At 36.0% G+C, this 72089-nt stretch overlaps 1 protein-coding gene across 1 annotated transcript; it reads left to right on the top strand.

Annotated features, from left to right (window-relative positions):
* Positions 1-32913: 32913 nt before the first annotated feature.
* On the top strand, positions 32914-33740 carry LOC127103023 (secreted RxLR effector protein 161-like). Its single transcript, XM_051040322.1, has 2 exons — positions 32914-32941; positions 33205-33740. Exons 1-2 carry the CDS (start codon positions 32914-32916, stop codon positions 33738-33740), a joined length of 564 nt encoding a protein of 187 aa, XP_050896279.1.
* The last annotated feature ends 38349 nt before the right edge of the window (positions 33741-72089 follow it).

Here is a 72089-nt window from a genome sequence, read left to right as displayed (position 1 = left end):
GTTTCCCCTGTTTAGGACTCTCAGAAATACAAAACTATAAAGTCCCTCAAGCACGAGGGCTTTTTAAGGGGCGGTGTGTTTTAAGGCTCTCTTTAGGTTTTGTTCCATGGTCTGGGGCTAGTATTTTGGTAGGAGGCAGATCACTCAGCTTGAGGGTGAGTCCCTCAAACGAAAGTGGTCTTCTTAATGGGAAGCGAGACCCATATCTCTAGGGTGATTCCCTCAGTTGAAGGCGACCATCTTAATGGGAGGCGAGCCCCTTAGCTTAAGGTGAGTCTCTTAGCTGAAGGCGACCTTTTTAATGGGAGGCGGTTACCCCAGCTTGAGGGCAAGTCCCTCAGATGAAGGCAACCTTCTTAATGGGAGGAAAGTCCATTAGCTTAAGGACGAGTGCCTAAGTTGAAGGCAACCTTTATATTGGGAGGCGAGTATTTTTTGTATTGGGGTAAGCCCCTTAGTTAGGGGAAAGTCATCATTCATCTACCATATGTCTCATAATTAGCCAGGATTCTAGCTGGGATGACAAACATCAATCATTTAGATGATCATGCTTGCTTCTATTTAATGTAAGCAATGGTGGCCTATTTTTTTAGACAATAAACACCAGTACCACGTGCTAGAAGCATGTTGGCATTTTCCAAATTCTGAGGGAGCCTAAAAGTTTTCTTATGGTTTAACTCCATTATAAAAGCTTTCTCCTTTTATTTTATTTCTCTATTTTGCTCTCACAACTTTATGCAATCTCATCCACAATTTGCTTAGCTTGTAGGTTCCTGATTCCTCATTTTCAAACCTCTCAGGAATGGATTTTTCCTTTTTCTTCCTATTGTAGTAGTTTCGAGTAGGGATTGTAAGGAAAGTTCAAAATATGGTTTAGGTTAGCGTAAAGTTGTGGGATTTTTTAATTATAGCCATCCATTTGACGATTATGATAGTGATGGTGATTTCTTTTTATTCTTATATTTTCATAGGAACAAAAAGATAATGGATTCCCATTCCTCCGTGCCTAAGGATGCGAAGGACACTGGGCCTTACTATATTTCTGATGAATAACTCCTCTTGCTTTTATTAATATTTTCTTAAACAAGCTTTATTTTCTGTTTTAATTCCCCTTCTCATCCAAAATCCGATTAACCTTAGATTTAAACAACAATAGTAGATAGCGATAAAAGTGACTACAGTTCTCTGTGGATTCGACAATCTTTTATACTACCCCGATACACTCTGTGCACTTGCGGAAAGCATCTAAGAGAAGGAAAACTTAGCATCAAGTTTTTAGCGCTGTTATCGAGGAAATTGTTAGTCACTATCGTAATTCTGTTGTAGCACCATATAGACTAAGGCATTCTTGTTTCAATTACTATAATCCTAGGTAGACGGATCACCTAAATTTTCTCTAAAATTACCACTCCCAGTATTATGAGGAACCACAAGATTCCCATAAATCCGACCTCAAAATATTAATGAAGGACTTCATTGCAATGCAAACTCTCTCTAGGCTAGAATCTATGAAGGAGCGCTTTGTGGCGACACAAACTCTCCATAATGAAGAGTTTAGAAAACAAAGTCTCTATGCTAATGAAACCCTTAGGAAGCTAAACATTATGGTCGAGTCCCTCGCGACTCATAACAAGGCATTAGAGACTTAAATCTCCCTGCTTGCATAGACACCTCTAGGATCCTTCCCTAAAAAAACATGTGGATGTTGTAGTTACCAGTAGTGAAAAACAAATTGAAATTCCTAAGAAGAGTAATAATGAGTTTGAGGATATTTATGGTGAGAAAAGTCCACTAACACCACCCGAAAGGGAGGTTGTCAAAGAGGTAGAGAAAGAAGCATATTATATTGTTCCTACTCCTTGCCAGGGTATTAGCCATGACTAGGCAGTCATGGAGTCCACCAGAGAGAGAAAAAGAGAAAAGAGACGGAGTCAAGGACCCATGATGCCTTCCACAGGCGCCATAGCATCCTCCATGCAGTGCCAGCCAGCCATGATCTTGAAATTTCACTTGTGGCGACCGCCACAGTGCATCGCGCCCGTCATGCCCTTCGTTTCTTGAGATATAGCAACATAAAATGACCCAGTCTTTCCCCATTTCACCATATTTTTCTCCCATGACTTTCACATGTTTTGACCTTATATTATGCACTTGTAACACTATAAATAGATAGTTTTCTCACATTTGTGGGTTATAGGGAGTAGGAACAACATAATGCGCTTCTTTCTCTACCTCTTCAACAACCTCACTTTCGGGTGGTGCCGGTGGACTTTTCTCACTAAAACTCTCCTCAACCAAAATATTACTCTCCTCAGGACTTTCAATTTGTTTTTCACTACTGATAGCTACAACATCTACATCTTTCTCAGGGAAGGGTCTTATAGGTGTCTGTACAAGCAGGGGGTTTGAGTCTCCAATGCCTTGTTATGATTCGCAAGGGACTCGACCAAAATGTTTAACTTCCTAAGGGTTTCACTAGTATGGAGACTTTTTTTTCTAAACTATTCATTCTTGAGAGTTGTTGTCGCCACAAAGCGCTCTATCATAAATTCTAGCCTAGAGAGAGTTTGCATCACAATGAAGTCCTCCATTAATATTTTGAGGTCAGATTTATGGGAATCTTGTGGTTCCTCATAATACTGTGAATGGTAATTATACGGTGCTACAACAGAATTATGATAGTGACTAAAAAGTTCCCGGGCAACGGCGCCAAAAACTTGATGTGAAGTTTTCCTTCTCTTCGATGCTTTCCGCAAGTGCACGAAAGGTATCAGGGTAGTATAAAAGGTTGTCGAATCCACAGAGAACTATAGTCACTCTTATCGCTATCTACTCTTGCAGTGTAAATCTAAGGCTAATCGAATTTTGTAAGAGAAGTGGAATTAAAACAGAAAATAAAGCTTGTTTAACAAAATTTTAATAAAAGCGAGACCGAAATGTAATTTCCAATCACTCCTCTAGGACTCAATAAAGGAGTTACAGATGAATTAAATGAGTAAAACAAGAACTCAGATTAATAACAATGGAAATAAAATGATAAGGCAATAATTATAAAAGACTTAAAGCAAAAGCTGAAAAGTAAAGTAATTGTAAATTAAAGGAACTTGACACGTAAAGCTGGAAATAAATTGAATTAAACTTCAAATGACAGAAAGATTGTTTTATCCAAGCACACAACAAAAGCCTAAAAACACTAAGGTGTAGTAGTTCCTCATTATGAGAAAACGACCACTTTACAATGGCGAGTCTCTGCTTAAAAAAAAAACTCTGAACTTGCACATGACTTGGATGCTAAAAATCTAATAAAACTACCTATTTATAGTGTTACAAGTGCAGAATGTGAGGTCAAAATATATGAAAGTCATGGGAGAAAAATATGGTAGAATGGGGGAAGACTGCGTCATTTTCTATTGTTGTTTTTTATGAAACGAAGTGCATGGCGGGCGTCATGCATTATGGCGGTCGCCACAATTGAAATTTCAAGACCGTGACTAGCTGGCACTGCATGACGGATTTCATGGCCCCTGTGGCGGGCGCCATGGGTCCTTGACTCCGCCTATTTTCTCATTTTCTCTCTCTCATGGACCCCATGACTGCCTAGTCATGGCTAGTACCCTGGCAGGCGCTATGGAGGTTGCAACCCGTGTATTTTTGCCATATTTTCTCCATTTGTGTCATTTTCGTCTGGTTTCTTCGTGCATCGACTTCCACCTGTAAAGTACCTGAAACATACACAAACTATCAGCATAACACTACAAAATTTGGTACAATGACACTAAAACATATGCAAGTTGAGTCACAATGAACTATGTATTTTAGTGTTATCAATCTCCCCTTTATCAAGGATATGGGGATTTTTCTTTCATTTTCCTCTTTTGTCGTGGAGGTCCTAAAGGTCATCGAATTTGCGCACTACCAGCTGCTTCCTAATAGTTCAGGCTTTATCAAGGCCTTTGAGATGATATGTGAAGGCCTGGATATTTCTCTAATTATGGGAATATTTTTCTTGTTTTATGTTACCAAGCCTTCAAGTGGTGGTTGGGTTTCCTTAGGCGGTTTATGGGGAAAGGGTCCCTTTTAGGCCTCACTCCAACAACTACAAGAATTAGAGAGACGGGTTCACTCGCATGGGGGGTTGAGAGATTTCTCTTGTAGTCTTAGGGGCTTATGGACACCTCCCCCCCTTTGCTTTCCCTTAGCCTTGAAGGATGAGCATGTGGTAATCGCAGGATATGACAATGAGTACCTTACCCCTAGAGAGGTGAGGATAGTTCTCCTCTTGGGGAAGTTTGAGGTCATGGATTCCTGCATAGTAATCGATCTGTGGTTGGATGATAATATTACCTCACTGATTACCGAGGTATCTTTTGAATAATCTGGCATTTTTATAGGTATGTCGACCAGAAGAGGATAAACCAAGCCAAAAAGGAGGTGGCAGTAAAGCTAAATAAATATTAGGAAGGCTACATCGAAAGCTAGAGGTTGTTAGGGGACTTGTAGAAGGACAAAGACACCTAGGAGAAAAAGTTGGCAGTTATGGAGGTCAAAGCTACAAATATTACCTCTTAGGATAAATCTATTAGAGAATATATGGAAGACACCCTTTGTTCCAAAAAGGAGTTGGAAGAGGAGGTGTCAGATCTCAAGAATGAGCCGGTGTCGAACTCCGCTGTCTAATATGAGCGGGCAAGGAAGCGTGTTTCCTTACTCTATCCCAAGTTGGACCTAATCAAGTTAGAGGTCCTTAAAGTTGTTTATAATGTCCAGGTTATGGATGATGATGTGTGTCATACCCCAAAAATTTTCCTATTTTTTTATTCAATTCGTCTAGCTTATGGTTTTGCTCATTTGCATACTTTGTTTCTATTTGATCATGCATTCATCGACATTTAAATATGGTAACAAATTTATGCCAAAGGTTCGGTGATAATGGATTTAATCAATTTAAGTGATTTTTTAAGGTGGATATTATTTTCTAATTATTCGGGTTTATTTCCCGTATTACTTGTGGTGGGGATCATCTCTTTATTTGAGATTCATGGTTATCAGGAGAGATTGAAACGATCATCAATTAATTTGAAGGTTTGCTTGAATTCAAAGGAAATGCAAAAGTTGGAATAAAAGGGAAATTTCATTCATTTAGTAAAAAAAAATATCACTTCTCAAAGGTACTAAAATTCATGGGTTAAGTCACTCAAAATTCAAGTCAAAAGTGGTAGAAAAATCAAGGTAAATACATGAAAATTCAAGTTCAATTACTAGTGACTCTTTGCCTTACATCCTAACTTGGTACTTTTGCTAAATTCCAACACCATTGATCTTTAACTATCCTTAACTACCTATTTCTGCACAAGCCATTCATTTACCTAATTACCCTAAACTACCATAACTTCCAAACTAACACAAAACTATCAAACTAACACAAATCTCAACTTCCATTTTTTTCACTCAATCCTAGTCACTCTTAACATTTAATCTTATGGTCGAAATTGGTGATCCGCAACTAAGGATTAAATTAACTCATAATCATTGATAAACCAATTACTTGAATCATAATCCAAGGATGATCATTCACCTACCAAATCTATATAAACATATTATTTTTCACATTTTTGGGGTTAACAAACCTAACTTGGAAAATTCACAATTAATAATTATTTTTCCACCACTTTTTCTTTTCAATTTCTCTCTCAATATTCATCTTCTCCCCCCACCCTCACTAAAGTTCATCTTCATCACCATTTAGAACTTCAAATTGAAGTTCTAAAATGGTGGAACTTAGCCATCAACAATTTCCACATTATCATCAACAATTATCAATAAAAAATTCAAGCATTATCATCAAAAATCATCCATCAACAATTTCTACATTATCATCAACAATCATCATCTAAAGTTTATCAAGATTTATCAACAATCATCATCCAAGATTCATTAATTCAAGTTTATTCATCTATATTTTACATTCATGTTTCATCTTCTACATTCATTCATCATCAAAAATAATTATCAAAGTTTGGAAGTTAATTGGATTAATGGAGCTTATTCTTGAAGTATTCCGGGTTTCTTTTCGGCGCTTTGATTTTCAACACTTACCGGAGCAAATCTCCGCTCCGTTAGTAATCTTTTATCTCTTCCACACCTTTTCCATGAATTATTGGATTTTTTCTTCTTGATCAATTTTAGATACTGTTTTGGAACTGCTTATTAGATTAATCACTTATTTTTGCATAAGACACATAAACTTGAAAATAGTATTTTTTTTTATTCTTTACCATTAATTACATGTGAATATACTATTTGAATCATTTTTTCACACTGATCATGAATATATAAATATTTTTTCGTTCCAATGTATAGTTTAGTCGAATCGACGTATTATGTAATTGAATTTTCGTCCACTTTTAGTGTTTTTTTATATAATTCATAGCTAATTTCGCAATTTGCCGTATGTATTTAATTTCTTTGTAAAATTTTGATTCCAACGATATATTAACTCGTTGAATTCCTTTTGTTGATCATTACCGAAAACTTGTTTAAAGCTGGTATTTTCCTTCGTGTTACTATTTGCTTACTGACACTTCATATTCCTCACTGCATATTCAACTTTTTCTTATTGTTTTTATATTACTACATATAACTTAGTAGCATATTTATTATTTGATTCATATAGAAACTTATATGCATATTTATTATTTGATTCATATAGAAACTTATATGATTTATTAAATAACATATAATTTACTATATTGTATTCATATACAATCTTATATTGTATATATACTATATTTACATTTGATCCCATCACCAGCTAGTTTTGTTGAAGATACCGCAAGCGAAAAAGTTATGTATGACATATTATTTGATTCACATAAAAACTTATATGCATATTTATTATTTGATTCATATAGAAACTTATATGATTTATTCAGTAACATATAATTTACTATATTGTATTCATATAGAATCCTATATTGTATGTATACTATATTGACATTTGATCCCATCACCAGCTAGTTTTGTTGAAGATACTGCAAGCGAAAAAGTTATGTATGACAATGTCATTACTTGTCATTTTGCTGCAATACTTAAGTGAACTTGTAAGTGTTGTGCTTGTGCCTTCCTTGATGAACTAAACCTATGTTCACTTACTGCTGGTTCTTTTTGTCTCACATAGCATGTTAAGTCTCAATTGGTTTCCCATATTACTATTATTATTTTATCTTATCTAAAATATTCAATACCACATTGGTAATTGGTTTAAATATGATTCTATGCATTCTCTTTGTTTGTTTTTTTAATTTCTAATTACTATAATTAGCTTTTTTTTATTTAATTGGTTAGTGCTTTTTTTTACCACACTTCAATTTGAATTGATAACTAAATTAAATTTAAAAAATAATCACATATATTTTCCCACAAAAATTATTATAAATATCCACAATTATTTTTAGGATTAGTTTGTTTGGTAATAAAAATAGAATTTTAATTCTCTTGATTAATTAGGATTAAATTAGATTAGATTAGATTTAATTAGAATTAATCTTGATCTCTTTATTTTTTATGATCTTTAATTCACAATTTCATGATGTTTGTTTGATTCTTCATGATAGCTTGACTTAATTCATGAATTGATTCCCCTTAGTTGATTAGTTGATCAAACTTGTTTTGATCAATTAATTAGACTTATAATTTATGAATTTTTGTTATATGACCTTCCCATGAATATTTGCATGTTCCTTTAGCTTAGGGTTGTATAGATGCAACTGATTTAATCTGACTGATCAATTCAATAGCCTTATTTTATATATATTTCAACTATTATTTTAATCCCAATGATTGGTGTTGACCAAATATCGCTATGGTCATCCAAATCCTTTTTAACTGTGCTGTAAGCCCCAAGCCTATTTCAAGTGATCAAAAGACCCTTGATCACTTGACATGACAAGTTTGTTGCGCTCAAGCTATTGTGGATATGCTGAATCTCTGAAGCTCAAGACCCCAAGGTTCAAATACAAGATCAAGACTTCAAGTCAACATCAATCAAGCATAGCTAGGAAAGTGGACTACTTCTCAAGCATTGCAAAGGTATCAACACTTGTTGATCATAATTCAAATTGTGCAGTACGAGCCTTAAGCAATAGAGAAGGAATGGGAATGGAGAATTCCTACCCCCATTATGAATATCTTTGGGTATGGGACGAATGAGGCAATGCTCATCGTATTCACCTCTATTCATGGACTTTAGCATAATTCGAATCATATGATTGGCAAGTCTCTCTTCACGAAGCATTAGTGCAACAAACAAAAGACTACACTAACAACTCATCAATCATAATTCAAAGTGTGTGGCACGAGCCTTAAGCAATAGAGAAGGGATGAGACTAGAGTTTTCCTACACTCATTCTGGATATCTTTGGGTGTGGGAAGTTTGGCCCGTGACTCATCGTATTCACCTCTATTCATAGACTTTAGCACAATTTGAATTACATGATTGTCGAGTCTTCTTCTACAACAAATGACACAACATCAATAGGATCACCATAAAGGACCTCCTGTCAGCAACTTGTTAATTTTGATTCGAGTTGCACGCTATGAGCCTTAAGAAACAAAGAATGATGAGAGTGGAGAATTCCTATCCTTGTCTAGAATATTCTTGGGTGCGGGACGAATGACCTAGTTGCTTAAGGTATTCACCTTTGTTCATAGACTTTAGTGAAATTCGTATCGAACAATTAACAAGTCTTCTTCTTCAAGAAAGCATCAATCATTCAATACTTCGATAGTGAAGCATCATTGCACATCAATCTTCCTTCAATAATGAAACACGATTACCCTCCTCCCATATTCAGTATCAGACTCTCCTCCTGGATGTTCATACATTTCTCGGGATCATGATCTTGGGGTCACATACCCATTTCTCAATTAATTGCTTAATGCATTGCCTATCAGTTCAGACTATGGCATACTTTATCCTTTGCCTCAAGATACAGACCTTGGCAACTCCTTTAGCCCGTAGAGTTCAGACTCCAGCTTTATCCTTTTCCTCAAGGTGCAAAACTTGGCAACTCCTTTAGCCCATGGAGTTTAGACTCCGGCTTTATCCTTTGCCTCAAGGTGCAGACCTTGGAAACTCCTTTAGCCCATGGAGTTCAGACTCCAACTTTATCATTTGCCTCAAGGTGCAGACCTTGCTAACTTCTTTAGCCCATGAAGTACATACTCTGACTTTATTCCTTGCCTATAAGATACAGATATTGGCATCCTTTCCCCTTTGAGTTCAGACTCTAGCCACTTTGATTTTGCCTATACAGTACGGACTTTGACATATTATTCTGACCTACAGTTCAGACTTCGGCTTTCATTCATCCATCCATGGAGTTCAGATTCTGGCTACCTCTTTCATTGCCTATACAGTTTATACTTTGGCATTATACTCTTTTGCCCTTATGGAGTTCAGATTCTGGCATTCAGATCAGTTCCTTTGCCTTATATAGTTCAGACTATGGCATGCTTATACATCTTGCCCATGGAGTTCAGACTCTGGAAACCTTTGACATTGACTTGAAGTTCAGACTTTGGCATTATATCTCGTTTTCCCTTATTGAGTTCAGACTCTGGGAATCTGTTTCCTTGCCTTTGTTTTAGTTTAGACTATGGCATTCATCTATCTTGCCCTGTAGAGTTCAGACGTTGGCTATATCTCATTTTTCCTTGTGGTTGATTACCATCATTGGCTAATGCCACGCCCTTGCTTTGTTAAGCAATCTGCCTTGCCTCTGGCCAATCCAATTAAACTCTCTCTCTCTTTGTTTTCAATCGTAGTAGGCTGAACTATGATTGCTCTGATTTTCTCATTGCATGATGACAATACGTAGGAAATAGGGTTCAAATCCTCCGCGAGCATACTTATTTATTATTCCTTCCTTAGGGAATTCCTCTATCCATTTCCATGATACATTCACATTCTACCTTCGTTCACTTCACGTGATATACCAGTTACATTTGAGCCAAATACAATATTTCTTTGAGCTTCGTTTTGCATTTCCTTTGTGCACCAAGAGATGTTTGTGCTATGAAACCAAACACTTAATTTCCTTTGTTTTCGGCTATACCATATAGTGGTGAATGTTTAAACCGTCCACATATCGGTTCATTCTAGTTTTACTCTTGGGTTCATATTTTCACCCCTATTGGAGTTCAAACAACATAATTCTTTGGTTCAGACAATACTTCGTTCACAATCCTTTTCACCTCCTACCACTAGTTCTGCGAACTACGGAGCTCTGAATTCTTTATTGCACTATAAGGATACGTAGGCATGAGGGCCCTAATCCTCACCGAGCACTCTATCTATTCCTTCTTTTCCCATTATTTTGCGAGTAATCTTTCAATAACACCTATTCGAGCAAGAATAATCAAAACGGTTCCCATGGAGTACCATGGATGTTAGGGGTGCTAATACATTCCCTTTGCATAACCGACTTCCTTACCCAACATATCTCTTTCCCCCGGGTTTTATCGATGTTTCCCCTTTCCTTCGGCAATAAATAAAGTTCGATGGAGACTTTGTTGTAGGTTCGAGCATGCGATACGTTCGAGTATTTTCTGCTAGATTCAATGTGGTGTCCCCCTTGGAGCCTAAGGTTCTTCTCCATCCAAGGATGCTTAGGATGATGGTGTGGTGATAGAGAGAGTTGAACCTAAGGGTCTCGAGCCAAAGGATTCCATCACAAAGGAGGCAACTGAGGAGGAGATTTAATGGTTTAAGTTTTCTATGGTGTTATTTGGCCCCTAATGGCCTTTGTTTTATTTCTTTGCCCTCGCGGGGGATTTTTATAAGCACTCAAATAGTGGTGCCCCTTGGGCGTCTATTATATTAATTGCTTTTGTTGCATAACCAAATTTGTATGATTGCGTTGACCCTTAATTGAGACTATTTGTTAATACCATAATCTCGCAAGGCAGAGCGTATACTTACCACTTTTCTTACCAGTGGAACAATAAAGATCTCTTATGGGGATTTAGTGCTTGGTCGCCTCTAAGGGCGACAACAATACCTCTTATGGATTAATCATTTTAATCACCTTTAAGGGCGACAAGGATCCCTCCCAAGGATCCGGTGTTTTGATCGCATCTATGTGCGGAAAGGCCCCCCTTAGGGATCCGACATTTTGATTGCCTCTAAGGTTAGTAGGGATCCCCCTTAAGGATTCTGTGATTTGATCGCTTCTAAGGGTGGCAAGGACCCCCTTAGGGATCCAACATTTTGATTGCCTCTAAGGGAAGCAAGGATCCCTCTTAAATATCCAATAATTTGATCCCCTCTAAGGGCGGCAAGGATCCCTTTTAAGGATCATCATTTTGATAACCTCTAAAGGTGGAAATGACCCCCTTGAGGATCCAACATTTTGATCACTTCTAAGGGAGGAAAATACCCCCCTTGGGGATCTAGCACTTTGATTGCCTCTAAGGAGAGCAAGGATCCCACTTTTTGACCCCCTTTAAGGGCGGCAATGACCCCCCTTGGGAATCCAGTGTTTTGATTGCCTCTAAAGGCAACAAGGATCCAACATTTTGATTGCCTATAAGGGAGGAAAGGTTCCAACATTTTGATCCCCTCTAATAATGGAAATGATTCATCTTAGGGATCCATTATTTTGATTGCATCTAAGGGAGGCAAGGATCTCATTTAAGTATCTAACATTTTGATCGCCTCTAAGGGTGTCTTCTCCAAAACTTTTAGGTTTCCTACAAAAAGGAATAGATAGAAAATGTAGATTCTTCAAAATAAAATGATGGCCCTCCTTAAAATCCCTCTCCTTATACAAGATATTATGGAAAAAAGTAAGCCCATAAAATAACATGTCCTTACAATTGTCAGAGATGTGATACTTGCCTAATCAAACTTAGCAGTAAATTAAAAAAATGACAAATCAAAGAAGATAAAGCAAATGACACCATAAGGAATTCCTTTTGGATTTTTAATCTTCAACCTCGTCGCTAGTATGTGGGAGGTCCTCCTCTCTTTTGCAAGCTTCTCCTGGTGGCTTTATTCCTGATCCCACTTTCCTGGTGTTTGCGCCTAGATTCTTAATCTATGTAACACTACCTAGAAATTTCCTGATCTCCTTGGATAACTCCTACTCGCCCGTCATAGAGCGGGTACTTCATGCACAAGAACAAACTAGATATGTGACTCCCATCTGATTAAAAGTCGACCTCCTTATAATCATATTGTAAGAAGACGAAGCATCAATAAATAAATACCTGATCTAAATTTCTTTTGCTTGCTCTTGCTCTTAAAAGGAGGTTTTTAGCACGAGGCAGCCTTTCACTTTCACATGCTCCCCGAAGAATTTAACTAAAAACCCTTGAAGGGTTTTAAGTCTATCTGGTCGAGGTCGAGCCTCTCAAATGCATCCCAGTATAGGATATCTGTATAACTTCCTTGATCTACGAGAACTCTTTTGATTTCCCATTCATCACACCTAATGATAATGACCATGGGGTCATCATTTTGAGGGTGGATATATATTGTGTCTTTCTCAAAGAAGGCGATTTCATCTTCTAGCGTCTTTGGCTCTCCCTCTCCTTCCTTATTAGAGAGGTCCTCTATGTTCACCACTTGGAAAGCATACCTTCTACGGGAGGAAGTAGTTTCCCCACCTCCAGCGAATCCTCTTGTAATAGTATTGAGCGTATGGCGCATGAATTTTTTATCCTCTCATGTGGATGTGTCTTTTGCCTTGTTAAGCTTGTGGCTCCTTCATCATTTTACCTGTGGGATCTATATTTGTTTGACCCATGGAAAGAATCTCCCTTGACATACTTCTTGAGGTGTCCTTCCTAGATCGGACTCTCAATCTCTTTCTCGAGTTTGCAACAGTCCTTAGTGTGGTTTCCTTTAAATCTATGGAACTTACATGATCAACTTGGTTCGGGACCCATCACGTCCATTTTAGGAGATAAAGGTGTAGGGGTGTTTTGTATGTGGAAGACTTCACGCCAGATCTGTTCACGGCAATTTTTCAGGGGCGTGAAACTTTATTTCATCTTGCCTACTATTTTGAACATAGTTTTTGTTCTTGATGGGAGAGGCGTAGTTACTCTTCCTATGGTAGTGCAAACCTTTGGCATTAGGAACATGGTCTAAGATGTCTCATTCCTTCTACTCATTACTACTCTCCTCACCTTTTATGTAATATTCTGCCTTGGTGACCACTTCCGCTAACAAAGTGCTAGCTTTTGGGTGAGAGACTAATTGAAGTGTCCCACCTTTAGACCATTCTGGAATGCCCCCATGAACATCCTTGGTTTGGGGGGAACGCCTTTATGGTAGCTTTATTGAATCGGGCTAGATAGTCCACCAACGATTTTGAGGGACCATGTCGTATGTTGAACAGGCTGGTGGTGGACATTTTCCTGTGATGGTTGGTGGCAAACTTATGTACGCTTTTCTTCACCAATTTCTGATAACCAGCGACGGAAGCTTGGGGTAGAGCCATATACCATCGTAAGGTTGCGTCCTTAAAGGTACTTGATAGAGATTTTCATTTCAAGGCGTTCAAAACTCCTATGATGGTCATTTATGTGTTGATGGAGGAGACATGTTCATAAGGATCAATGCGCCCATCAAACTTGGCCAAAGAGGGATGCTTAAATCCTTCAGGGATAGGCATTTCCTATATTTTGTTTGAGGGGGATTGGTCTTCTATTGGCGATGTCGAATATTGAGGACATTGTCATCTAGAGTTTTATTTTGGAGGCGTAGTTCATTTATGGAAGCACGCATCTCCGTCATGGAATTATCGTCATTGCTTTCCCTTGTGTCCTCCGGCATAGGGGAAAATGTTCTCCTATTAATCATGACTGAGAATGTATAAGTACATTACCAGGGGTGATAGTGAATATGGTGGTTGTAAAAGAAGGGGTGGCCCAGATTAGTTTTATCGAGGCCCCATGGTGGGTGCCATTATATTAGTCAAAAAATATTGGTGTGCATGGTATCCCTATATGGGAAGGGGATACTCAGAGGCCTTAGTAGTTTTATAACGATTAGGATTTGTCTACAGTGGCGAGAGGTTTTGTATAATGGTGTTATGATGTGTTTTCAATGATAATAGATGCCATCTCATGTAACATGAAAGGCTATGTATTATGTGATATACTAGTTAAGTTATGATTTGTCTTCTACCCTTAAAGGACCAAATATTTATAGAGGCTCTTAGGCCTAAGGTTTAGGAAACCCTAAGAAGTGATAATCTCTCCCCCTTGAATGGGGGAGAATGCTAGCTACATGATTTCTAGGAAATCTTTGTATGAATCATTCTTATATGACTAGTAGGGAGATAACGATATTATACACATCATCCGTCCTAAAAGTGAACCCTCATACTCCGTAAAGATGGCGCCCGAGCGACACCTTACTATGTGAGGACCCTAACGTTTCCCCTGTTTGGGACTCTCACAAATATAATATCACACATGCTAATCTCAAATTAATAGAGCTTTTTCACTAGGCTGAGCTCAAGAACCAAGATGAAATTTTACACAGGCTAATCTCGAACCGACAAAGATTTTACACCAGGTTGAGATCAAGAGTCTATGTGAAGATTTTAATGGTTGTACTTCAAGAACCAAAAGAGAGCTTTTTCAACATGCAAAATTCACGAACAAAACTAAGACTTCCTAAGACAATCCCTAAATAAGAGCTTTTACTAGTTTAGCTTGTAACAAAATAACTTCTTACAAGAAGAATACTTTACTCAAGAAATAATAGACTCTTGGGTAAATTAAAATTATACCCTCACCCAAAAGAGTGATCATCACTAAGCATAAGAACACTCTCAAAACACTAAGGCAGAATATGAGAAAAATGAGAGATTTATATAAAAAGATGAGAGAATGAGAAAGTATGATGAAAGATCATTTTCAGAGTGATTTGAAATGATAGAGAAACTCTATATTTATAGGCCAAAGCATGTGTGGTACCCCAATTTTGTTTAAATGCTTAAAAATATTTCAAAAAAAATATAAATTTTATGTTTTTATTTAATCGTATTTAGTCATTTAAAATAGTTCAAAAATATCTATAAATTTTTTTGTCTTTGTTTGATTCATTGTTTTTACATTCATTTTAATTTAATCATAAAATAAAAAAATCATTTATGTTAACTTTTAATATTTTCTAGCAAAAACATTAAAAATACTGAATATTAATATATTAAAAAACAGAATTAATAAGTATTATTAATTACTAATAAACAAATAAAATTACAAGAAAAATAATAATAATTAAAACTTAATTATTTTTGCAACAACACTTGTCCTTATTTGGTAATGTTTCATCTATATCTTTATGTATTGCTTTACTTTGTTAACATTTCCATGACTCAACAACATATATGCTCTGCTGCTCTACTGTTCTGATCTTGGCTCTGCAGCAAATAAAGAAAATCTTTAATCAAGTAAGGATACACACAAACCCTAATTTTCTAATATAAAAAGGAGACGAATTTTAACAGCAAAGGGAGGGTTCTTCAAAAGAGTTTTTACGATGCAGAAAAAAAGAGATTGAGCAAAACGTATTTTTTATTCCTTATTTTTTTCAGAATACATAAAAAATGTTCTTTTACATAACAACAAAAACCAAAACATGATGATATACATTTTCTTCATCACACATTGTTGGTGCACAAGGTTGAACATGAAAAAGATGATGGAAGAGAAAAGGAGAGAAAAATATAACTGAATTGTAACTAATTTTTAAAACAAAACTGATTACAAAATTCTTATACAAACTAAACTAAGCTTTTTATTATATAGACAAGCTCAAGTTAAATGTAATATAAATGCAAAACCAAATTAACTTTTAAATGAAATAGAATCTAAATTTGGATTACATTCTAACCCCATCCCTTAATCCATATTCAGCTAATCAAAATCAACAACACAAATTCGATCCCTCAAATGGTTAAAGTGTTCAGTCTTGATTATTTTGGTCATAACATATGTCACCTGCTTCTGAGTGCTCTAGTGCACAACTTCAAGTACTCCATTCTGAATTTGTTTTCTTAAAAAGTGAAACTTTGTGTCAATGTGCTTACTCTTTCCATGCATCATTGGAATTTTAGCAAGGCTTATAATTGATTTGTTGTCAATTATCAACTTCACAGGCTTGCTCACCTTGATCTTCAGATCCTGCAGCAAGTTTAGAATCCACACATCTGGACAAGCAGACAAAGCACCTGCAATGTACTCAGCTTCACAGGTTGACAATTCAACCATCAGTTTCTTCTTAGAGCACCAAGAAATGGGACCACCCAAATATTTGAAGAAATATCTAGAAGTACTTCTTGTGTCAACTATGTATCCACACCAATCAGAGTTTGAATAGCATATCATCTCTAAATCATATAGAACGCCAGAAAGGCACAAAATTACATACTTCAGAGTCCCCTTAATATACCTCAGTATCCTGACAACAACTTGGTAGTGTGACCACTTTGGTTTGTTCATAAACCTACTCATCATTCCAGCTTCATAATATATGTCAAGTCTGGTATTGTAGAGATATCTTAATGACCTAGCAACTATTTAAAAATTATAGCAACTCATCACCCTTAACATCGGAATCCAACTTATGATTTGTTTCAACAGGTGTGATTATAGACTTGCAATTTGTTAGCTCAAATCTCTTCAGAAGCTCAAACTCATACTTCAGGTGATGCAAAATTATACCCTTATCAGAATACAAAATCTCCATCTCTAGAAAATATACCAACTTTCCTAGATCGGTCATCTCAAACTCACTCATTAGCACTTTCTTGAACTTACCTGACTCATATGAACAACTCCTTATTAGTAATATGTCATCAACATATAGGCACACCAGAATCATATTACTATTAGATATATGTTGAACATAAACACCATACTCTCTCTCACATTTTTTGAATCCTTGAAGCTTGAAAAATGAATCAATTTTTTGATTCCATGTTTTAGGAGCTTGTTTCAGTCCATACAAGGATTTATGCAACTTGTACACCATCCATTCCTGAATTTTTTTCACAAATACGGGAGGTTATGATACATAAACTTCCTCTTGTAAAGGACCATTTAGAAATGAGAATTTCACATCTAAATGCATCAGAGGCCAATTTCTATTAGCAATTATAACAATCATCATTCTAATTGTTTCATGTATAGCTATAGGAGAAAACACCTCAAAGTAATCTAATCCATATTTCTATATAAATCCTCTAGCTACAAACCTTTCATTGTGTTTTCCAATTGATCCATCTGGCTTTAGTTTCACCTTATAAACCCATATCACACTGATTGCTATCTTGTTCTTTGGAAGCTCAGTCAACTCCCAAGTCTTGTTTCTTTCTATAGCCTCAAGTTCTTATTTCATGGACTTCCGCCACACTTTCTTATTAATAGATTCTTCATTACTTACTAGTTCAGAGTCTACCAACATGTCATATTGAATGACTTCTCCTTTAGAGTTTATCTCAATATCTTGCAACATGTCAAACTCTGCAAATCTTATTGGTATTTGCATGATTATTTGCGGTCTTTGAACTTACTTAGAATCTTCTTCAGATGTTAGAACGATATCATAGGATGAACTACCTTCAGAGTCTAGTCCGCCTTTATAGGCATGTCCACCTTCAAAGGCATGATTACCCCCAGAGTCTGAATCATCATTAGAGTCTAGATCATAATCAATTTTATCTTCAAAGTCAGACTTGCCTTCAGACTCTCCTTCAGCATCAGAATGAACTTCATACTTTGACTCATCTTCAGACTCAGAGTCTCCTTCAGACTGAAATTTCTTCAGAAGTTAACTCAGGTGTTAAGACTCCATCAGAGTTGGACTGAGACTTGTTCCTATCTCATGCTTCCGATTCTTTCACAATAACATCTCTGTTGAATTCAACTTTGTTAGTGACATGACATTTGAGCTTATAAGCACATGAATTGTGGTACCCTACAATAAACATGACTCTACTTCTGTCATCCAACTTCCTTCTCTTAGAATTTGGTACATGTTTATAACGAACATAACCAAACACCTTCATATGGATCACACTTTACTTATATCTAGTCCACTTCTCAAAAGGAACATTTTCCTTCATCTTCTTAGTTGGATGGATACCTATTGAGCACATATGTTATAATGGCAACAGCTTCTCCCCACGAGGTGTGAGGGAGGTCCTTTTCCTTCAGCATGCTCCTTGTCATATTAAGCAAAGTTATGTTTCTTTTTTCATCAAAACCATTGTTTTGAGGTGTGTATTGAGTAGTAACCTTATGCTCAATTCCATCTCCTCATAGTATTTCTTTAACTTTTTAGAGTTGTACTCACTTCCACCATCAGTTCTGAGAATTTTTAACTTCTAATCACTTTGTTTTTCAACCTTCACCTTGAACTTCTGAAACTCAGCAAACACCTCATGCTTAAACTTGACGAGTGTTATCCATGTCATTCTTGTGAAATCATCCACAAATGACACAAAGTACTTGTTTCCTCCAAGTGAAGGTACTTCAAATGGTTCATATACATTAGAATGCACTACTCCAAAAGCATGTTTTACTTTGGAGCCACGACTGATGCAAATGGAAATCTAGGTTGCTTGCCTTTCATGCATATCTCACATGACTTATCAAGCTTCACAATCTTAGGAATGCCATATACTATCTTCCTATAACTCATATTCCCTAAGATTCTAAAGTTCAGATGCCTCATTCTCTTCTGCCACAACTCACTGTCACCTTCTACAATAAGTCATTTAGTTTCAACTATTTCCACCTTCACCTTGAATATTCTATTGCTTCCCTGTTCATACTGCATAATCAGCTTCTAATTAGAATCATACAACTTCATGAGATTTTCCTTCATAGTAACTGAGAAACCTTTCTCAATTATCTGACCTACACTCATTATATTTCTCTTAATTCCAGGAACATACGAAACATCCTTGATGAGAATAGTTTTTCCATTCTTCATTATGACCTTGACAATTCCCTATTCCTTCAGCATTCAGATACTTATCATCAACATATATGATATTTGTCCTCTTTCTAGAGTCAAAGTTAATCAACCATTATTTGTTTCAAGTTAAGTGTTTTAAGCTGTCAGTTTCCATATACCACCAGTCTACCAAATATCCACCATTAGATTCATAAGCCATCAATAACATAGGTTCATCATCAGACTCTCCTATGGATATATTTGTATCTTCTTATTTCCTTTTCTTGTTTGACCAACATACATCATCAAAGTGACCAAACTTCTTACAACAATATCATTCAACCTTCTTCTTGTCAAACTTCTATTTTCCCTTCTGATGTTTCTTATCATCAGAGTTGGAGGCTTCTGACTTCTGATAACAACCACCATGTCTCTTCTTATCATCTAACCAAGACTTCTTCTGATTCTTCATACCAGAAGATGCTTTTAGAGCCTGCTCTACCTCTCTTTCATAGTTTCTCTCAGTCAGAAGCAACTTTTGTTCATCTAGACTGCTTTACAACTCTTCAATTCTCATGGTGCTTAGGTCCTTTGAAGTTTAATTGCTACAACAATGTAATCAAACTGAGGAGTAAATGATCTCAATACCTTTTCAATGATTACTTATTCAGAGAGAGTCTCTCCACAAGATTTCATCTTATTTGTGATCAAAGTCACTCTAGAGATGTAATCAGGGATCATCTCTCTGTTCTTCATGTTGAGATTCTCATACTGCTTTCATAGAAACTGAAGCTTCATCTTTTTCACTGATGTGTCACCTTCATAGGATTGTACTAGTATGTCCCATACAACCTTTGTCGTTGTTGAATCATCTATCTTCTCAAACACGTTCAGATCCACACACTAATGGATATAGAACATCTTGAGCTCCAAATAGCACACGCATATGAATCATCCATCGATTCCAATTTTTTCCATCAAATACTGGAAGCTTTATGTTCAAGCTACCATTGCCATTGTTCATCTCCGTTCTTGTGAAAATTCACTCAAATCTCAGTAACACTCGTATTTTTGAATCCCTCAGAGTCAAGAAATGTGATTCTGTTAAGATTTCGAACTTCAATTCACTGTGAATTTCATAACCAAAATCAATCACACATGCCTCACATACACTCGTGTTTCCCATTATGAATCTGAATCAGAGCTGTAGATGCCAATTATTGGTGAACAAGGTTGAAGATGAAGAAAATGATTGAAGAGAAAAACTATAACTGAATTGTAACTAACTTTTAAAATAGAATTGATTACAAAACTCTTATACAAACTGAACTAAGCTTTTGCTTATATACATAAGCCCAAGCTAAATGTAATCTAAATGCAAAACCAAATTAATTTTTAAATGAAACAGAATCTGGATTTGGATTGCATTATAGAACATATGACATTCATCTCCTTCACCACAACATAACCTTCTTCATCATAATTTTCAAATTTTCCACCCATCTTAAAACATCAACAAGCAATACCATCACAATCTAAATAAACAGACAAAAAGAAGAGAAGAAACTGAAATAAAGAGAGGAAGAGAGGATCAAAACCGAAAGAGGAAAGTGAATATGTGGTTTTCTTGTCGCTGGAAACCCCCCTATCCACTTAGGTCGCCGCATCACCACAAAGCTTTAAAACGCGATTCGTCGGTTTAGACTTTTCCAATTCAGACTCCAACGAGCCACCAGATGTTAGTTTCTATTTTTGGTCGAAAAGGCATCGTACACATCCATGTTTTCTCCGTGTAATCTTCATACTCCTCCAGATCTCCTCCGCGGTATCTTCGTCATTCTTTTATATTCATTCTTTTTTGTTCTTATTCTTTGATTTTATTTGCTAGAATAGAAAGAGAGGAAATAAGAACATATGGATATAGAGCAAAAGGGAAAGTGCTAGGGTCGTTTTCCAAAGAGAGAGAAAGAGGGGAGTTTTTGCATTGCTTGAGACAAAAAAAAGTTACGAAATTTGATCATGAAGAGTTAAGAGATGAGTATTGGTATTTCTTGTAATTTTCAGAGAGAGAGGAGAATAATGATTTTTCTTTTTCTTTTTAATTTTGAAGGAGAGTTGTACTTGTTTCAATTTAAAGTAAAAATGATTTATTATGTTGCTGTTTTAATTTCATGGAGAGAGAGAGAGAGAGATATTTTCTTCTTTAGTATATTTTCCTTTATTTTTATTTTATTTAATTTTTTTACTTACTATTTAATTTTAACCATGGGCTTTGGAACTTTATGGTGGACTATTAATGTCAAATTAGGCCTAACTATATATGGTTTTTTAAAATAATTTTAGCTTATTAAATTTAGATGTGTAAAAAAAAGAACATTCACAAAATAAATCAATTGAGACAACAAATAAATTTTAAAAGATTGGATTAATTCCTTAAAAAAGTTATTCATGAGAGATTAGGGTATAATATGCGACAATTTATTTGTCTTGAATCTCTTCTTTTTAAGCGATAAATATGTTTTTCATACCTATAAATAACTCATCTTTCAATTTTAGTCCCTCAAAAAATTTCTTTCAAATAATGGTCCTCCTAAAATTTTATGTCCACAATTTTGATCTTTGCATCTGTATGGTCTAATGGAAGTTGACGTCGCACGCATATGTCATGCCATGTCACTTAAAGGAAACAATAAGCTTGATTGCAAAAAAATGTTTTAAATTGTGGGGGGTTTTAACCTCCTTTAAATAATTGAAACATAAACTCAATTTTTATACATTCAAAGTTCAAAATGATTCTAAATTTGGAAATATGCACAACATTCTTATTGTTAGTAAAACATTATTTCAATTTATTTCCTCTCATTGTATGGCATTCCATTATTTAGGGTTACATTCCAAACCAATCCATCTTCATCAACAACAAAGTCATCTCCTCCTATTGTAGGAGGAGATGACTCCCATAACAACTTCATTCATGCACACAAGGTATTCGACGAAACGCCTCAAAAAACGCTAGTCTCTTATAACACACTTATCATTTATTATACTTAACATGGAAATATAGTTGAAGTTTGGAGCTTGTTGAACCACTTGAGGGTATGTGTATTTGATCCTAATCAGTATACGTTAATGGGTTAAACTTTATTTCTTTCAGGAATACCCATGACCTTGTTAAAGGTGAGCAATAATTGGTTTGGTTCAAGGAGTGGCACAATTGTTGTCACTTGGATACCATTGATCTTACTGACGTTTTATCAAATTTTATAGACATCTCAGTGGTACCCACCTTTTCTCCATGACTATTTAGATTATGGTTTTACTTGTCCATTTAAAATTAATGGACTAACTACAATTTTAGTTTCTGTTGTCCTCATCTTTTGTCAAATATAATTAGAACTAAATTGTTTTGCTTGTAGGTTCTGACTGAAGGTGTGACTTTAAATTATCATGTTCAATATTATTCAATTTTCATTCCTTTAAATAATATGTTTCTCTTTCTTGATTTTCTTTGGTTCTTCTGAGATCATGGACAACCTTGTTAAGGAATGTGTGTTATCAAAAAAAGGGAATGACATGTATGCTAATATTAATAAAGACAAGATTAGTATTTTCTCTTAATTGAACAAACTTTGATTCTACTAATATTTTTATTTCTCCTTTTTATTTATGATTTAATTTTATATTCAGAAATCTGAATTCGAATTCACTTATGTGAAAGAAGAAACTGATGGTCAAATTCCCTCAGTCCTTGATAGATCTTTGTAGGGCGAAGATCTCATATACATGAAGGTGGGCTTTGTAAAATCCTATCTTTCATTGATTAGTGTTAGTTTTGAAAGTTGTTGTAAAATGGTAACTTCATAAAAGTGTGTAGCAGACATGGGATAGAAATCGAGCAAATATTTTGCTGGGTATTTGAATGTGTGGAGAATATGTTCATGCTAAATTTATCAAGTGTGTAGAATATGTTCATGTTATTGTTTTGTTCATGTGCATCACTATTTTGATCAGATAGAAGAAGTGCTTTTGATCAGATAGAAGAAGAGCGTTTATACGTGACGTAACTTTTCTCTCTGTTATTACTATTGTTTCACATGTGCAACAAATCTTGTATACTCGTAATTATTCTGCATTGGTTGATGAACCTTCAAATATTTGAATCTATGGAGAACGTACATAAAATTAGGGAGGTTTGTAACCCCCATAATCTAATGTGTTTTTTTGCAATCAAACAAACGGTTGATTTAAGTGACGTGGCATGCCATGTTATCTTCCATTAGACCATACAGATGATAGGGGCCAAAATTGTGGATGGAAAACTTTAGGAGGACCATTATTTGAAGGAAAATTATTGAGGACAAAAATTGAATGTTGGGACTTTTATGAGGACCCCATAAATATTTAACCATTTTTTAATAAACTAACATTGAATGAAAAAGTATCAGTTGAGCGTATGCCCATTTGATCCCCAAGCATTCAGACACAAGTCGTATAGCTTGCTTGTTCGAGTGTTTGTCTTTCCTTCAAGAAATTAAGAATTGATTGGTCTTGGATATTTTCTTTATAAAAAAAGATTAAAAAGGATCAGTTGGATGTATGTCCCTTTCATCTAAAAACATTCTGACATAAATCGTATAACTTTCATGTCCTAACACTTGTCTTCATCCTAAAAACAACTACAACCAACAAACAACCTTTTTTGCCACAGCGTGAACAAATCCTTTTTTTTAACCAACGAGCAATTGTTTTCCGCCTCAACACGATCAAATCTTTTGAAAACCAACCAATGCACATGATTTTTCTACATAAGAACAACGTAGCTTTGAATTCTTCACCGCACCGAGAGATATTTAGGATCAAGATTCACATCTTGTCAAGCACCCTAATAAAAAAATTATTTTCTCTTTCTTGTAAATATGTTATAGTAATTAGGATAAATCAAATACATTAGGGTTTAAATTATTTTTTGTAAAATTAATAAGAGGTAACCGTTATTCAAAATGGATGTCGTAGGGTGCTAACACATTCCCAATGAATAATCGACTCTCGAACCTAAATTTGGTTGTGATGACCATTGTTCTTTAGGGTTTTATCAATGTTTTCCATTTTAAAAATAAACTTTGGTGGCGATTTCATTGATGTGAGCGATTACTCGCTCGACATTTTTTCGTGTTGCGACAACGTGGTTTAAATTTTGAAACAATCCATGTGCAAAATAAGTGTCATAATCAATTAATACAATTGATTATTACATATGAATAATCGATTATTCAACCCACAAATGGAAGGTTTTGATATTTAGTCATTGACAAACATTAAGAGACTTATTCCAATTGATTATGAGTGTTATAGAGTGAAAGAATTGACTATAGTACTAGGGTAAATCGATTATTAAGTTGTAAAATAGCTCCTAATTGATTAGACAATTACCTAATCAATTAAAAACATTTCTAAGTTTTTTGTGTGTGTTTGAGTGTGTGTGTGTGTGTGTGTGTGTGTGTGTAGGGGGTATTTTTTCCTTATTAATTCTAGAAGTACCCTTGTGCCTTTACAAGATACTAGTCACTCAGACAGACACAACAAGTCAAGCTTTCACACTTCATCTCTTTCACAACTCTGAAGCCCTAAGTCTTGGAATCAATATCTTTGACTTTAACATCACACAAGAACTTTGAATCTTCTAGCTTGATGATGCTTGATATGTCTTCAAGTTGATTACCATAATCAGAGAGACCAAACTACTGGAGAAACTTAAAACAATAGTATTAACTTGAATATTGTGAGATGACAAAGTTGCCTTCAAAGAAATGACTTGATCTTCAATAGGATAACTTGATAAACTTATGAGAGCACCTTCAACCACTTGATATATCTTTAAGAGATAAGGACTTAACTGGACATCAATGGATATAAGGTGTTTTCATCATTAAAACCAAATAGTTGAGTGCAATTTTGCTCAACAAACTTCACCACTTAGGATCACCTTGGCAATACTTGTACGCACATAGACCCATGCTCTTGTTATTTCCATCTCCCAAGGAAACAAGTAGACGGACAAGTGGAAGAATCGTAGAACGTCGGGAGACTCTATTCATTTTACGGCCTCATATCTAGTTTCCTTAAGCCAAGCTCAGTGAAAATTCTGAAGTAGATCGTACTCCAAGAACTTCCTTTGCCTACGAGGATCCCTAAGGTGGATTAATTGGAGATGATAGCAGTAATAATCAACGGTGTTGTCGCATTTGGAGTCTCATCCACCTTATCATGATCTTGAAACCCTAGGATTGACCTATAATATTTATGCTTCTTGCTTATAAAGGCTTATTTAAAAGATCCTTGTGATGAAGGCTCTACCTATGTGAACGGATATCTACCGATCGTGTATATGGAGAAGGTTGAAGAAGAACTTGATATAGAGAATTTTGAAGGATCTTTTAGAAGGATATTCAAAATCGATTCCATCTTAGAGTATCAGTCAAAATGGATGAGGTTTGAATTGGAGAAAATATGATTGAATTAGGAAAGATCTGACTTGATCAAAATATGATTGTGGAGAATTGTAGGTGTCAAAAGTTGATTCCCACAGACTGCATCACTGTTCTATTTGAGAACCAGAATTGTTGATGTAAATCCTTAATGCGGTGGTGCGAACCACTTCGGTGCGGTTGTATAGAGTTAGCACTCTAACTCCTAAGTCAGTTTGGGAGTAAAGAGGATATATTGAATTATGAATGAGTCGTACCTTTTTGTTGCATGTGTTATAGTATTATTCAATGGACGAATATTAGGCGTGTGTTATATTGAGCCTCTGACCAGGCGAAAACACATAAATTTGGCTAATATAAACATAAAAAAGTCAGGAAGAATTTTCTTACACTGGCCTAAAAGGTAACCTTTTAGAGAGAGAAGATCTCTCTTCTTTCTAGAAAATCTCCCCTCTCAAACCTTTAGGGTTTGATGATGATTGTCTCCCACCTTTATGGTGGCTTTCATCTACCACTTATATGGTGATCATATCCTCTTGTATGAAGGGTAGTACCTCGTTCATTCAACCTCACTCTCATGCTTCTATTAGAACTAACTCACTCATCATATACCTTATCTCTCCACCGTGAACCACTGCCAACCCGTATCTCTCTTTCTCTGCTGATGCAGCCGCCACTAGAGCCACCACCACCACTAAGAGATATAAAGTTTGTTAAGGTTGTTCATAGCATCTGAAATTTAACAATGGTATGTGTACCTCTCTTCCTTATATCTTCTCCCACGCCTTTAATGTTGGCAATGTTTCACCATACCAAAGCCACCATTTATTTTCTATAGGTTGCAGTTTATACGCCTTTAATGTTGGCAATGTTTCACCACACCAAAGCCACCATTTATTTTTTATAGGTTGCAGTTTATTCTTCTATCAAATCTATCTATTTCTGTTTTGTGTTGTCTATTTTGTGCTTTTGTCTTTTGGGATCTAAGTGTGCACTCTTGGTGTAAAAAGTCTCAAAAAAAGTTTTTTTTTGTCTTGGAGCATCACTATCTCTAGTCGTCAATTAATTTTTGAACATTCGATAAAATTGGACAATCTTCAAACCAAAATTAATCGAAATGTATAAATACATGTTAAAGAAATCATCTTTAATTGGATTTGAAAAAAAGATTATGGATTTCATTTCTATATTGCCACTAATGGTGTTCTTAAGAGAGTGGGTGGATGAATGAATGAGATGTAGTTGTTTATGGTTTGGTTATGTTTTTTTAGTCTGTGATGTCTATGTATTTTTTTACTATTAAAGATGCTTCTAGACTATGGATAATGTATGTCCTATGTCATATATCTCTTGATGTCTGTAATGCAAATGATATTTACTTTAAAAACATAAAATAAAGTAAAATAAAAACACAATAAATCATCTTAATTTCTATAACATTAATCCATCAAAAGTTGCAAATATTGACAACAAATCTAACATTGACATATGTTTACCTAAACACGTTTTATTGAGATTAAAAAAAACACAAAATTTATCATCTTAATTTCTCTGTTTCTTATGGACAACGGTTGATAAATTTTGACGACAAATAGGACAAGTTGTTTTCCCCCCAAGTAACCAAGAATTGAGACATGAGGAATGAAATTCATGACCACACAAACTAAAAGGTTGAATCAACTCTCCTCTTTTAAATTCTTCTTTGCAAATTGGACAATATGTAATTTCATCTCCTTTAAAAGTTTTAAAAGGAGGCAACACTCTTATTGCACGTCTAGCAATCTCCGCTCTTGTATCAAAAGAGATATCAACTCTTGCATGTCGTCTATCATGATTCATGCTAGCCCTAACACTTTGATTTCTTATAAATTCAGACTCATTCCTTCTGTATTGTTCCATGGGCGTCACATTCGAATCTCCTACTATGATAATAATCGCTTTAATAGCTAATAAAATCAGAAATATGGTTAGTGGCGACAAAACAATCACACAAGAAAGTAGAGGAGACATGTAATATGGTATATTAATAAGAGAAAATCAAGATTTACAAGTCTTTGGAGTGAACTTTCAATTTATAGTTAATATGTGAGGTTTGAACTAGTTTTAGCTGTTCAAGGATTGCAAGTCCACTAAAAAAATCTTCCTTATTTTTCTCAACGGTTTACAATATGATACTCAATTTCATCTTTTATTCATATAGCTGAAATCAATGCATGTAAGTATAAAAAAGTAGTTTATCTACGTGTTACCCAAATTTTGAGGGAGGATAAGATCAATAAAAAGTAGTTTCTAAAAAATTGTATCGTTGAAAATTCAATGGTGAGAGGTTATGGAAAACAAGTCAACCGAATTTGAAGGAAAAATTATAAATTCTCAAAGATTCTGTTATGTTCAACTTTATGTTACGGATTATCTTCAACTTATAATGTATTTTGTCAACAAACAAAATACTTGTTATTTTAAGCACATGTGAGTGATTTTCAATTTTATGTGTTAAAACATTTAATGATTAAAATCAGTTTTAATTTAATTTTTTATAAATCAAAATCAAATATAAAAATAAACATAAAAATATAATATTTATTTAATGGTTAAAATTTTCAAAATAATAATATTAATAATAATGATTATTTGTAGACCGTTATTTGAGTGATGATCGGAATAATGGTCGGTAATTGTCAAAAGTGATGGTAAAAGATATGGTCAAAATAGTTGTTGATAATGGTTGGGTTGGTTTGGGTTGGGTTGATGATCAAAGGGGGAGGGATAGGTGATTGGAATGAAGGGTTTTGGTATTCTGGTTGATACTGATTAGAGTTATAATCATAATTATTATATTAATGCTTGGAAGTGAAGTATTTCAAAATGATTGAGGTGTTGGAATATTTTTATATATATTATTTTAATATTTTATAGATATATATTTTTTAATTATATTAGTTATTTTATTAATTAATGTTTTAAATAATTAAGTGATTAAATAGAGTTAAAAGGTTGATTAGATTTCATTTAAAAATTATTTAATTAATTAAATAATTGGGTATGAGCTCAAATATGAATGAATGTTAGAATGACCCATTTAAGAATAATGAGAAACATAATTGGTCATCACACTATATATAGGTTATGGTCTCAAATATTTACCGTACACAAGCAAAGTATTTCTTTTCCGAATAGAATACGAGGCATAAGCACTACCGGTTGAGGAAGAAACACAAAAGCCATCAACTTTTGCATTTTAGGATTACCGTCAAAAGGAATTGTCTCAATGGATCTAGATATTATATAATCAATTTATCAATCTTATAATTTTATACATGTTTGTATAACTATTTTGATTCCGCATAAAATATGTCATAGTATGTTGAGCATGTATATATGAATTGATTTAAATTCTAACAATTGGTATCGGAGCCGGAATTAAAATTAGTAGAATTAAAATTGCCTTAGTGAATTATATGTTTTTGATTTTTCGATAATAATATAGTGGCATGAATTTAGTTTAATAGGATTTCAATATTGTATACTTTGGTTTTAGCGTTACAGCACCATGACAGTCAGAGAGTAATTTGAATAATATAACATGATTATGTTTTTTTATTACGTGGATTCAACTTTGATGTGGAGAACAAATTCAACTTTATAACAGTACTACTATAATATTTTATTTCCATTTCAATTGATATCTTTATTATCATTGCTGAAACAATTTTAATGTTGCGGTCATTGCCGAAACAAATTCAATACGTGAAAGAATTTATGTGATTGCAGTTTTTTTGTTTTGTTTTATTTTACATATAATAATTCGAAAACAAATTGTGTTGACCTTGTTATGTAGTAGCGTAGCGGCAACAATACATAACAATTATGTATTCTTGTATAAAATATATATATAATTTTTTTTGCATTATTGTTAATTTAATTTGAATTTTTTTAACACCCTTCGAGTACAACTAATTTATTATATTGGTATGTACATGATATTAACACAAGATTAAGCAATCAAGTAAACATACAATTTTGACATTATATTTGTGGGGAATGTTTATGTGAGTTTTAAAGACCTTCCCATTTAGTTTATTAAATTATAATTGTCTAGTAACTTTGATTGGATTAGTTGAAACAACAAGTTGCAAAAGTAACATCTGTTATTTAAATTTGATTCAATTAGAATTACAAAAAATGTAGTGTGTAATTTTTTATGCGAACTGTTATGGTCGGTCAAAAGGAAGACACGGTTTGGCCGGAAATTTGCATATCTGTGATGCTAAATATGTCGTAATTATCAAGTTTATCCATGTGGCTAATGATTGATGTCAAAGACATCCATTATCTGACATGACTTATTAATAATGTTTGATCATTACATGAGAGTACCGCTTACAGTTAATTCTTGCAATCAAAGATTGGGATTTGATGGTGTTTTTTGGTATCTTATTTAGGTCTTATTAAATTTTCATATAAAGGATATTGTGCATGTCTATATGGTTATTTAACATGCCTACTAATGTTATTATGTGTTTGTTGTTCTTTTCAATGGATCCAGTTGCCACTACTATCGCTCCAAATTTTATTGCTCAGATTAACTATATCCCTATGCGGAGTGGAATGAACTTTAAGTCTTGGAAAGAATTTGTGGAGATCATTCTTGGATGCATGGATTTAGACTTATCTTTGAGGGATGAGCGTCTCATCGCCACTGCTGAGAATCCAAATGAAACTAAAATAGAAAAATGGGACCGATCTAACCGAATGTGCATCATGAATAAAAAGATCCATACCTAAAATGATTAGGGACTCGATTGCTGAGACTGAGAGCGCCAAGAAGTTCCTTGAAATTGTGGAGTAACTCTTTGCTAAAAATAATAAGGCTGAGACAAGTAGTACCTTGTCCAAATTCATTTCAATGGTCTATAAAGGCAAAGAGAAATAAGGGAGTACATCATGGAGATGTCTAATCTTGCATCAAAACTCAAGGCATTGAAGTTAGAACTTCCTGAGGATTTGATTGTGCCTTTGGTTTTAATCTCTCTCCCGACACACTTTTGGAAATTCAAAGTGAGTTACAATACTCATAAGGACAAATGGTCTCTCAATGAGCTCATATATCACTGTGTGCAAGAGGAAGGGAGACTAAAGAGAGATAAGACTGAAAGTGCTCAATTGACTACCAGTTCTTAGAATAAAAGGAAGAAACATGAGAGAATTTTTTCTCTAAATAAGAAGGCAAAGGAACAACCTAAGGAGAACGCTTGCTTCTTTTACAAAAAGACTGAACACATGAAGAAGGAGTGTTTCAAGTATGCCGCATGGCGTGAAAAGAAGGGTAATTTTCTCACTTTTGTTTGTTCTGAAATTAATTTAGTTTTTGTGCCGAAGGATACTTGGTGGGTAGATTCTGGTGCTACTACTCACATTAGTATGTCCATGCAGGGTTGCTTGTGGAGCCGTCCACCAAATGATGTTGAAAGATTCATCTATGTGGGCGATGACAATAAAGTTGCAGTAGAGACTATAGGGACTTTTAGATTATTATTAAAGACTAGTTTTCATTTGGATTTGATTGAGACTTTTGTTGCACCGTCTATTAGACAAAATTTGATTTCTATTTCTATTTTGGACAAATCAGGTTATACTTGTTCATATGGAAATAATAAATTTAGCCTCTCATATGATTCAAATGTTGCTAGTTATGGTTCTTTGAATGATGATCTTTATATGCTTGATATTAAATATCCTTATAACAAAATAATGCAAATAGAGTCACATGGTACAAAACAAAAATTAAATGAGAATTCTGCAACTTTATGGCATAAACGATTAGGACATATATCTAAACAAAGAATTCAGAGGCTTGTGCCGGACGGTATTCTAAGATTCCTTGATTTGTTGGACTTTCAAGTCTGCATTCAATGTATCAAGGGTAAGCAAACAAACAAGAGGAATTTCCATTATGAAAGAGCTAAGGATGTTTTAGAACTAATTCATATCGATATATGTAGTCTTTTCCCTACGAGTTCTTGGAATAGACAATAATATTTTATTATGTTCATAGATGATTACTTGAGATATGGATACTTGCATTTGATTCATGAGAAATATCAATATTTGGATGTGTTCAAGTCATTCAAAGATGAAGTCGAACTTCAACTTGGAAAGAAAATAAAAGCTATCAAATCCTACTGTGGTGGTCAATACTATGATCGATATGAGGGATCAGGGGAATAACGTCCAGGGCCCTTTGCGCTTTTCCTTAATGAGTGTGTAATTGTTCCGTAATAAAAAATGTCGGGAAAACCCAACATGAATGGAGTTGCAGAACGACGAAACCAGACTCTTAAGGACATGGTAGGGAGTATGATTAGTCATTCTTCACTTCCAGAATCATTTTGGGGAGAAACATTAAAGACCTCAATTTATATCCTTAATAGAGTACCTAGTAAAGTAGTAGCTAAAACCCCTTGTGAGCTTTGGAGTGGGAAAAAGCCTAGCATTAAACACATACACATTTGGGGATGTCCAGCTGAAGCGATGCCTTATAGGCCTCATGAAGTTCAGTTGGATGGAAAGACAATTAGTTGTTGATTATTGAATACGTTGAACGCTCTTATGGGTACAAGTTTTACAATCCCATCACTAGAACAATTTTTGAAACGGAAAATGCAAGATTCCTTAATGATGTAGAGTTTCGAGGGGAAGGAAGCATAAGAAGTGTTGCCTTTGATGAAGAAATTATTTCTAACAATGATCGAGTCTTTGTACCTATCTTTGTTCCAGAAATAGATCCTAAAATAAATAATGATGTTATTCCTAACATCCCTCAAGAACAAGATAATACCGAGTTTCTTCCCCAAGAACCACCTATAGTTCAAACTCAACAACCTCAAGAGCCATCATTAAGAAGATCCACTAGAGAGAGAAAGAGTGCAATTTTAGATGATTATGTTGTATTTCTTCAGGAACGTGAGGATGACATTGGTTTGACTGAGGACGATCCTATCAACTTTAGTCAAGCTCTGTGGAGTCCAAACTCTCTTAAGTTGGTTTATGCTATGAAGGATGAGATGAAGTCGATGGTTGACAATGATGTTTAGGTTTCGTTAAGTTACCTGGAGGAAAGAAACCCATTGGTTACAAATGGATATTTAAAACAAAAAAGGGATTCAAAGGGTAACATTGAGAGATATAAAGCTCGTCTTGTCGCAAAAGGCTTTACTCAAAAGGAAGGAATTGATTATAAATAGACTTTTTCTCCAGTTTCTTCGAAAGACTCTCTTAGGATCATGATGGTATTGGTATCTCATTTTGATTTAGAGTTGCATTAGATGGATGTAAAGACCGCGTTTCTAAATGGAAACATTGAAGAGACAATATATATGGTGCAACCAGAAAACTTTGTGTCATGAGACCTAAAGTCTATGGTTTGCAAACTCAAAAAATCCATATATGGCCTTAAACAGGCTTCTCGTCAACGGTATTACAAATTTCATCAAGTAATATCCTTATTTGATTTTGAGGCTAATCCAGTTGATAATTGTGTATACCAAAAGTTCAGTGGCAGTAAATTTGTTCTCTTGGTACTATATGTCGATTATATGCTTTTGGCAAATAACAATATATGCTCATTGCACGAAACCAAGAGATTTTTCACAAATAAATATGAGATGAGAGATCTTAGGGACGCCTCATTTTTCTTAGGAATTCAAATACTTAGATATTGTTCTTGACATATTTTAGGATTGTCACAAAGAAGCTATATTGATACAGTTTTGGATAGATTCTCCATGAAAGATAGTAAACCAGGAGACACACTCGTTGCTAAAGGAGATAAGTTTTGTATCAAACAGTGCCTCACTATGGATCTTGAAAAGGAATGGATGCATAAGGTTCCATATGCTTCAGTTGTGGGAAGTCTTATGTATGCTCAAGTTTGCACTCGTTCCGACTTAGCATTCGTTGTAGGAGTTCTTGGCAGATATCTAAGCAACCCTGGTATGCAACACTGGATAGCAGTAAAGCATGTAATGCGCTACCTGAAGAGAACAAAGAACTTTGTGCTCACTTATCGAAAGTCAGATAACTTGGAGATTATTGGGTATTCTGGCTCAGATTTTTCAGGATGCCTGGATAGCATACATTCCACATTTGGTTACATCTTTCTCTTAGTTGGAAGAACCGTCTCCTGGAAGTCTTCCAAACAGACTTTAGTGGCTCCCTCCACCATGACAATAGATCTTGAGGCTTGCTTTGAGGCATCAAATCATGCAATCTAGCTGCGGAACTTTGTCACAAGCCTACACATTGTTAGGAGAAATGAAAGACCCTTGAAGGTTTATTGTGACAATAGTTCAGTTGTGCTCTACTCCAACAACAATATGAGTTCTACAAAATCAAAATTTAATCATATCAAGTATCTTGTTATGAAAGAAAGAGTTCAGGAGAAGCAAATTTTGATAGAACATATAGGGACAGACATAATGCTAGTTGACCCACTAACCAAAGGTTTGAAACCTAAGGCTTTTCATGGGCATGTTGATCACATGGATCTTGGTTTTGAGATTGCCTTTGATTAGTGGGAGTTTTTTTTTCCTTTTTTTTATGTTTTATGTTTTGGGTTTGTTTTGGTACAAACTTTATGTTATGTTTAATTTTCTGCGAAAATAAAAACTTATGAGGTACTATTATTATAACAATATCAAGTTTTTTTGTTATGTGCAAATATTGTAATTTTTGTTGAGAATGCATCAAGTGTGAGTAGTGTGTGCAATAGTCCCACATTGGTTGGAAACATGGAGACTTGAGCATTTATAAGTGAGAGAACCCACCACCTATCAACTTAAGGTTTTGGGTGAATATGTGGTGTGTCTCTCACAAAGGTGTTGTTCTAGAAAAGAAGTCCCACAATATTCAATGCTCCCTAGTGAAAAACTCCCATAACAAATGGGATCATGAGCCTTTGGTTCGAGAAAGGGACCAACTTACTTGTATCGAAAGTTAACGGCGCCAGTGTGGTGAATAAGAAACGCTCTGTTAAAGAGTGTCAACGGCGCCAGTGTGTTGAATAAGAAATATTTCGTGCAGTACAAGAGTTTGTGGAAGTAAGAAGAGCTTTCCTGTTGAATAAGAAATGTTTTATGCAGTACAAGAGTTTGTGGAAGTAAGAAGAGCTTTCACTTGAGGAGGAGCATTGTAGACTTACACTTGAAGGGGAGTGTTGAGAATGTATCAAGTGTGAGTAGTGTGTGTAATAGTCCCACATTGGTTGGAAACATGGAGACTTGAGCATTTATAAATGAAAGAATTCACTCACCTATCACCTTAAGGTTTTTGGTGAGTATGTGGTGTGTCTCTCACAAAGGTGTTGCTCTAGAAAAGAGGTCTCATAACACTCAATGCTCCCTATTGAAAAACTCCCCCAACAATTTTGAATTGCACCTAAGGAATTTCAGTTTGATCTCACTAAAGACTCCAGTAGGACCAGTTGGAAATATGCATGATTTAGATATCACATTGCATGAAATTTCCATGTCACTCATCCATATCGATCTATGTCATCAAATATGTTGGTGTGGTGGTCGTCAGGGTTCTGTCACGTTATATGTTAGTGACGACAATCGTGATGGTCTCATGATTGATATATGAGGTGAACCAGATTGTAAAGTTGAAATCTAAGGATAAATAGCATTCGTATGCGTGCCTAAAGAACTGTGATATAATTATTAAAATGTATCGTCCAAGTGAGAAATTGTTGGAATATTTTTATATATATTATTTTAATATCCTTATTATATATATATATATATATATATATATATATATATATATATATATATATATATATATATATATATATATATATATATATATATATATATATATATATATATATATATATATATATATATATATATATATATATATATATATATATATATATATATATATATATGTATATATTAGTAACTTTATCAATTAAGTGCCTTAAATAATTAAGTGATCAAATAGAGTTAAAAGGTTGATTAAATTTCATTTAGAAATTATTTAATTAATTAATTGGGTATGGGCTCAAATATGAGTGAATGTCAGGATGACCCATTTAGGAATAATGGGAACCCTAATTGGTCATCACACTATATATAGACTATGGTCTCCAATATACCATACACAAGCAAATTATCTCTTTTCCCCATCTGAAGAGAATTCGAGGCATAAGGACTACCGGTTGAGGAAGAACCACAAAAACCATCAACTTCTGGGTTTTTGGATTACCGTCAAAGGGAATTTTCTCAATGGATCCAGATATTCTATAATCAATTTATCGATCCTATAATTTTATACATGCTTGTATAACTATTTTGATTCCGCATAAAATATATGTCATAGTATGTTGAGCATGTATATATGAATTGATTTACATTGGAACACAAGAATCTCAAAAATTGTCATTCATGAATGTCAGAATATCATTTTAAAACCTTTGTGGATATTAGAACAAAAAATTTGTTCTGGACAGGTCAAATACCTAAAAAAGAAAGTTAAGTTATTTTTCTGAAAGTTCATACATATATATATATATATATATATATATATATATATATATATATATATATATATATATATATATATATATATATATATATATATATATATATATATATATATATATATATATATATATATATGGATGGTCATGATCAAATGACACTAATGTGTCAAACTTAATAACATGACACATCTGATAACTCTTCACCCTATGTCTGTATAACAAAATTCATTGTTGAACTGAAATTTATTATCATATAGATCACGCCTATAAAATTTCTCATCAATAAAAAATTATTTGATATGTTATTTTCATAAAGTTTTATAAGACGTCAGTTTTTATGTATTTCGTTGACATGTCAAATGATTTCATATTGATATTAAATTTTATATACATGATCTACATGATGATATTTTTCAATCCAACGGTGTATTTTATTATACGAATATGCAGTAAAGAGTTATTGAAGGTGTCATGTTACTAAGTTTGACACCTTGATGTCATTTGATCCTGACCTATATATATATATATATATATATATATATATATATATATATAGATATATATATATATATACACACACACATGCTCAAGACTTAAGGTACACACATTTTTCATACTCCCTGGTTCCTTTAGTAGGTTTTCAGTTGAGGGATAATATAGTCAAAGTCTTTAGGATTTTCAAGTGCTTATTAATTATCTGTCTTTCTCTTCTTTTCATTAGAGGATTTTTCAATTAATTTTCCATCAATGATCTCATATCTCATTGTTGTTAAAACTACTTCTCTTATTTTTGTTACATCTTCTACGAATTCTTCTTCTTCAAAGTTGAATCTGGTGTGTTCCAGGATTTTTGTGATTAGATTACCATATGTTAGGCACACTCATTTTTTCTCACTTCCCTTAATGTATTGGACTACTTGATTTTCCCAGTTTTCCTTGATCTTATTTTTTATTATCCATACAGCTTCAAAATCAAATTGAGTTATAAGACCAAAGTCACTCTTTCTTGGAAAAAGTATGTAATCGGTCATATAATGGGACATACGTCATTCAGAGCGAATGTATCCAGCAGTGAATGAATTTGGTATAAAAGATGATGGGTTTTTCAATAGTGATGACACAACAATCTTGTGGTTAAAGATGTAGCCTTTATCTCTTGGTTTGAGGACAACATTTTCATGGGAAAGATTCGGGATGTTTGCAAACTCTTCCAATGACAAAGATATCATATTCCTTTTTACTGCAAATTAAACTATTCCATTTTTGAAATAAAGATTTGAGAAAAAGGTCTTAATAAATGATGGATACACATTTCTTGAGGGGATGTAGAGGAAAGGTGGACAACTTTAGTTCTTCAAAAGTTTTAAAGAATTCACATTCTTTAAAATCTTTTGAATCTGTGGTGTGAATTCTCAAAAATGTTCTATTAGAGAAATATTATAGGAATATTTATTCTTTTTGTTGAGAAGTGAAACAATTAGAGATGAATGGAGGAAAAGCTCATCCTTCTAGGAGCCATGATGATTTTGAGAGAATAATCTCACACACAACTAGAGACAAGTTAAAATATGCCATGCAAAGGAGTGATGAATGATTACCTATTTATAGTGAGGTTTCTGGTATGTTTGAACATGTAAATACTGCAAGAAACCACCAGAGATTATGCAAATTTAATATTAGATCAAAATCATTCCAAAAGTATTGTCCCAATCTATTGGCTTAGGACTCCAATCGATTGGGTGATCAAATTTTCCAAGATCTTAAGCGATTTTAATCAATGCGTGGATCAAATTGACTTGGATATTATGTTTCACTCATATTGGATTTGAAAATATGTGCGTCATGATGTGCCAATCGATTGGGCGTACGTGTTTCAGTCTTCTTGGTGCTCCTTGGGCCTTGTGCTCGATTTGCTTAACTTTCTGCACCCCTGTCCAGCTTATTTGCACCTCTTCTCTATAAACAAATAGAAAGCTTGTTAATTTTTACTAGCAAAAATATTTTAATCTAATGATGAAAAATAATAGCACTATTTTGAAGGACTAATCATAACTTCCCGATCATTTCAACTTCAAAGTAATGTACCACCTCAAATATCAAGAATCCTTGATAAAACCTACCTCTTTAAAGGGAACACCAACCCATTATGGCGTGTCCTTCTTTGCGAATTATCAGATACAAGAGTTGGTTAAACATCGAGATAGACATGTCCATCACAAAAGTATCTACTCGACCTACTGTGAGGTTAGCTGATCACTGAAGATCAGTGATGTTGAGATCATTCTCAAGAGAAAAACTTTGCTTTGATAACCATCATTGATATTTATCACCAACGATTATTCCGAGATCAAATACTTCAAAACCAATATATACTCGAGAGTATACTCTTTTCTTTGCACAACTTTATTTTAATATGCGCTAAGGCTTCGAGCTGCAAAGAATCCTTACCAGACATATTAGGGTTTTACCTTTGGTACCCAAACTTTCTTAGGTCCAAGTGTGTTAGTTCTTCTAGAAGGTCTAGGATTTTTATCTTTAGACTTTTCAACTTATCAAAACAAAAAGGCTCTAAGTGGACAAATCTATTGCAGTGTGAGTATTTATAAACAATTTGATTCTTTTTCTTCCTATTTAATCTTTTACTAGGTGTTTTATCTGATTTAAATCCTAGTTTATTTTTATTTAAGGAAGGGCTTTGACTTGATAATATTAAGTCAAGTATTTCTTTCCTCTTATTAATTTACTTAGAGTTTCAGGCATATCTGTTACTTCCTATTTAAAGTTTCTATTGAGTTTTTAATATTTTCCATTTCTAACTTAAGTGTTTTATTACTTTCTTCAATAAACTTTAGATACTACTTAAGGTCTAAGTTACGTTTTTTAATCTTATTGTTTTCCTCATTTAGCTTACCTCTTATTTTAAATAGTTGCTTGTAAGATGACTATGTTACCTCTTAATCGTCTTCCTTGTAAGATACTTTCAAGCAAACTTCCTCTTATTCGTTTGAAGAGGATTGTTCAATGGTTCTCCCTGAGGTTGATTCTTCTTCATTTATGGGGGATTATTTTTCTCTTCTTTCAGATATTTCATTTGATGATGCTTCTTCTTCACAATATCTCACAGATGGAGTTCCTTCATTTGATGTTGAATCCTTCGAGGATCATTAAACTCTTTAGTATGTTCTTTCAAAGGAGACCATGTGAGTTGTTTGATAGGAGTTTGATGAAGTTTATGAGGATTCTTAAGTTCTCGAGCTTATGCCTTCGTTTATAATTAATTGAACTAGTTCGTTAAAATGTTCTATGATTTCATCCTTCTTTGGTTTGTTTCCTTAAATTCATAGGTACTCCATCTCTTGGTTTAAGGATTGGATTAAATTTCCAGTTCTTAACTCTTATATATTGGTTAGTAACATATGTTCTAATATAACTTCTAACATTTCTAAATTTTGAAAAACATTTATGAATGAAACCTTCATATTCTTCACCTCGTGTGTTAATTTCCTTTTGTTCGATACTTGGAGAAACTCCATATATCATTTCAAGAGTATCCCATATTTTCTGGCGATTTTTCACTTATGAACATAAATGAGTTTACTATCATCTAAGGACATTAGTAGAAAATTCTTAGTTTTAAAATCAATTTCAAATTTTCTCTTATCTTCTACGGTCCAAAGGGAATCAGGTTTATCCACTACTTCTCCATTTATTTGGTGAGTATGGATACATGAACTGTTGATTAAGGTTTCTCACATTTCAAATCAAAACTTTGAATAAAAGTTCTAAATCTAGATTTTCATAATTCAAATCGAATACCATTAAATTATGGAGGTGTGTTTAGGAAATATCTCTTGTTAAAGAAGGTGTTAGAAGTAATTTTCCTTTTGATGCCACTTGTTGAACATGGGACTCCACACACAAGAAGGAGTGAATTGTGAGTTTCAGAAAAACGGTAGTTTTGTGTTACTATTTTTTAGAGTTTAAAATATTTAATAAGCTTAATCTTGTCCCCAAGATTTGATCTTGAAAGTATCAAATAACGCTTAAGAGCTTTTAGTAGGTTAAACTCTCGAACCCCTCTTATATAAGGAAAAATGAAGTTCCAGGCTAAATTCCAACTAAAAAACTAAGAACAGAGAGAAGAAATTAGTCTTCCTTCCAAATACGAACTTGAAGCAGTTAATCCCCTAGCTAAATCAGGATTTTCTATGGTTTTATCTCGAACTAAGGTGAGCTTTTGATTGAGTTGAACTCACAAACCAACCCGAAGTTTTGACCAGGTTAGCCGTGAACCAAGATGAGATTTTAAATCAGGCGTTTCTTGAGCCAATGTGAGCTTTTGAACCGAGCTTAACTCACGAACCTAATTAAGATTTTGAATTGGGTTGATCTTAAACAAAATAAGCTTTTAAACTAGGTTAAGCTTACGAACCGAACCGGCGACTTAGATACTAAATCCCCAAACCAAAGCTTTTAAAGGGTTTATATTTTAACCCAAAAAACAATCCATTAAGGATAAATTATTCTACCAAGATAAAAATACTCCTTAGTGAATTGGCAACAATGCCTTTTCTATAATACAACAATTCCTCACTAACCAAAAGAACTTTCTCGGAGTACTACGACTAAATTTATGTGAGAGAAAGTTGAAAATATTTTAGAGAGAGGGTGGGGAGTGGGATAGAAGGCTCATATTTCTAAATGTGAAAATGTGAACGGGAAGGCCTCTAATTATAGGATAGAGCTTGGCACAAAAAGGAAAGATCCATGGGCCAAAATTGATGAGTTAATCAATTGGCTTCTTGCTCCAATCGATTAGGAGCCCAAAAATAAATGATTACAAATGTTTAAAAAGGAAAGAATGGATGCATATATGTTGCGTTTCATTAAGACGTTGTCCTACTTATTTAAAGACACTTTCTCACTAACCCAATCGATTTGGTATGAGTGCCAATCGATTGGACAATACAAAATTATGTCCACAACTTTCTAAAAGTTCATGAATCAACTAGCATAACTCCAAAACACTTTTAGGGATATTTTATTAAGAAATATAGGCTTAAATTATTATTTGTGTGTGTGTGTGTGTGTGATTTAGACGTATAACTTTACAAAAAAAATTCTTGTGTTTATATAACACACAGTTCACTCAGATGTGACAGGGCAAGCTTTTACACTTCCTCAATTTTATACTTTGAAGCTTCAAGTCTTGTCAAGCAAACCAAACATATAGACACTTGCTTGAATCATTTTAAAGATGAAGCTTGAGATTTCTTCAAGTTAAATGTCATCATCAATGTATGTTTGCAATGATCACCAAGCCCTAATTTGTCTGCTTGCATCTTCAACTGCTTTGCATATTCAAATCCTCATAGGTTGAAAGGTTGTTATTCAACGTGCCATACAAGTCGCATCAAAAATCTCCTTTTAGTTGTCATCATCAAAAGCACATTATCAATAGCTCATTTGATTACTTCTTTAATGTGACCTGAAAAACATGGTTCCACAAGATCCACCTAGGCCAGCTCATTAGGAGATATTAGAAACGGAACATGCTAGGTAAGGTCATGTTGTTAATGTGTTACATGTATGTCATTGTATTATGAATTTTGTGAGAGCATGTCTAGACATAGGAGTCTTTATGGAAATCTCTCTTGGGAGGTACACTGTAGATGTCATTCTTATGAGGCATAGATGACATTATAGTACATGAGGCAATAAAGGAGCAGGGGGTCTGACATGTGCAATAGTGTAGCATTTGTATTAGTGATTATGGATATTATTATCGTTTGTTACTTTGTTATTTTGATTGTACTATGGATTAATTCATTAATATATGGAATTTTCATCTTATGCATTAAGTGTATGGTTTTAGTTATAAAAAATTATTATGATAGTATAATTTAAATACATGGTTTATTACATCAGTGTATTTTTTAAAAAGTCAAAATTTACTGTCTAGGGTAAATATGGAAGTTTATATCTGTAATCTACTATGGAGATGCATCTTTGGATCAATTTATGACAAAAGAAGTGTGTCTCAGTTAGGAATGAATGGGGTTTTTATATGGAAAATACATAAGTGCATCTCCTGATTATTTTCAAGAAAGAAAAAAAAAGAGGTGTGACTCATTTACACATGTATTTAGTGTGAAATTGGGTGCATTCAAAAATGCAATTTTGAATTCGTATGAGCCTTTTCAGATTTCCTTATAGTGCTTCTCCACCACTTAGGGTGGGAGAAGTCATCCCCAAAAAATAAATTCCAAAAATGGTGGAAAAACACCCTAAGGGGTGGAAAAGCATCCTAAGGAAATCCAAAAATGCCACTCAGATTCCAAAAGTGCATGTCCGCACACACCCTTTTCTCACCAAACCACGTCCTAAGAGAGTTTCACCCCATAGTTTTGCCAAAATTTAGTCTGGAGATGCATCTCCAGATTCACCTTATACACACCTCGTGCATTCCTAAGTGAAACACACTCATTTTGACGTAAATTGATTTGGAGATACATCTCCATATTTATACCGGACAATAATTTCTGCCATTGTTTTAGAGATACACTGATGTAATTGACGATGCGTTATAATTATACTATCATATTCAATTTTATATTAATTAAATCATGCACTTATTAAATAATATGAAAATCATATATATATATATATATATATATATATATATATATATATATATATATATATATATATATATATATATATATATATATATATATAAATGAATAAATCTAGAATACATAATGAAGTTAAAACAAATTGAAAACGATAATAGTGCTTCTAATACAAATATTATACACTAATGAGTAATGCTTGACTCAGGCTCCCCTGTTTCTATGTTGCCTCCTCTACTGAAATATCACTAGTGCCTCCTCCATGATAGCATCTAGAACATCCCTCACCTCAAAGCCATCTAAAAATAGTCTTATATACATGTCTGCCCAATCTCCTTGATATAGTGACATCTAGGCAACACATCAACAACATGGTCTGCCCTAGCCTGATCTTCCTCTAGTATCTCTTAATGAGTTGGCCTACATGAATCTCCTGGATCATATGGTACCATATAAGGATGTGACACCCTGAAAAACCATTAGATGCAGCAGTGTGTAAGACTTCAGTCATTAGGAGTTATGGTACCACATGTCGCACCCGATACCAGATGATTAAGGTAATCATCATGCATGGCATCCATATCTCTGTGTGCCAAAGTGAGAGGAGCAGACTCGAAAGGGTCTTTGGGAACAATCTGCATGCAACCGAACTGTCGCATGACGTGGTTAAGCAAGTGTGGAAACATTAGATGTGACCCGCAAGCCAACCATTCAGAGTAGAAGGCGATGTCGTCCAATGGGCATGTCTGACTGTGATTTTTGTACGCCTGGAAGTTTATATCTTCTGCTAACAAGAGATCAAGATACATTTGGAAAGTCTCCGTCACCAGATTCCCTTTAGGTGGGATGAATGCAGAAGCACATGGCATATCCTTAGTCTAGGTTGGAACATATGACCAACCAAATATGCATGGTAAGTACTGGAGGATCCAAGTCTGAAAATGGTACATATGAATTATTAGTAATGACGTAGCACAACTATTATGAAAATGTCACACAAACACTAAAATATGAAAATAAATTACTATCAACAGTGTGCAACTTCTTGTCATTTGTTTTATCTTCCATATACAACCTTCAGCTAAATTGGAGTATAGTTAGACCAAATAAGCGGCCCCTTAGTTGTGCTCATGGATCCACCCCAAGTCAGCAAAGTATTTGAGGTAAACAGAATCCACATAAGTGGAACTTTTATCCATAAAAATGGTTGTGTCAACCAAATACAACATGTATGCTCTTAGAGCATATGCCATATGCTCATAACCTATTCATCATTACCAACGGCCTGTTCTATCGCATGCAGCTGTTGTGTTTACAGCCTTTCTAAGAATTGAAACCTAGCTTGACAACCTCGGGTGGCTTATAACTCTTGAATGATATCCCATGGGTCAACTCTCAAATAGGTCTCCATCATCTCCACCACCTCATCTTTGTTAATCCTAACGGGACTAACAGTCTTCCCCTAATCGGAAGAGGCAACAAGCATGAGACATTATCCAATGTAATGGACATCTCACCATGTGGAATATGAAAGGATGACGTCTCTGAGTGTCATCTCTCTACAAACGCATAGATCATACCATGGTAAAACATAACATAATCTATCCTACCCAAGTCTCGCAACCTAGATAGTTGCATCACATCCTGAAACCACTGCTCAATAGGCTGCAGCAGACCCGTAATCTTTTGGCCATGGTTGATGGATTTTAACGCATAACGTTCCTGCAGAAAAATAAATCATCATCAAAAACTTTGAATATTATAACAAATGTGTTTCAAAGAATGAATACAATTGAATCTTACCTCTTCGTTCCATAGATGTCTAGCAACATGATTTGGATATAAAGGCAACAACGATAAGTCAGGCGAGCATCCTCCAAATCCTTGGGGTGCTGCCTCGGGGGTCTCGGGCGTATCATATACCATTAGGGCTACCAGGGCATCAGGATGTGACACCTAACTTCTACGGCAAGTCGAAGGAAAATATGAATGAGCTCCAGAAGTTGACGTTTCCACATCAACCAAACTATAACCAACTGGTGCCTACAATGATCAAGTTATTTCCCCCTGAATCGATTCATGTTTTGTTTATCAGCCATAATGTCTATAATTAAACCACACAAGCATTATACAAGTGAAACATGGTGAAATGAAGTCAAACAATCTAGATAGAAAAAAAATCCGAAAATGCATCTCTGGTTTATGGAAAAACGTTGAACAAATTTGGATATGCATCTCCTTAATGTTCTATAACTCAAAAATGATGAAAATGGCATAAATGAAATCTAATCCAACATCCAAAAAATGGATTGATAATTTAAACTACCTATCAAACACAATACTCATTTAAATAGCATATCAAAACTACCTATAACATAACTTAATGCTCAACTTCTACAAATGTATATCGAAATAAAAAAGTATAGAGAAAAAAAGCCTACTAAATGTGAGCTTCATGTTGAGCTCTTTGAATGTCGATTTGATGTTGATGTTAGAATATTGAAAGTGTGTTGTATGAGTTTGAGAGTGTTATATCCGATTTTGGACACTATTAAATTATAAGAATATGATAAGAATCGTGTAATAATGTTTTGTGAAAAGTCAAAATGGTTAATGATGGCCATGAAGATTTCGACGAATTCTATTTTTGACAAAGAGTTTTTACTATGGTCGAAATTATAGTCAGATGAAGATTAGGAAGTTTTGGGACTTAGTAAAATTTAGATTTTCCAAGATATTCTCTACACATTCGAATGAGGTGTAAATGGATAAGATCAAACAGTTATTAAAGGACGTGTGGAAGCTTGTCGAGGATGAAGGTTGCATGGGGATGAAGACGTGGAATACTCTACTTAGTTAACCGTTATAGATGGTTAATTTAGGATTAATATATAACTAGCATTCAGTTTGAGTTTTAGGGGTCCGCAATTGTATGCAAATTCTACAAAACTCAAAGTATCTGTGTGATTGAGAAAAGAGTTGAGAATTAAGGGCTCTGTAATTATACTCAGATTCTACAAAACTTAAAGTGTTTATGTTCAAGTCATTTTCTGCAATTAAATTACTTTCAATCATTTTATTTCAAGTTCTTTGCATTTTGATTTCAGTTTAAATTCTAGTCATTTCTCAAAGTTTGCATTTCGACATTGATGTCAAAATTGTTTAAAGCTTATGATTCACACAAATATGTCATGCGGTCTTTTCATTTTTAATCCTTTAAGTAAAGTAAAACTTGTTTTTGTTTACTAAATTTCACAGTAAACAAACCAGCATACCTGGTGGGACCTTTTTTGTGTGAATTTATACTTTTTCGTTTTTGGAAAATTCGTTTTTATTTAAAGTTCTTCGTTTAAGAAACTTCTCATTTTGTGAGTGTGCATGAGAATGAGGAGTGGTAGGATAACCAAAAAATAAAGTAGAAACCCAATGAGGAGATACGTTAGGAAAATGGTTAATCCCAAAAACAACAATAATGGAGAACAACCAGCCAATAGCACTAGCGCAGGCACAATCACTGCAAGTTCGACTGAACCAGTCACCTCTACTGCTAACATAACGACCATACCGTCAAAAATGGTTATGCCATCAAATTCACAAGAAGGGGTGGTTTTTTTCCTTTTAATAACACAGAGTCACCCAGTGACTCATAGACCAATTATGGCAACAAATTTTAGACCTTGTGCCACCAATTTCATAATGCTTATGTTTGGGAGTGAGCAACCTTATGGTATGCCAACATCAATGATGACACACCTACATACTAACCCTTCGATATTTGCTAACAATGATATGAATGCATATTCACCAATATTGGCATTTGGGTCGGCCATAGGTATCCCTGGTTAAACAATACATCCCCAATTAGGGATGGGATTTGGTTCCCAAGCAATGCCAACACTTACTACAAATTATGTGATGGCAATAAGACAACAGATGGACGAGAGTAACCATGATATGGTTAATACGCTTACTCAACAAATGGTTACCATATTTAACCCATTTATTCAAAATACGAATTAGAGTTACCAACAGTTGGTAAATCAAATGAATCGAATCGATGACTTTTTTTGCGCTCCGCCAGACAGGTTCGACCCACTTTACAACCCTAATTGGAAATAAAGGAATAGTCCTTGAGGAAAACATAGTGAATCAAGGGAAACAATATGTGCCCTAGGTAGTCAAATAAGGGAGACCTAGAGAGGCCGAACGACCACCAGTTTTGGTAGTTAATCGAGACCAAGACATTGACCAAGCGGTTCGTCAAGTTCGACAAGAGAACCTGTTAGGAGAAAATAATCTTGCAGCCATAGTCGAAATAATAATGGCGTAGAATAATGTGAACACGGGCCTACAGAGGACGAATTATACATCTCCTTTGTCGGAATATGTTTTAGAAACAAAACTCCCCAGGATATCAAAAGGTTTATAAGTTCACCAAATTTGTCGGTGATACTAATGAGTCCACAGTCGAACATATTGCTCGATATTTGACTGAGGCAGGGACATAGCGAATAATGAGAACTTAAGGATGAGATGTTTCCCGAGTTCCCTTACAAAGAATTCCTTTACATGGTTTACAATCCTCCTTGCAAATTCCATAAATGAATGGACTCATTTAGAAAGGTTGTTCTATGAACAATTATACATGGGGAATAAAAAGACCAGTCTAAAAGAATTATTGTGTGTGAAGCGAAAGTTCGCTGAGTCAATCGATGATTACTTAAATCGGTTCCGACTATTGAAAAAATGTATTTTACTCAAGTGCGTGAACATGAACTAGTCGAAATGGCTATCGAGGGATTCTATTATTCTATTAGAAATAAGTTAGATACACAATATCTAAGGGATATGACCCAACTAAAAGACAGAGTTTGTTAGGTCAAACGACTGAAGGCTGAGAAGCCAAAGTGAATAAAGGTAATAAGGAACAATTTGCCTACATTGATATGGAAGATAATGACTTCATGTCAGATATAGAATATGACCATGTCAAAGAAAATGAAGTCGACGTCGCCGAGTTAAAGCCAGGTCCCCCATATGTGTGTGATCGGGAAAATAGCAAGTGTACTATTTTGCCTATTATAGTAATAACGGGTAAATTCCCCGAATGTCGATCTCAAGAACTGCACGTTAATATCGAGTTCAAATTATCATTCAATTAAACAGAAAGTATGATTTGTGTTTTTAGATTCAAAATTATAAAAATAAAGGCAAAGGAAAATAAGGATGAAAATAAGGGTTTGCAGGGTAAGAGGAACAATGTCAGGGAAGGTGTATAATTTTTCCCTGTAACAAATCTGAGTCACTATTGCATCAACAAATATCAATTACTACCAGTTCTCAAGGGTATTTTCTCCCAAGTCCTTGGTGAGAAAACCTTTAATCAATCTACCCTAATTTATATGTCCATAGGCAATTAAGGTGAAGTTAAGTTTTATCATATCAAGAACACTCTGGTTCATACAGGGTATCCCTAGTCCTAGATGATATCTACTGCAGAGTGACCTTATGAAAACCTTATCAATGGCGTTCCAGCCTAATTGATAACCACAAAACAATCTCAATTGGTCCGAAAGAGAAAGCATTAAATACATCAAAAGGTTACCGTAAGAATAATATTATAAATGCAAAAGTATACTCAAATTCGTTATAATTCTAAATCAGGGACACCCGCTAGCATTGGGGGGTTTAGCTACTCATATTGTTCAAAACAAATGCAAGATAAAAATTACACATTACAAGTATTTGGATGACTTCGATCTTCAATCGCTTCCGCTCATGAAAACCTTCAGCTCTCCGAACTCCTTGCTCTCTGTAATACTTGATTGCTTGACAATACTATGTTTTGCCTCCTTCTAAGATGATCTTTTCTTTGGTAGAAGGTTCTCTTATATAGTGAAAATTCCAAGCAATAGGTCGACATGTCCAAAAATCTCTCTACAAGCCCGATAATCAAAAGCCCGATGAAAATGGAAAATTTTGGGCTTGGGATGACACGGCTCGTGTCAGCTCACTGCTATACTTGATACGCCCATGGGGGCTTGACACGGTATGGGATAAGGCCTGACACGGGCCGTGTCAACTAACGCAGCCGATCGTGTCAGGCTACTATTTTTTTGCTTCATTCTCCTTCTGCCTAACACGGGTGGCCGTGTCAGGCCTCCTGTATCAGGATTTTTCCATTCCTTTGCTTGTCGGAACTTCACACTGTCTCGCTCCAAGTTCCTCGATTCTTCCACCTGGACCTGTTGGACAAAAACACAGACATCCTACGCGTAAAATCATGAAAATATAAAATAAAACTGACAATTAATAAAATTGATTAAATAACTTACCGGAATGAAAATTAACTTTAAAGGTACCATAATGCATATATTGTTGGTATAAGCCCTAGAGGCCAATACTTTTGGTACTTGTATCGAATTATTTATTAATAATAAAAAGGCTTTTTCTTTATTACGTTTGTTTAATAAAGTCCCTAGAATAGCTAGCCTGGTTAATGTATCAAGTATGACTTAATCATGAGAACACATTAAACATAAGGACATTATTCTTAAAGTATCAGTAGTCGAGCTTTAGTGTGAAGTGGGATAACATTAAAGCATTAAGACTATTATGTTTGTAGACTGATGATCACATCTCATGGATCATGGATAAAGAGTTATCAAGTCTTAAACATAGGTATGAATATTAGGAGTAATATTTATACCGGATTGACCCGCTATGAGAATACTATATAGAAAGTTATGAAAAGTGTCATAAGTTATTCTCATGGTGATAATGGTATATACCACTCTTCGACCTGAAACCACTATGGACCCTAGATGTAGAGTCGAGTGCTTTATTGGTTATCCAACATTGTCCGTAACTGGATAACCATAAAGACAGTTGATGGGTACTCCACGAAGCATGCTGAGGGACATGAGTGACCTAGATGGAATTTGCCCATCCTGCATAACAAGATAAATGTCTATGGGCCCAATATTGAACTGGACAAGGATGACACGGTCTATGCCTTGTGTTCAATATAGACATAAGGGCAAAAGGGTAATTATACACATAAGTATTATCACAGAAGGAATTGTCAGATCACTTGACATTTTCGTGTCTTGGGTAGCAGTGATGTGTTGCTAGATACCGCTCACTGTTTATTATGTTAAATACATGATTTAATATAATTGTCAATACCGCGAAAACCTACAGGGTCACACACAAAGGACGGATTGATGAGAGATAGAGTAACTAAGGAACACCATAAGGTACGGCGCCCTTACACTACGCCAAACAAGACCTTAGACAGCGCTTTTTTTAGCCTTAGACAGCGCTTTAAAGCGCTGTCTAAGCCTCCGCTGCTAAAGGTTTAGACAGCGCTTGTTTAAATCTTAAAAGCGCTGTCTAAGCCCCCCCCCCCTTAGACAGCGCTTTGGCCAAAAGCGCTTTCTAAGACCCTCCTATTTTAATTTTTTTAGGTATACCTTAGACAGCGCTTTTGGCAAAAGCGCTGTCTAAAGGGGAGGGCTTAGACAGCGCTTTACAAAAAGCGCTGTCTAAGCCCCCCCTATTTTAATTTTTTTAGGTATACCTTAGACAGCGCTTTAGGCAAAAGCGTTGTCTAAAGGGGGGGGCTTAGACAGCGCTTTTCAGAAAGCGCTGTCTAAGCCCCCCCCCCCCCCCCCCCCCCCCCTTAGACAGCGCTTTTGCCTGAAGCGCTTTCTAATCCCCCCTTAGACAGCGCTTTTTACAAAAGCGCTGTCTAATGTATACGAAAATTTTTGAAGCTTTTGTTTTAAACCACATTTTTTCCAGGTTTATAAACCAGAATTTCTACCTGTTTTCAACCAGATTTTGACAGACAGTTATCACATTTTATACATGCCATTTTGGCCTTTTTTCTACCAATTTTTGGCTAACAAATATATATATATATACCAATTCAAACACATTTTAATTTGCCTTAAATGTATCAAAATATATACAAATTTATGTACACATTTACAAGTCATTACATATACTACAAATGTACACATTAATTACACAAATTTATGAAAAAACTTTGAGCTCTATCATGAATTGACACCACTCCTCTTTGATTTCGTCCACTTGATCCTTTGTATAAAATGCACACTTGAATTCCTCAAAGTACTACATAATAATATAACATATTTTGAATTAATTCCAACTATTTAATTATATGAGATATGTGTAAATATAAAAATAACTCATAAGTTAGAAATACATACATCGGTGGGAATCACTAATCGGCCCAAAGCAAGAGTATCCCGCATAAACCTCAACACGAAATACCCGCAATCTATTTGATTACGTTGTTGAGGACACTACATGAAAAAAAAATATGGATTATAAATCCTAAGTTTTATCAAGTGTCATCACTAATATAATAAAAAATGTGGTAATTAAAAATATACCGCCACTTTAATCCATGTAATGCGGTTGGCGCCCCTCCTTGAGGTTTGGATATCTCGTTGGGCCCGAAAAGCTTGTAGGATGCTAATAAAAAAAAAATTGAAGCAATTAGAACAATTCACATAAACTAAGAAAAATTTTGAACATTCTCACTTACGTGTCAATTAGGAACTTCATATCCGGGTATGTTGTCCAATCATTTCCTAACGAGTCAAGATAATACACAATTTCTCGGATAGGATTGATTGCGAGCAACAACCAATGTCCACTGTAATGATTAGGCAAATGTTAGATGGTAACTTGGAAAATAATTATAATAGATGAATTTAGAATGAAATGCTAACCCGGTATTAAACGGTATAAAAAACAACTTCTCCGCATCTTTATTGTCATTGAGGATCCGAAGAACGTACTCCGTCACGGTATCCGGTCTATTTAAAATTAAACCTAAGTTGATGCTCGCGGGTGCTAAGAATCCGAATGACTCGTCCAAATCATTGGGGCGCATCATTTTGTCATACAAAAACCTAATATAAAAACATCATTAACACCTCTTTTGAAACATAAAGTAAACCGGATTAACATAAAGTAAACATCATTAACATAAGTTGTTTAATTAATAAGACAAAGTAGACCGGATTTACCTAATATATGTATTGACAACGTTGACGCCGATTTCTTCATGACCAAAAACTTGCATGAAGTCTTCATTACCAATCATTTGGTCGTGATCAAAGCCGAAAATCCCTTCCTCCATATGTATAGTCCGAACACCTCCGGTCGGTATATCGGTCATCTCTATAAATGTCCTGAGGCACGACCTATACTTGGTGGTAGGTTTTTTCCTAGCTACGGTCTTCTTAGCACCAGAACTTTTTACCCGTGCGGAGGCGTTCCTAACCTCCTTTATTTGTTGTGCGGAGGCATTGCTAACCTCATTTTCTTGAACCTACATGTCATATAAATAGTTAGATCAAATTAAGAATGTAACAACTTCCATGAATATATGTCATATAATTGTATATTACCTCTTTTCTTGATTTGGATTTTGTGGGAGTCTATTTAACATAATCAAGGAAAATATGTAAGTAAAATTTTAAGCATAAATTTTAAACTTTGAATATACACATTAAAGTTAACATAAGTTTTAAGCATACCTCATATCCTACGCATATGAGGTTTGTCGGCCATGCAACAAACGAACCTACTGCTTCGTGCACCGTTGTTGCATCCGAATCATCGCTAGGATATGGTAATAATGCATTCGGGTCAACTGCAATATCAACTGATACCTTCAAACATCCAGCAGGGAGCTCTCTAGTGTGGAGTAATACTCCGCTAACGTTATGCACTTTTCCCTTGCCAACCATCCGATAGTGTGGTGACGACAAATACAGCTGACAATGGGAAATGCCCTAAAACCAATAATAACAAGAAATCGTTAATGTGTATATATGTCAAATACATAATTTAAGCAAATAGTTCAATTTAAGACAATTATATGTAATTACCTCTGGAATGTTCGGTTGAAAGGTACAGTTGATACTGTTTTTGTCCGAAGCATCTCTGTATACCGTTGAGGCGCTAGCCTCTCTTTCTCTCCTCAATGCATCAAGCTCAGCTTGCATGGCTTCCAATCTTGCATGAAGCTCCCGATTACTAGGAGCCTTTCCTTTTTTAACACTGAGGGAGGTCGGAGTGACTCCAAATCCCTTACCCCTCACCCGGCCAGAATACTCAGGGACATCTAATGCCCGACTAAGTATGCTCTTAGTATCATCGGGAGATAGAGACTGAGATAGCTCCTCCTGAAAAATCAGATGAATACCGTATACTTGTCAAATATTTGTGTATAAAAATGTTATTCAATTAATGAAAAAATGTTATACTTACACATTTCTGGTATACGTTTAAAACGTCTTCTTGAGGAACTCCAGATTTGCCCACACGGGCTTCCTTCCACAAAACATGTGCAGGAAGAGATGTTTATGAACTTTCCTCCTTCTGCAGCTACACATTAAGTCATACAATTTGATCAGATAAAACTAATATATGATGAACAAATTTGTTTTTGTAATTTATAAATACTTACCATGGATTGTTCTAAGCGTCCATATCCGACACGTCCTTTTCGGTACGGATATGCGGGACTTGATGCTCTTTCCCGATTTGTAGCACTTATTCTTTGAAAAGTCGGGTCTTGTCTCTTGGATTTGAAAGCTTCCCATTCTTCAGCCGATATCAAACTTTCATATTTTCTAGGAAGCTCCGCATCCACAAAATTACCATCCGCATCCTTAAGGAACTTGGATGATAAAAATGTCCGAAATCCTCTAAGAAGCTTTCCGGCCAATTTCATACAAAACCCTCTTCTTTCTTCTTCGATGTTAAAACATCGCTAAGAAAAACATACAGATTGATAGTTAGTATCGGTAATTGAAAAAACATAATTGATACCGTATAATTAAGGGCCAAATGATTGTACCTTTATCTCACTCCAAATTTTTTCTTTGGACTCTTTCAACTCTTTATTTCTCCAATCATCACATGTAATGGGAATTTCATTCCTTACTAGTGCACCGATGAAACTAGTTAAGGTATGCCCATTAGGTTCTATAAGTTGTCCCTGGTTGTTCCAAAAGACATCTAGTATGATGCCTCGAGATCTTCCTTGGACCACCCTTCGCATTACTGTGATGCCTCTTCGGATTTCTTCTTCCGCGGATACTTTACTAACTTCCTCATGTTGGTCATCAGCCATGTCTAACCTGTAATAAACCAAGGAAACCATCAAATATCAAATATAACTTATAATCAAAACAATTGAAAACAAAAAAATAAAGAAATCATGCATTATCAGATATAACTTATAATCAAAGCAATTGAATACAAAAATATAATGAAATCATGCATTACCACATATAACTTATAATCAAAACAAATGAAAACAAAAAATAAAGAAACCATGGATAATTTACCTAAGTCACTAACATCTCTTTCTTTTCTTTGTTGGAATATTAATCACTTGTTTCTTAGCAATGCGTACGGATGAATTGATCCAAATTCCCTCATTATGATCGTTTCTTATATATGACTCATCCGGTATAAGATCCTCAACTTCATCATTTCTATTCAACTCATTCCGTCTAATGCGTGACTCATTCTCAACATCAATATCACATTGATCGACACCGCTATCATCAGTCACTTTGTTAGAGAAAAGCACTATAGACCATTTTGTACTCTTCGGGTCATTCACATAGAACACTTGTTTAGCTTGAGATGCTAGAATAAAAGGTTCATCTTTGTACCCCACCCTAGTAAGATCAACTTGCAAAAATCCAGACTTATCCATTCGTATGCCACTACTATTCACCCACTTGCAACCAAAGATGGGAATCTGAAACTTCTCGTAATCAAACACCCAAATGTGCTCAATAACTCTAAAATATTACAAATTTGCATATTTGGGGTTTAAGTCCTTCATACTTGATATATGCATTGCTTCAGCTAGCACGGTGACACCACTATTTTGCATAGTACTCTTATCATCTTGTTCTTTGGTATAAAATGTGTATCCATTAATTGAATATGCGCTATGAGAAAACACATGCAAACTTGGACCATATGCCAAACATCTCAACCTTTCTGTTACCGAAGAAGGATCTGAAGAGCGCTTCAAATAAATATGATCCTTCAACCATTGTATGAAACTTTGATTGTGCTCTATAACTATCCAATTTTCATTTCTGTTCGGATTTAACCTTCGGAGTACATCCTTGTGCATTTCAACATATGGCTCAACCTCATTATTATTGTGCAGAACATACAAATGAACTTGATCCCGTTCATCCCTTGATATTGTCACAATTTTATTCCCAATTAATTTTTTACCTTCCATTTTGTCGAAAATCTGAGCTCTGGGGAGTCCAATCGATTGAACGTTAGACAAATATTCAGTACAAAACTCAACAGCTTCTTCAACAATGTATCGTTCAACAATACAACCCTCTGGTCGACTTCGGGATTTCACGTACCCTTTTAATATTTTCATATACCGTTCAGCAGGGTACATCCATCTCATATAAGCTGGTCCACACAACTGTGTCTCTTTCACAAGATGAACAACTAAATGAACCATTATGTCAAAAAAAGACGGAGGAAAATACATTTCAAGCTCACACAAGGTAATTACAATCTCTTTTTGTAGTGTTGGTAAGATCTCGGGATCGATCACCTTACTACAAATTGACCTAAAGAAAAAACACAATTTAGTTATGGCACTTCTTACTTTTTCTGGCAAAATAGAACGTATACCTATCGGTAGAAAATGTTCCATTATAACATGGAAATCATGTGTCTTCAAATTCTTCAACTTGAGGTCTTTCATAGAAACAAGTCTTCTGATATCAGATGAGTATCCTTCTGGAACCTTAACTTCACTCAGAGACTTACACAAATTTTTTTCTCCTTTCTAGATAAAGTAAAAGCAGCAGGTGGTAGATATGTTCGTCTTCCTTTCTTCACGGGTGCTAATTCAGTTCTCATTCCCATTTTTAACATGTCCTCCCTTGCTTTAAGGCCATCCTTAGACTTGCCTTTTATATTGAGTAATGTACCGATAACACTTTCAAATACGTTTTTTTCAATATGCATAACATCGAGAAAATGTCTCACGTACAAAGACTTCCAATATGGCAATTCAAAAATATCGACCTTTTCTTCCACCCACCTTTCACAATCTTATGTGCAAAAGGCTTGCCAAACTCAGTACGCACATCTTTCACCTTTTCAAAAACTTGTTCACCTGACAATGCGGGTGGAGCTCTACGATGTTCGGTGTCTCCATTGAATGCTTTTCTCCACCCACGGTAGTGATGTTTAGAATGTAAGAATCTACGATGACCGAGAAACACATTCTTCTGGCAAAGTTCCAATCGAATCGTATCGGTTCCGTCTTCACAAACAGGACACGCACGTTGACCTTTAATGCTATACCCAGATAGATTCCCGTATGCTGGAAAATCATTAATTGTGCCAAACAACATCGCCCTCAAATTGAAACTTTCTTTCCTATATCCATCATAAACCTCCACACCGTTCTCCCACAAAATCTTTAAATCTTCGATCAGAGGTGTCAAGTATACGTCTATGTCATTCCCTGGTTGTTTAGGCCCAGAGATTAACATAGATAACATCATGTACTTACGCTTCATACATAGCGACGGAGGTAGGTTATAAATCATAAGAATCACAGGCCATGTGGTATGTGAGATACTTTGAAGACCATGTGGGTTCATTCCATCAGTAGATAATGCCAATCGAAGGTTTCTTGCTTCTGATCCAAACTCAGGATAATCATTATCAATCTTCGACCACTGTGGTGAATCAGCCGGATGCCGATACATTCCATCAGTAATTCTTTCATCTGCATGCCAAGTAAGATGTCTTGCATCGGTTTCACTACGAAACATGCGCCTAAATCTCGGAATTATCGGAAAATACCATAAGACTTTTGCGGGAGATAATCTTTTCTTATATCGAGACAAACCGCATTTAGGGCACTCAGTTAACATTGCATATTCGTTACGAAACAAAATGCAATCGTTAGGACAAGCATGTATCTTATCATAGCTCATGCCAATAGAGCACAACATTTTTTTTGCCTCATAGGTTCGATTAGGAAGAACATTATCATCCGGTAGCATTTCTCTCATAAGGGCCAACAACTCTGTGAAACTTTTATCCGACCATCCATTATTCGCCTTTAAGTTGTACAACTTTAATACCGCAGAAAGTCTTGAGAATTTAGTGCAACCTTTGTACAACGGTTTCTCAGCATCGCTTACCATCCTCTCAAACATTTCAGGACAATCATGAAGATCTTCTTCCAGTGCTTCTACAATCTCTTCAACTCGATCACAATCGTATGTTTCCGTGTCTTTGTCGTATGAAGCATAGGTCGTACTACTTTTCCCACTCGATTCAACATTCTCGTTAATTTTCTCACCATGAAATATCCAACACTGATAACTTTGATCAATTCCATGCCTCAGCAAATGCGATTTCAATCCATGTGCGTCAACCTTACCAATATAACAACAACGCAAGCAAGGACAATGCATTCGTCTGGGGTTTTCAGCGTGTTGAACAGCATACTTAACGAATTCCAAAACCCCACTCTCGTACTCTTTGGTCATTCGATCGACACAGATCCATGTTTTATCCATGGTTTTCCTACTTATTTAAGTAAACAATTAATCCAGACGAAAATACATAACTAAGGTAGTATCTTTGAACATTCAACTGGTCAAAACTATTATTCCATAGTAGTTTCAATGAACATTCAAATTGATTTCAAAATACATTCACCAAAATCCATTTAACATCCTAAATAGTATTCACCTGTCACCAAACTTTGTAGCTTGTTCTTTTCAGACTAGCATGAGTTACTAAATTGATACACTAACTACTACTTTAACTCCTATTAGCATTTCAATAACTGATTTCAAAATACACTAATAAACCTTGTCCATTCAATATTAACTAACTTACTAACTTTATTTGCCAATTCAAACATGACTAACCAACTTTCCTAAATAACTAACTGAATCACATTTCAAATTTCATAACAGTCCTACTAACAAAACTGTTCTAATTAATCTCTAATTAATCTCTAACAGTCTCTGACACATAATTAACAGTTTCATAGCTAACTATCGAATCAACTCAACTAACAATCATATTATCAATAACCAACTAACTACTTTTCACTAACTTACTAACTTAACTAACATTTCAAACTAACACTTTAATTCCCTAAACACTAACTGATTCAACTTCAAAACCAACATTCAACCCTAAGGCAACAGAATAAACTTCAAAATCTCAAAATTTGGGTCATTTTATATGACTGAGTTTTCACACATAATACAGAACCAACATTGGTGATACAGAAAAATATGACTGAGTTTTCAACAGAACCAACATTGGTGATACAGAAAAATACAGAAAAATATAAAATGGGGCAAGAGTTTTCACACATAATGTTCATCTATAACACATTATATAAAATCAAATATCACTCACAAACCATAAACATTCACATATGCAAGAATGAATACAATGTAGTCGAAACCTCTACTTCAACATGCATGTGGTACCAAAGTTATTTAGGGTTTGAGAAAGAGACTTACCAAAGAAATACGCGCCGCCGGTACAGTGAGAAGGAAGGGTTTGTTTCGCTGCCGGTATAGTGAGAAGAAATACGCGCCGCCGGTACCAAAGAAATACGCGCCGCCGGTTTGTTTCCAGAGAGAAATACGTGAGCACGGCCGCCGAGAGTGAGAAGGTAGGGCTTTTGTGGAAATGGCGTAAGTTTTTGAGGTGACTGAAGAAGAGGGAAAACAAAAGAACAGAACACGAAAGCGCTTTGTGGTCTGAAATTTTATTTTAATAAGACCTTAGAAAGCGCTTTTGTGTAAAGCGCTTTCTAAGGTATGCCTTAGACAGCGCTTTCCAAAAGCGCTTTCTAAACCCCCCCTTAGACAGCGCTTTTAGTATTTTCTTGGAACATTTTCAGCGCTTTATTTTAATTTTAACCTTAGACAGCGCTTTCTGTTAAAAGCGCTGTCTAAGATGCGCTGTTAAAAGCGCTTTTTGGCGTAGTGTTAAGTGAATTGTAGAACATCGTAAAGGTACGGTGTACTTAAGTAGAATACGAAATATGGTAAGGTACCATGAGCTTAAGTGATTTTGGGCATATTATAAGATATGGGCCAAAATACACTTAAGTGGGCTTTTTAGCTTGAAGCCCACACAAGTGGTTCTATAAATAGAACCCTTATGCAGAAGCATTAATTGCGGTTGCATTATTTTCGTTTTCTCTCTCTCTCTCTCTCTCTCTCTCTCTCTCTCTCACTCAAAGCCTTCATTCGTACCAGCTAGCACTGAGATTGAAGGAATCCGTTTGTGTGGACTGAGTAGAGACGTTGTCATCGTTCAACGTTCGTGATCGCTCCGTGGATCTGCACCAAAGGTTTCAATCGTCACAAGAGGTAAATATTCTATCACTGATCATGACCATTCGTAAGGATCTCTAAAGGAGAAAATTTTAATTTCCGCTGCGCTTTGGATCGCAATTCTCCTTAAGTGGTATCAGAGCCACTTACGAAACCATGAATTGGATAGCTGTTTAATTTCTGTATTAATGTGATTAAAAGACAAAATGAATCAATTAATTAAACGGGTAATTAAATTTGGCATCATGAGTGTAGGAGTTGGATGATTGATGTTGACTATGCTTCGGAACCGACATTAGTATGGTGAAGCAACGATACATCGATCGTCCATATGTTACACAATTGAGACCGATCAACTTATATATGATATAAGTAATCCTAATGCAAAGTACGGTATATATGATATATTGTTTCTGTTTCGTTCATTCAAACACTAAGTGGTTGTTTTCCTTTGAGCGATCAATGGTCATTTGCTTCGGAATCCGACATTAGTATGGTGAAATAATGACCTGTTGATCGATCATACTGAATCAACAATCGAGGTGTGTTTGACGGTCTGAAATTGGTGCATTAGGGTTAGTGACGGTGCAAGGGTTGTGCCGTCAAGGAGTTGTGAATTTAGGGCTTTGTGGAACACGTCTGTTGACTGTTTCAAAGTTCTGTTATTTTGGGCGTGTGACGTTCATCACGAGCTTGTGACGATCGTAACAAGATGGACGTGACAGTCGTCACGTGCTTTGTGACGGTCGTCACACTCACAAATCCAGAATTCTAGGCGTTTCTGTTTTTGGCCGCGTGACGCTCGTCATGGGCCTGTGACGGTCGTAACAAGCTTGTGACGGTCGTAACATGCTTGTGACGGTCGTCACACTCACTGAGTCAGAATTCTCGGGGTTTCTGTTTTGTGACTGCGCAAGAGTTGTGTTGATACAAAACGACGTCCCCGAAATTTATGATCGGGGTTTCTGCGTAGTATGATCGGTCGCCGAAATTTAATTTAGTTTTAATAAATTAAAAGAATTAAAAATTAATAATAATAATAATAATAATAATAGTGTGTTTATCATTATTGCCTTATGGTGATCAGTTATGGCCTTAGTCTTCCTTCATTTTGTTTTGGGTTTTTAAATACGACCTGCGTGTCGTGCCTCTCCTTTTAATCTCTTAATGTAACTTCTTTTCTCATCTCAATCCCTCGTATGTAAAACGAGTTTCTTCTGTAATGTAATGTTATGAAGAAAGAAAAGAAGACAATGTTATGAAGAAAGAGAAGAATTCAATATCAAAGGAGGACAACCTTGAAGATCTTGCTTGGAGAAGCTTAGAGAAGAATTCAATATCAAAGGAGGACAACCTTGAAGATCTTGCTTGGAGAATCTTAGATCGTCATTAGGTTAACTTAGGTTCTCTCATTGACTTGGGAGAACAATTGCGCTAGGGACCATAACTGTTTCATTATGTATGTTGATGCATGTGTATGTATGTTGATGCATGTTAATATATGTTGATGCATGTGAGAGACGATTTATATGATAAATAAGCCGATGAGATCATAACAATTACAATTCCCTCAAATTAAATATTAAGTTTATGCTTTCCAAGTTTTAGCACTCATCAAGACTAGTATCGGATAATGTAGGTTTCGCCTACGCGAGGTGCATGTTCTATATTAGTAAGGTGCGATGGGATAATTGTAATATCCAATTGCTAAAACAATGGGTCAAACTTAACTAAATAAATTATAATAAGATTATATATGTTTAGAAGCAAGAGTTGGGAATGATCCATATGGTGGATTGGAATAAGGAGTTATTCACCCAACTGAAATTTTCGAGAGTTGTATGAGATACAATTGGAAGGAGTTCCTACCTAAATAACCTAGTTTTATGTAATCCGCCTACACGGACTTAGAACAAAGTGAAATATGGATCTCGACCCACTAGAAAATCTTCCAACGGGATTTTCCGAATCAAATGATGAGGGTCATTTGTTTTGAGTAAAATAGTGGGAGCATATTTAATTAAAAGCCTAATTAAATATGTTATTGATACTTATATTTTCATTAATTCTTATGTAGATTACCATGACAACAAACACCTCTAACAACATCTTGCGATCAATCCTTGACAAGGAAAAATTGTCTGGGACAAATTTCCTGGATTGGCACCGAAACCTGAGGATTATCCTCAAACATGATAAAAAGCTGTATGTCTTGGAGAAACCTGTTTTTGAAGAGGAACCTCCTAGTTCTGCACCTAAGGCAGAAAGAGATGCTTATAAGAAGCATGTCGATGATGTCAATGAAACTGCTTGTCTCATGCTAGCTACCATGAACTCAGAATTGCAAAAGCAACATGAGAACATGGCAGCGTTCGATATGATCGAGCACTTGAAGATGCTCTATCAAGAGCAAGCAAGGCATGAGAGGTTTGAAGTTTCAAAAGCCCTTTTTCAAAGCAAGTTAGCTGAGGGAGCCCCTGTAAGTCCCCATGTGCTCAAGATGATTGGGTATGTGGAAAACCTTGAAAGGTTGGTTTTTCCACTCGAAAAGGAACTTGCGACTGATTTGATCTTGCAATCGTTGCCAGATAGTTTCAGTCAATTTGTCCTAAATTTCAATATGATTGATATGGACAAATATCTTCCTGAACTGCTCGCCATGTTAAGAACTGCCGAGCAGAATCTGAAGTCAAAAGGGAAGTCCATTCTGATGATCGGAAATGGAAAGAGACAGAACAAAAGGCCCACCAAGCAGGGTGATAAAGGGAAAGGTGATCGGAAAAATAGCAAGTGTACTATTTTTACCGATGTAGTAATAAGGAGTCTTATTTCCAAGTATCGATCTCAAGGATTGCGTAGGAATTACTTATTTTAATTTGATTCTATCAGAACAAAAAGATAATGGTTTGGTTGTTTTGGAATTTATAATCGTAAACACAGAAATAGTAAAAACAATTGAATTAGATAAAAGATGCTAGGGTGAGTGGTTGAACTAACCGGTTATGAATTCAGTCCCGATTTCTTTAATACATATGAAACATTCAATCACCTAACCTCTGGTATGTTCTTACTTAAGTCCTTAAGGAAGAAACTATTAAACTACCAATTCTCAATCAAATGTCCATTCAATTAATCATTGGTTTTAATCATACCAAATATCAAGGTTTACGGTGATTTACGAAAGTTACTAGTCCTAGATGATGCATTCATAAACCCAATTGTGTGAAAACCCTACCAATCACAATCCTGTTATTGGAAGTCATAGATCAATTTGTATTTGTCCGATACAAAAGCATAATAACATCACAAAATTGAATTGAAATACGTAACATAGTAATTAAGAAATCATAGGTTCAAATTCATAACATGTGATAACATCAGGACCACCCCCCTAGCATTAGGGGGTTTAGCCTCTCATAGTACTTAAAGAACTCATAACGTGAAGATTAGACATTACAATGAATTAGGAGAGTTTGATCTTCAATGGTTGATACCCTTGAATCTCGCCGTCTTCAAATCCGTCGTATTCGCTATCTTCTCCAATGCAATGTGTTTGTTCGTATGTAAAAAGGTGTCTTCTTCTTTCTCTTCCAAGCCTTCTTATAGCTTCAGATGACTCTCTTCCAAGCTAAAGGTCCAAACTACCCTTAATGAGCAGAATCGGTTCACACAGCAAAAATTAGGTTTTCTAAGCTGCGTTCAATCAACACGGCCGTGTTGTGGCACACGGGTGGCCGTGTTGTTCTTCAACATTAATTATTTTCAGCATAAGTTACAGTGGCAACAACACGAGCCGTGTCCCTACACACGGGTGCCCGTGTTAATGCACTGTTTTAATCAACACGACCGTGTGGTGGCACACGGGTGGCCGTGTTGATCTCTGTTTTCTGCTCCCTCTCTACTCTGCTTGATCAACAACACGGGCAGTGTTATGGCACACGGGTGCCCGTGTTGACCTGCTGTTTTCTCATATTTTTGTCCTTCAGAGTGTCCAGAACTTCACCATTCTTGCTTTTAAACCTGTAACAATAACACTACCAAACGAAGCATAAACGAGATCTTTTTGACATAAACTCGTAATCAAATGCAATGCAATACCAAACCAACAAAACATGCTAATTGACTCAAATGCGACTAAAAACAACCATAAATCTTACCAAGGTGATGAAAATATGTCGGATTAGTGGCGGGAATTCAATGGAAATGGTGACCGAGCACAACCCCAAACTTGTCTCATTGTTTGTCCTCAAGTGATGTATTGAGTCCAAACAAAGGTCACCCCCGAATTCGCTTTCCACAATGCAACCTAGTCTTTCACCCTTTGTGTTCTTCTTTTCCAATTGAGTTTCAGGTCTCTCCGATTCAGGCAGTTTACCACATTTCCACATCAGAAACCTCTTCACCTGCAAGCTTTTCACACACTCACAATATCTCTCAGGGTTAGGTGTGTACACTCACAGCACAGTATGCAATACCAACTCTTAACTTTGAATACATTCTAATGTCACTACCACAGCAGATTCCACACACTTTTTGAGGTCTTTTTAGGTTGTAACGGGGCTTGGGTACGGTGGGATAAACAAAAAAATTGGATAATAAAGGGTTTTGAACTCGGTAGTCATGTTGTGTGATTTTTCTTTCTCTTTTTTCTGTGCATCACATATACTCTGGGGGTTAATTTCACTTCTCTTGATTCTTTTTCTACTCAACTTTTCCGAGCATTTTATATCTGTCAGAATCTACGATCTCGGCAAGTGCATTTTTCTCTTTTGTTTTTCTTTTCTTTTTTTCTTCTTTTTTTTTAAAAAGAAAATACATACTATTTTTCTTTTTGTATGATCTCATCTTATGCACTTGCCTTCCCTTTCAAGATTTCCACCCCAAACTTAGTTTTATTGCACATCTTGCAATTCACACAATCATACCGAGTTATGACATAAAAGGAAATGGATGATTAAAAGTTAACAGGGGGTTCATGATGAATAATGCTTAAACGTTAACATGGGGTTTACAATGAATAAAATGGCTAAGGCTCAACGGGGTTTACGAAGGGAAACATACATATAGGGATGGCTAGAAAGGCCCTGGCTAAATAAACAACTTGCCTCAGTGTGTGTTGTCATGATGTGACGTGTCAACAGAACATACGCAAAATCAGAGTGATAAAGTCATACCTGGCTGAACTCTCATGTTGATATTTCGTGTTTGGCTTTTTGTGATCTCACCATGTTGGTTAGCTTGCAAGTTCTGAAGTCTCTTCGTGTTATGTGGTTCTTTCCTGACTTGGTCTTTCCATACCGCTTTCTTGGTCTGGTGTCCCCAAAATGTGTCCGACTTCTTTTCTCAAGGTTGCATCAACTTCCGGGGTGCCTTATCAGCCTTAGTTTGAGGGGTGTCATTCATCCACTATCATTGACCCCGGGCTCATCCAACCGTTTCTCATCACCCTGTACACACAGTAGGTCCAAAAGAACAGAAAACAAACAAAACAAACAAACATACTAATATAATGATAACATAACAAAAACAAAACAAATTAAAAGAAAATAAAACATGAAAGGAGAACCCCCCCCCCCCACACACACACACACACACTTGAACTAAACATTGACCTCAATGTTTAAATTCAAACACGATGGGGACTTACAGTGCTCACTGTTGAGGAGGAGGCGGAGGATCGTGCGGGAAATGCAACATCAGACGTTGCATCATGGCCTGCATATCATCTATGATTGTCCCTTGCCGGAACAGTTCCACACTCTGTCTATCAAGTTCCGCACCTTTCCTGGTCTGCTCGGTGCGGAGAGTTCCCATCTCCGTCTGGATCCAACCCCACTGATCCTGCGACATAAAAGAGGAGCCTTCACCATGTAGGCTCGAATCATATGGGGGCGGCATACCGTGGGTCTCATCTTCTTCCATGTTCTCACCTGAAAGATCATGGTCAAACTATGCATCTTCCCCTCCCGCTTGGGCTGAACCTGTGTACAACCAATTAGCAGCATTGGCAATGCTAATGGACCCAGGTGTCGGTAGTGCGAGCACTTCCACATTGTGAATCATCAGAGCGTAGTGAGTCGGCCGAATGGCAATCATTTGTTGATTGACTAGCGTGTGCATGTCAATCCTATTCTTGCCCATTACTACAGTCTCTTCCATCAGAAGTTGATCATACCCGAAGTGGCCCGCAATCTGCGTGATCATACCACCTACAGAAATATCCCCAGTAGTTGCATGGCCAACCTGTTTCAGATGATTGGCGGCGAAAGCCGCTGCATTGATTCGCTCATTGTGAGCCATGCAATACAGAAAATATAATTCTCTCTTAACCGCAACCCTGGTACTATCACCCCGTCCGAACAGGGTGTATGCTAACCCTTTTTGTGCATACCTAAAGCACGGGTTGTGAATTCCAGAAGCCTTTCCCGAGCTGGGGTTATACCCAGTTTTACCTGTAATTGCTTGCCAGAAATCAACAGCAGAAAAAGTGTTCGGAGGGGATCCGGGTCCAGATACCGGGAGTTTCAGAATACTCCCCAGTTCTGCAACCGATAACTCATGATCTTCATCAAACATGCGGAAAGTAATTTGCCCATAAAAATCCAACTCCGACCCTGTCTACCTTCTCCGCATCTTGAACTCAACTGTACTCAAAAATTCAAGGGTTATCCGAGCGAAGGTCGGTGCCTCAAATTGCATGTATTCCAACATACCAATGTTATGGAACATGCGGTGCACCTCTTCTTTCAAACCTAACTCATCCAGGGTGGCATCACACATATATTTGGTCGGAATAAGCTTACGTTTGGCTAGAATGACATACCTTTCTTGATGCTCCGGTTGGTCAAACAAAATGCCATGATTGTTTGTAGAGCGTCTAACCCGTTGTTTTGGTCGAGAAGACGTGGCTACCTCCTTCAACTTGCTTGCACGCTTTGGAGGCATAATGTACCTGACAAAAATTTCTTAAAATCCAACGAAAAGGTTAGTGAAAACTGCAACCGTCACTATGTAGAGGACGGCGAGGGGAACACTTTTTGTGAAGATGAGTGGATGTGAAAGTAAGTGGAGCTAGGAGAAAATTGAAGCTTAGTTTGATGGAAGTTAGGTTAACAATGGAGGAAGAGGTAGAAATAGGTTTCCAAAATCAGAAAAAGGGGGAATGAGTGGTGTGGAAGAGATATAATAGCAAGTGCGGCCCACTATTGAAAATACCCAAAATCAAAAATTTTGAAATTTTTACCCGTTACAAACAACACGGCCATGTTCCTGCACACGGGCACCCGTGTTAATTTTCTGTTTTAATTAACACGGTCGTGTGTCAGCACACGGGTACCCGTGTTAACTCACTATTTTAATTAACACGACCGTGTTCCAGCACACGGGCACCCGTGTTAATGTTCTGTTTTAATTAACACGGCTGTGTGTCAGCACACGGGTGGCCGTGTGGATGCCCCTGTTTTTCACATTTTCTGAATTCGGCAATGCTTCTTTGGTCTGGCATCCTGTCACTACGACGTGATTATCTGAAGGAGAATTGCCATCCAAGGCGCAGCGGAATTTAAAAATTCTCCATTTAGTGATCCTTACGAATGGGCATGATCAGTGATAGAATCGTTACCTCTTGTGGCGATTCAAACCTTGGATGCAAATCCACGGGGCGATCACGAATGTTGAACGATGACAACGTCTCTACTTAGTCCACACGAACGGATTCCTTCAATCGCAGTGCTAGCTGTTATGAATGAAGGCTTTGAGTGAGAGGAAGAGGAAACAAAATTCCAAGTCTCTACTTGAATTTCTGTCTGAGTGGATTGGAGTGACAATGCTTCTACCCAAGGGGTTCTATTTATAGAACCACTTGTGTGGGCTTCAAGCCAAAAAGCCCACTTAAGTGTATTTTGGCCCATATCTTATAATATGCCCAAAATCACTTAAGTATTTGGTACCTTACCATATTTCGTCTCCCACTTAAGTGCACCGTACCTTACGGTGTTCCTTAGTTACTCTATCTCTCATCAATCCGTCCTTTGTGTGTGACCCTATAGGTTTTCGCGGCGTTGGCAATTATATTAAATCACGCATTTAACATAATAAACAGTGAGCGGTATCTAGCAACACATCACTGCTACCCAAGTCACGAAAATGTCATGTCATCTGACAAAACCTCCTGTGATAATAATTATGTGTATAATTACCCCTTTGCCCTTATGTCTATATTGAACACAAGGTATAGACCGTGTCACCCTTGTCCAGTTCAATATTGGGCCCATAGACATTTATCCTGTTACGCAGGATTGGCAAATTCCATCTAGGATACTTATGTCCCTCAGCATGCTTCGTAGAGTACTCATCAACTGTCTTTATGGTTATCCAGTTACGGACAACGTTGGATCAGCAATAAAGCACTCGACTCTACATCTAGGATCCATAATGGTTTCAGGTCGAAGAGTGGTATACACTATTATCACCATGAGAATAACTTATGACACTTTGCATAACTTTCTATATAGTATTATCATAGCGGGTCAATCCGGTATAAATATTACTCCTAATATTCATACCTATGTTTAAGACTTGATAACTCTTTATCCATGATCCATGAGATGTGATCATCAATCTACAAACATAATAGTCTTAATGCTTTAATGTTATCCCACTTCACACTAAAGCTCGACTGCGGATACTTTAAGAATAGTGTCCTTATGTTTAATGTGTTCTCATGATTAAGTCACACCTAATACATTAAACGTACTATCTATTCCAGGGACTTTATTAATCAACCATAATAAATAAAATGCCTTTTATTATTAATAAATAATTCGATACAAGTACCAAAAGTATTGGCCTCTAGAGCTTACACCAACAATTATGATTATGGTAGCCTTTCTGCTTACCTGCAACAACATTTCACACCCATACAGAAAAGAAACGAAAAAAAAACAAAATAAGTTAGCAATCGAACACGTGGGTTGCCTCCCACGAAGCGCTTCGTTTAACGTCGCATGGCTCGACGGTTGCCCACCTCATTAGGCGAGGCGCATATGGTCAATCAAACCCGATTGTTGGCCTCTGTAATATGGCTTCAGCCTCTGGCCATTCACCTTGAATATATCTCCATTGTCTTGGTTCTTAATATCTATTGCTCCGTGTGGAAAAACCTTATGCACGACAAATGGCCCGGACCATCTGGACTTTAATTTCCCAGGAAACAACTTGAGTCGCGAATTGAACAACAATACCAGTTGTCCTTCCCAGAAATCCTTCCTGATGATTCTCTGATCATGCCACTTCCGTGTTTGCTCCTTGTACATCTTCGCATTCTCATATGCCTGATTACGAAATTCTTCTAACTCGTGAAGTTGAAGAATTCGGGATTCACCGGCTTTTGCAAGATCACAATTTAAGAACTTGGATGCCCAAAAGGCTTTGTGCTCCAATTCCAAAGGAAGATGACAAGCCTTACCATAAATCAGCTGATATGGAGACATGCCAATTGGTGTTTTGAAAGCGGTTCGGTACGCCCATAGCGCGTCATCCAATTTGATTGCCCAATCTTTCCGTGAAGCACTGACTGGTTTTTCCAAAATCTTTTTAATTTGCCGATTAGACACTTCAACTTGCCCACTCGTCTGGGGATGATATGGTGTGGCAATCTTGTGCTTCACATTATATTTCTTTAATAAGTTCTCCATGAGCTTATTCAAGAAATGTGTTCCTTCATCACTGATAAGTGCTCGAGGCACATCAAACCTGGAGAAGATATTTTGTTTAAGGAAGCTTACCACTGCCCTAGCGTCATTAGAGGGGAGAGCTACGGCTTCCACCCATTTGGAGACGTAGTCCACAGCCACCAGAATATAATTTTTCCCAAATGAGGGTGGAAATGGTCCCATAAAGTCTATTCCCCAAACATCAAATAATTCCACTTCAAGCATGCCCTTTTGAGGCATCTGATTCTTTCTAGAGATATTTCCTATCCGTTGGCATCTGTCACATTCCTTCACCACGACTTGGGCATCCTTAAACAAAGTGGGCCAGTACAACCCGGATTGGAGGACTTTTGCGGCTGTCCTGTCTCCACTAAAGTGTCCCCCATAATCTGAGTCATGACAAGCTTTTAAGACTTCATTTTGTTCTTCCTCAGGGACACATCGACGAATTAGTCTGTTTACCCCTTTCTTATACAAGAATGGTTCGTCCCACAAATAAAACCTGCAATCATGAAGAAACTTTTTCTTTTTGTTATAATCAAAGTCATCAGGAATTATACCACCTACCAGGTAGTTTGCATAGTTTGTAAACCAAGGAACACCCACCACCGCGAGGATTCTTTCATCTATAAACTCGTCCTTTATGGGATGTTCTTCTTCCGTTTCTTCAATCGGAGACATTCGGAACAGATGGTCAGCAACGATGTTTTCACACCCCTTTTTGTCTCGAATTTCAAGGTCAAATTCTTGCAACAGCAAGATCCATCTGAGCAGTCTTGGCTTCGAGTCCTGTTTAGAAAAAAGATATTTCAATGCAGCATGGTCAATATAAACAATTACCTTTGTTCCCAACAAGTATTGCCGAAATTTGTCAAAGGAATAAACCACCGCCAGTAACTCCTTTTCTGTGGTTGCATAATTCATCTGGGCTGGATTCAACACATGGCTAGCATAGTAGATGACATGGAGGCGTTTGTCTTTTCTTTGCCCCAAGACTGCCCCTACTGCTATATCGCTCGCATCGCACATTATCTCAAAGGGTAGAGACCAGTCAGGCGAGATCACTATAGGAGCAGACACCAATTTATTTTTCAGAATCTCGAAGGCTTTGTTGCACTTTTTGTCAAACAGAAACGGAGTATCCTTCACAAGCAGGCTAGTCAAAGGTTTTGCGATCTTGGAGAAATCTTTGATGAACCTACGATAGAATCCTGCATGTCCCAAGAAACTCCGTATACCTTTCTCGTTCACAGGGTGAGGTAGATTGGCGATCACTTCCACTTTTGCCTTGTCAACTTCTATCCCCTGATGGGAAATTTTATGACCTAGTACTATCCCTTCTCTCACCATGAAGTGACACTTTTCCCAATTCAGAATTAGATTGGTTTGTTGACACCTTTCTAGCACAAGTGACAGATTATACAAACAATTTTCGAAGGAAGATCCAAAAACCAAAAAATCATCCATAAACACTTCCATGTGCTTTTCAAGCATATCGGAAAATATGGATGTCATGCACCTCTGAAATGTTGCAGGTGCGTTGCATAACCCAAATGGCATCCTTCTATAAGCAAAGATTCCGTATGGGCATGTGAATGCTGTTTTTTCTTGATCCTCAGGTGCCACCGCAATTTGGTTGTACCCTGAGTACCCATCCAGAAAACAGTAGAAATCATGACCCGCCAATCTTTCCAACATTTGATCGATAAAAGGTAAAGGAAAATGGTCCTTCCTTGTAGCAGTGTTTAGTCTTCTATATTCTATGCAAACTCTTAATCCTGTAACAGTACGGGTGGGGATCAACTCATTTTTCGCATTTTTTATCACAGTTGTCCCTCCCTTCTTTGGTACCACATGGACTGGGCTCACCCACGAACTGTCAGATATTGGGTAAATTAACCCCGCATCTAAAAGTTTCACAACCTCCTTGCGAACAACTTCTTTCATAGCCGGATTCAATCTTCTTTGAGGTTGGACGACCGGTTTCTGATCATCCTCCATCAAAATCTTGTGCATACACATTGTCGGGCTGATTCCTTTCAAATCGTCCATCGCCCACCCAATAACACCCTTGTATTTCTTGAGGACTTTGATTAGCTCTTCTTCTTGGGTCTCTCTCAAACCTGAATTGATGATTGCTGGACATTTTTCCTCATTGTCAAGAAAAACATATTTGAGATGTTCTGGCAACTGTTTCAACTTGATCCCCTTTTTGATAACCTGTTTTGATTCTGAAGATGTTTCAGGTCGAAGCTCCTCCCACCGTTGCGGTCGGGAACGAACCCAAGGCGGTTGTTCTTTTAACATTGCTACCACTTCAGATTCTTTCTCATCAATTCCTTCAGTGTCCTCAACAATAGATAAACTCAAAACTCTCTCCAAAGGAAGCCTGGGTGTTGTAATCTGCATAGATTGAGCAAAAAATGTATCTAACACTTCAATACTTTTACTCGCCCCTTCGTCTTCCTTGAATTTCATAGTATCCCTCACATCAATTTTGAGATTTTCATCATAAACTTTGAGGGTCATGGTTCCTTCCTCAATATCTATCATGCATCTTCCGGTTTCCAGCAAAGGTCTTCCCAGTATGAGAGGAATCTCCTCATCTTCCGGCATCTCGAGTATCACAAAATCCACCGGGAATACAAATTTATCAATCTTTACCAGAACATTTGTTGCTATACCATAGGGTCTCTTCATAGAATGATCCGCAAATTGCAGTGTCATGCGAGTATCCTGCACCTCCCCTAACTCAATTTTTTTGTAAATTGAGAGGGGCATTAGACTCACACTTGCTCCCAAATCGATCAGTGCCTTTTTGAAGGATCTATCTCCAATGCTACAAGGAATAGTTACTGCACCTCTATCTTTTTTCTTCATCGGAATTTTAAGGCCCTGCAAAATAGCACTACAGGTTTCGGTTAGCATGACTGGCTCGCTGTCGATCGACCTTTTCTTTGATATGATGTCTTTCATGAATTTGGCGTAGATTGGCATATGTTCCAGAGCTTCAGCAAAAGGTATGTTGATCTCGAGCTTCTTGAATAATTCTAAGAATTTCTCAAAAAAAAATTCATTGAGATCTTTCTTCTTTGTTCTTGTCGGAAAAGGAAGAATGATCTTTGGTTTTTGTTTCTCTTGCTGGCTTGTCGGCTTGACTACCACTTCTTCAGTTTGTTTTGGCTCTTCTCTAATCTCCAAGTCAACTTCCAACAATCCCTCTTCTTCAACCTGTTTTCGTCAACTTGTGGTTCCTTAGCCTTTCCTTTTCTGGTGACCACAGCTT

This window comes from Lathyrus oleraceus, chromosome 7 (genome assembly GCF_024323335.1).
Source record: "Lathyrus oleraceus cultivar Zhongwan6 chromosome 7, CAAS_Psat_ZW6_1.0, whole genome shotgun sequence".
NCBI classification, from domain to species: Eukaryota; Viridiplantae; Streptophyta; class Magnoliopsida; order Fabales; family Fabaceae; genus Lathyrus; species Lathyrus oleraceus.
This window is presented reverse-complemented; position numbering and strand designations above follow the sequence as displayed.

What these genes read in the sequence shown, in the direction of transcription:
- LOC127103023 (XM_051040322.1), top strand. Translation starts at nt 32,914, where the DNA reads ATGGCCTTAAACAGGCTTCTCGTCAACG. An exon ending in AAACAGGCTTCTCGTCAACG is followed by an intron (nt 32,942 to 33,204) that starts GTATTACAAATT and finishes GACATATTTTAG; the next exon opens with GATTGTCACAAAGAAGCTAT.